We start from the raw sequence: 71,591 nt of genomic DNA, 5'->3' as shown, positions 1-71,591 counted from the left end.
GTCTTTGTGCTTTCAAAAGAGCTCCCTGCCTGAATGCCACCTCCAGGAAGTGCTGAGGGGGAGGATGGGAATGGAAGGGAGGAGAGCTAGTTCTCTTCCTTCCAGAGCATCACCCCATCAAACATTCCCCCTCTACCTCCCCTCCTCTCCACCTCTTTCATAACTGCCAACAACAGCTGCAAAAACAGCCCTCCTCACCCTGAGCGGTGGGCTGCAGGGGTTTGTCTACTTCCCAGGGCAGGAGACAGCTGGGGGCTGGGGTGGGGGGGTCTGGAGTAGCAGCATTCTCCACAATGCCAATACTCTCTGCCTCCCTTCCCCCCATAAATTAAAGAACAAAAGGGAAAGAAAGCACTCCCAGTCAATCCCTCAGACACTTTGCACTTTGTGGTCATCCCTGTGGCCCCAAATCCCTACTCAGCCTGCTACAACCCTGCCCTCCCAAGGTAGCCTTTATTCTCCAGACCTTGGAAAGTCACTCTAGGATACCTCGCCCAGAAAGACAGATCTGCTCTTGGAATGCAGGGAGACAGTGATGAATTCACCCACACACTAGCAACCTACTTCCATTAACTCTTATGTCCAAATAATTTCTTTAAATCACCAAGGATGAGGCTGGGGGAGGGGAAGGCAAGTCTGTGACATCAATCTTCAGTGGGGATTCCTCCTTCAAACCCAGCCAGAGCCAGGCAGGAGAAAAACCTAGCACACACACACTCTGGGGCCTCCAGGGCAAAACAATGGAAATGAGACCTCAGCTCCCCACCCTACCCCCGCCCCCCCAAGGCCTTCCCTGACCTAAATTCTTCCCAACCATCCTCTCTACCTTGCATCCTTAGAAAAACAAAACAGATAGGGGCTCACAGTAATCCTTCCTGGAAGTTTCAGGGCTCTGGCTGCTCCTAGGCAGGATGCAGCTGCCTCCTAGGAGCATCCTGACCCCTCAGGCAGACAAGAGAGCATCTCCTGTGTGACCAGTATCCTGGGGGATCCAAAGGGACAGGGCATGAGAAGGATAACTAAGATCTGTGCTGCAGTTTCCAGTTTATCACTCATTCTCAAATTACCCTACTTAATGCCTTTATTTTACAGAAAAGGAAGTGGAGACCCAGAGGGGTCAATTTGCCAAAACTAGCAGCTAAAAAAGGGACAGATCCGAGTTAAGCACAAGTCTTCCAAGTCTACAGACGGCTTCAGGCAGATTATGTCCTGGTAGAAAAGGGAGCCAGGAAGCAGATGACATTTCAGTTGCTAAGTGTGCCTACCCTACCCTTGGCTCTAGAACACAGGATCATCAGCTCAGACCTACGATTCTAGCCCCTGCCCTGCTTATAATGCCTGCCTTGTGCAAGCCAGCCTCCAGCTGGGAGGTTCATATCTTGGGAATGGGCCAGGTGGGGCCCCAAAGGCAGAGGGTCAGAAAAGAGAAATGCTGGCATTTCTCCATGTCCCAGGAGCAGGAGAAAGGATGAGAGCTGGGCAGACTGGCCTGGGCAGGCCATGTGGGAAGGCTGGGCTGTGGGAAAAGCGTACGTACAAGTGGCCTGGCAGAAACATGGCTCTGCCCAATTGGTGACTTGAGCACTTGTTCTTTCATCCATTCTCCCCATTGCTTTCCAAACTGCCTGCTTCAGATGTGATTCTTTCCAAATGGGCCCCCCCTCCCCCGATGAAGGGACTGGCATGTAGGGGGATGCTGTGGACTGATTCTAACATCATAGTCTTCTTCCAGCAGCAGCAGGCTGGAGAGCTGGCGGCCCAGACCACAACAGGAGCAGCTTGTGATGTTCTGTTCCAGCAGATTGGAGAGGGTTCCCCATGGCTCAGACCTGAGGCTGAGGAGCCAGGATGGAAATAGCGAAAAAGAGGAGGCTCCCAAGCTCTTGGCCAACCAGCTAGTTAACTGGTGGCCTGAAATACAGGCGCCTGTATGAGCTCTCCGTGCCTAGAAGGAGAAAAGTCATCATTATCTATCCCTGTGATTCTGATGGCTATTGGGGCTCAGTGTTGGGGTTCCCATTAAAAATGTTCAGGGGTACCTGGGTGGCTGAGTCTGTTAAGCGTCTGACTGGGTCTCAGGTCATGATCTCATAACTTCTGAGTTCAGGCCTCACATCTGGCTCTGTGCTAACAGCTCAGAGCCTGGAGCCTGCTTCAGATTCTGTGCCACAGTCTCTCTCTGCCCCTCCCCCACTTGCACTCTGTGTCCCTCTCTCTCTCTCTCTCTCTCTCTCTCTCTCTCTCTCTCTCCCTCTCCCTCTCTCTCTCACAAATAAATAAACATTAAAAAAAAAAAGAAAGAAAGAAAAAAAATGTTTAATCTGTTTTAGCCCCTGAAGTTCGGAGAAATGAGGAGAGGGTGAACATGAAGTAGTCAATGGCACTTGCTGGCTCCCTTCATGCCTCTTAATAACGGAGACTCATGGGGCAGCTGGGCGGCCCAGTAGGTTGAGCGCCCAACTTCAGCTCAGATCATGATCTCGCGGTTCGTGAGTTTGAGCCCCACATTAGGCTCACTGCTGTCAGGGCAGAGCCGGCTTCAGATTCTCCACCCCTCTCTCTCTGCCCCTCTCCCACTTGTGCTCTCTCAAAAATAAATAAAACATAAAAAAAAATAACAGAGACCCACCTCCTGTTTCAAGTGCTTCATTGAAGGGGTGTGTGTTGATGGGCCAGGGGTGGTATCTTTGCCTCCTAGCATTTTATGGAGCTGCCAGTAGTTTGAGTTATCTAGTAGGACCAAAAACATCATGAGATGTCAAAGAGGAGCAAGAGAAAAATACTTTGAGAATGGATTCAAGTCATGGCCTCCTGGCTGGGATCTGGTCACCCTTAAATGAAGGTACTCCAAATACTCCCTCTGTAGATCAAAGCCACAGAACCCAAACTCTTCAAGAGTGGCTGTAGAAGAAGCAGCAATATAGAACCACAGAGTCTTAGAGTTAAATGATTCTCAGGGATCCCCTAGATTCTAGGCCAAAGGCCCTCATCACCTACACGGTGACAGAACAAAATAAGGGTTTTTGGATTTTGAAGGGGGAAGTGGGTAATGCAGAAGAGAGACTTTCATTCATAGGAGTACTCAATGAATGCTGAATGAAGGCCCCTGGTGCAGGAATATGTTTCCAAAGGAGCCTATTATCCTCGAATGTGAAGACAGAGAAGGCTGGAGTAGGACTGAGGGGTCTTGCTATTTCAGCCAACGTTATCAGAGGGCATACTATGGCATGTGTACCAAAATGGAGGCAGGAGGTTGGATTACTATTACATGGGCTCCCAACATTGGCATGAATCATTCTCAGGACACCTCTGAGTCTATCTGGGCCTTAATCTTTGTCTAGACACTTCCTCTCCAGCTGAGGCTGGGAAGTTGGTGAAGACACTCACAGTGTCACTCTTCAGAGCCCTGCCATTAAGGAGCCTGATTAGCAGAACCCCATGCCGGGCAGCTAATGGGTTGGAGACATTAAGCATAAATGGTTTCCCAGACATTGGCATGAGCCAGAGCCCAGGAAGAAACAAATATTTTAATCTGAAAGAAACAGAAGTGTGGGAGGGGAGTTCCCTCTGCTTACTCCACATCAGTTGTTCTCCCAGCCTTCACCTGTAACAGTTTCTGCTATTCTCAGGTCTTGGGATTCCCTGTCTGAGGAGGGTGAATTTATGGCAGGAGGGGAACAGACATTCACTCACCCCGACACATGGCAATGGAAGAAATTCTCAAAGATTTACAGGGAGGGAGATTCCTGGGTCTGACTTGGCCACAACCCTATTGGTCAGGAAATCCTTGAGTTAATCTTGTGATAACTCAAGGCCAATCTCTCTGTGGCTGGAGAATGGGGGGAAATGACTGGAACAGACCATCAGGGATGAGGTACCTTGAGACCCAAATTAGTTGCTCTAGTCCAGTGGTTCTCCCAACATGGTTGGGACCAGCAACATCAATATCATCTGAGAACTTGCTATAAATATAAATTTTCAGTCTCTATCCCAGATCTACTGAATGAGTAAACTCTGGATGTGACAAGATTGTGTTAAAAAAAATTTTTTTTTAAGGTTTTATTTATTTTTGAGACAGAGAGAGACAGAGCATGAGCAGGGGAGGGGCAGAGAGAGAGGGAGACACAGAATCCAAAGCAGGCTCCAGGCTCCGAGCTGTCAGCACAGAGCCCGACACAGGGCTCGAACTCACAAACCGCGAGATCATGACCTGAGCCAAAGTTGGACACTTAACTGACTGAGCCACCCAGGCACCCCGACAAGATTGTGTTAAAACAACATTGTTTTAACAAGCCCTCCAAGTAGTTGCAATGTGTGTTTAAGTTTGAGAACCACTGCTTTTGGCTCTAGTTCAATGGAAGGGGAATGTCAAGAGAAAGAAAAATTAGGAGAGGATGCAACAAGCAGCCTCATTAAAAGGAAAAAAAAAATCAATTCCCAGTGTGGAAAGCCAAACCTAGGCCACCTTCCTCTGATCTTCTTGGGCTATAAATGTCATAGCAATGTCTAAGCGGCCCTGCACGAAGGAGTCTGGGGAAAATAACTAACCCTGATCCTTTGCATTTTGCCAAGGGCAGGAAAGGATAATGGACAATCATCTCATGTAATATATCTCCTACTCAACTTCTCTGAGCTACCTTTTCATCCAGCTGGGCCTCCTCAAGACTCTCATCCCTCCCCTCCATCTCCCTACCCTTCTGGCCACCCCATTCATCTCATGTCTCTTTCCTCATCCAATGAATGATAACTGGTTCAAACAGTTTCTTAAGCATGTGAGTAGTGAGGCCCTATTCCACAGGGAGTAAGAGGAAAAAGCCCACCATAACCTACAACTATAACCTATAAGGGGGCAGCCTTTCTTCATACCCTCTCCTCTTTCCCCATTCAGGTCACACCAGTTCATGGTGCTGCCATAAAAAAAGAGAGGAGCCACTTTTTCCATGACTTTTTATACCATACCTGAATAGGTACCTTTAGACCTTGCAAAGAAAAAAAAAAAAAAAAAAAAAAGGACAAAACTTAGGCTCCTAACCAGTCTGTAAGTTTCCTGAGGGCCAGATCTGGTCTATAGCTTATTCTCCTTTTATATCTACCATACTAGATACCCTAACACACGAGATGCCTAATGAATATTGGATAAATTGAACTGAAGGAAGTGCCCAGAAGTAAGACACTAATGAGTCTCTGCTGCCACACTAGAAATACAAGAAAGATCAAGAAATGGGTCCTCTCTGAAATGATTAGGAAGGAAACCCTGTCCTGCCACCTTTCTGCCCAGGCACTGCTATCTTCATCCATTCACTCATTCAACAAGCACGTATAGCACACCTGCTCTATGTGGACCCTAGATCTTGTGTTCTAGTGGGGAGAAACAAATGTAAAGTAGGTAAACATATAATATTTCAGGTGGTGTCAATTGCCTTGGTAAAAACAAAGTAGTGTGAGGGGGCTATGGGCAGTGGGAATTGGAGTCAAGAAAAGCTGCTGTGAGAGGCGGCATTTGAGCAGATACCAGAAGCGAGTGAAGCAGCTACACTGGCAGCTATCTGGGAGAAGAGTGCTCCAGGCAAAGGGAACAGCAACTGCCAAAGCTCTGAGGTGGGGGCATTTTGCAAGGAGTCAGCCTGGCAGGAGTGGAGTGAGCAAGGGGGAGAGAGGCAGGAGATGAGATCAGAAAGAAATTGGTGCCTAGGGGCACCTGGGTGGCTCAGTCAGTAAAGCGGTTAAGTGTCCAACTTCAGCTCAGGTCGTGATCTTGTGGTCTGTGAATTCAAGCCCTACCTTGGGCTCTGTGCTGACAGCTCAGAGCCTGGAGCCTGCTTAGGATTCTGTGTCTCCCTCTCTCTCTGCCCCTCCCCTGCTCGCACTGTCTCTTTCTCTCAAAAATAAACATTAAAAATTTAAAAAAAAAAAAGAAATTGGTGTTCAAATTTCATAGGGCCTTGCAGATAATAATAAGGATTTTAGATTTCATTATGAGAAAAAAAGTCATTAGAAAGTCCTGCACAGAGGAGTGACCTGTTCTCATGGTACAGGACTATTTTGGTTGTTTTGAGGACAACCTACAGGGGGTAGAGCAAAAGCAGGGAAACTACTTAGGAAGCTATGGCAGAGCCTATACATTTTTGCCCCAAATTCATTCTCTTTCCACATTTTAGCTGAGCACAAGGCTTCTCACAAAGAGAACTACATTTCCCAACCCCTCATGCAGCTAAGTGTGGCCATATGACAAAATGCTGGTTGATGGAATGTGAGCAGAGGGATAGGTGCAACTTTTGGGTCATGTTCTTAAAGGAAGAGGGCTGCCCTCCACTTCTTCCCTCTCCCCTCTCCACAGGCTGAAACCTCATGGGCACAATAGTGCCAGGTGGACCAGCTATCTTGTGCCACAAGATAGAAGTCACATGATGAAGATGACAGAGCCTCAAGCCCTGAGAAGCTACGGTCCCTGAGAGTGTGGAAGGACTGTATCAACCTGGCTATTATGCACAGGTTCACACTGGAGAAAGAAGAAATCTTCTATCTTGTATAAAACCCTGTGTTTCAGAGACCCTGAAACAGCCTAATCTATACTGAAACCAATTCAGAAGCGATTGCAATTGTCTAGGCAAGTAATGATGGTGGCTCTGATGAGGGTAAGAGTGGTGTATCTAGAGATTAGTGACAGGATTGTGGAGTAATTTAAAGGGCAGAACTTATACCATTTTCTGAGGAATTGGATAAGGGGGCACTAAAGGAATAGAAGAACCAGGAATGACTTTGAAGTTTGGGGCCTGGTAGAATAGAGTTGCATTTATCACAAGGCAGAAGACTGGGGGACCAGTGAGTCTGAGAGGTCCATGAGTGACATTTACATGGAAATTTCAAGTAGCAGCTGGATATGAGTCTACAGTTCAGGGGAGAAGTAGGGGCTGAAGATAGTCATTTGGGATTCATCAACATACAGCTGGCTTTAATGCCCTGAGATAGATGTAATTACTTAGGGAGTGAGAGTGGATAAGGGAGAGTGCCAGGGTGGAGAGGGGGTGGTGGTGGTGATGACAGTCCCAGGTCATCGTGGAGATGTGGAAGATGCTATGGAGCCAGCACAGGAGACCATGGAGGTAGGAGAACGGAGGTAGGAGAGGTGTCGTGGAAGCCAAATGAAGAGGGTGTTTTAGGAAGGAACGAGCAACCATCCATGTCAAGGTGGCTGCCAGAAAGACTAAGAGATGACCATGACTGCTGAAATTGGCAACAGGGAAGTCATGGGTCACACTGACAAGAAAATTTTCAGAGGAGCACTGAGGACAAGAGAGAGAGGAAGAACGGAAGTGAGACAACTCTGAATTCCTGGCAGGTAGAAATCATCCCAGCAACCTAACTTCCACCCTTCCTATCACAGTTGCAAACATTCTGAAGTACATGAGGACCCCTAGCAACCCTACCCAGCTCTCCCTCCCCACATGTCTGAATGACCCTCCTGTCTCTCATCTCCCAGAGTCCCCAGGTTCTGGAGCCTAGGCCTCCCTCAGCTCTGCCTCTGCCCTGCCGGCTCCCAAGGCTGCTCTCAAGGACTGCCTGGGCAAGCTAGGCAGCCAGGCCTGACTCTCCTGGATCATAATTAGTGCTGCTGCTGAGGATGTTTGGCCCCTGTGGAATAGCAACCTGGGAAATTCTGATACTTCCAATTTTCCCCCTCAGTGCTTTCCCGGATACAATTTCCCAGCCAGAGCCTGTGCTCCAGCCCTGGGCCCTGGCTGCCTGCTCATCAGGGAGAGTTAAGACAGTGCCCTGGATGCCATTCCAGAGGGCTTAATCAGATAGCTGAAGCCATCTCCTGGCCATTATCACAGCATCATCATATTAACACAGGCACCGACTTTGGGGGAGGTAGGGGTGGGGGTTTCTGTGAGGAAGGGGTGGGGGCAGCTCCACAGAGCACACAATGAGTATCGCTAGTGATGTGATCAGAAAACTGATGGCTAGGAGAAAGAAGGCCTCCCAGAAGAGCTCTGGAATTTCCAGCAGAGATTCACTCTTTCCTGGCAAGGAGACTCCCTCCCCAGTGCTCCTCTATCTAGAGAGAGAGCCTCAGCAGTCAGAGCTCTGGACACTGCCCCATGGCCCAGCATCCCCAGGCGGGGCCTGCTCAAATCTCCAACCCAGCTCCGCTCTGCCCCAGCAGCCTCAAGAACTGGCCTCTTGCCCTGGGAAGTGCTCAGCTCAAAACAGTCCTATCTCCCAGGTCTGGACACTTTATTTCAGGGCGTCAGGCTCTCTAGGGCAGGGAGCTGGGCAGGCAGAGGGGAGCATGCCTCAGGGCCTTGGTAGAGAGCTAATGAGTTGCCTTGGATTAAGGGCACTGGGATTAATTGGACCTTGGCTTCTGCTACAGAGGATAAAGACAGAAACTAGCATTTATAAGGCCCTGCTACATGGGAGATCAACATAAAGTCTTTATTCTTTCATGTAAAAAACATATAACATAAAATTTGCCATTTTTAAGCATGCAGTTCTGAGGCATTAAGTGCATTCATGTTGTGCAACCATCACCACCTTTCCTCTCTAGAACTTTTTTGTCTTCCCCAACTGAAATTCTGTGTCCATTAAACACTAACTCCCCTTGATGTAGGGTCTTACATATTTATCTCTGGTAATCCTTATTGTGGAATAAGAATTATCTCCATTTTTACCCATGAGGACACTGAGGAAAAGTAGTGCTGCTTTTCCCAAGCACAGACAGGCAAGGAGAAGACTTGAATCCCAGTCTGCTCAGTCCGAATGTGTGCCTTCTGTGCTTCCCAACCTGAGCTGCCCAGGATGGGAATGGCATCACTGAATGATGTCACTGATGACTAGTGACTTCATACATGATGTCGCACACCAAACTATGGCTGGCAGTGCGAGGGCTTCTAGCCCGTGTGGTTTGTACTTCTCAGAAGGATTCTCAAAGCAAGGCCAGGCACTATTCATCAGTCTTTTGATGACCTCACAGCACCCAGCAGGAGAGGGTCTCTGACATATCCTTCTTTAAACTGGTAGCTCCCTCCAAAGTTGACTTTGTTCATTTCCAGGGTGTTGGGCCCCTGACACTCTTTAGGGCCTTCCCCGCTGCAGTGTGAAATAATGAAAGGAGCTCAGGGTGTGTAGTCAGATGGGCTTCAATTGGGATTCTGACTCTGTTACTCTATAACCATTTGAGTCTAACTCTTATGGACAAAGAGACCCCCTCAAGTTAACTCAAGCATATAAGGTTCATGTCAGTGTGTATGAGGAACCAATGGGGCCTCTCTGAACACTCCAGGGGCAGATGCTGAAGTTGGGAAAGAATCTAGATTCAAGACTCCTCGTTGGCTGGAGATCCTGGCTCTTCCTTGTCAGACCCTACCCACCCTTAATGTGATTCAGCTACACTGGGCAGGTCGGCTTCTCTTCCAGCCTCTGGATGCTCCTGGGTTACTCTATGCTTTAGACTCTGAATCTGATTGGCCTAGATTGTCTTTTTTATATCAGGCCATAAATTAGAGGCAATTGGCCAGCCCATAAAATGACTGACCTTGGATCAGAACCTCCTCTGGTCCAATCACCTAGGGCAGAAGAGGGTAGAGGTGGGTAAATGGAGGTTTAAGCAGGGGTTGGGGGGAGGTGTCATGTAGTATATAATATGGCCTGCAGCCAAGTTTTGGCCAGTACAGAAGCTCTTAAAGAGGGCTGTGGAATGGTAAGTAAGCAGGTCTAATATACTATATTAAGTGTGTAAGTTACTTAACCTCTCTGGGTCTCTGTTGTTTCCTCATTTATACAAATGGGACAATAATTCTTACCTCATATTGCTGTTGCAAAGACTAAAGTAGAGAACAAATCTCAAAGTGCCTGACATGGGTAAATAAATGCTTGTTTCCCTTTCTTCTTTCAGGAAAGGCCACTTCCAGTGTTATATTGACCTCAGCTGAAAAGGACTCCAAGAAGTGGTCCTGTCTCCTGCAGCAGATTGAATTCTCCCTGAGGACAAACATCATGACTCATTCTCTTTTTATTTTCCTCTTGGCACCTCCACTTGATATATTTTATTCTCTCTTGCTGAAGTGGGCCTCCTAGCCAATCATCTAGTTGGGGAAGAGATGAGGAATCCTCTTTTCTATTCCTGAAGGGCCAGTATTGCTAGCTAACCCTCTCCAAGAACCATGGGCAGCATGAGTGATGGAGAACAAAAAGGGCTCCTATGTCAAAAGGAAGATGAATGTGCCCCTGTGATTAGGAGGACATTTTGATGGAAAGCATTGGACAAGACAGCATTTTTCTTTGAAATGCTAGGAGACAATGAAAATAAAAATGGGTCTTCCCCCAACTCAGGGGCCTGGGGCAAAAGATTTAATTTTTCAGGGGTTAATCTATGTTCAGAGGAATTGTCCTAGGCCTCATTCCATCTTGGACTCAGCAAATATTTACAGAACGTCTGCTCTCATCGAACTTACAATCTCATCAGGGAGAGACACTAATCAAACAATCCTGCATGAATATATAAGTACAAACCAAACTATGATGAGCATTATTAAGGATAAAAATCTTTTCAGTAGAGCATATACCAAAGAACCTGACCTAGTTTGGGGAGTTAGACATATTAAAGATCTTGATCTTTGTCTTGAGAGCAATGGGAGGTCACTGAAGGGTTTAAGCAGGGTTTTGCATGATTAGATTTGTGTTTTAAAAAGATCACTCACTACAATAAAGGGGGACCATTGTGGTAATTCCAGCAAGAGATAATGATGTCTTTGACTTTGGTAGTGGTGGTAATGATGGCTATAGAGAGAAGTTATGGACTAAAAAGATATTTAGGAGGTAAAATTAGCAGAACTTGATGATAGACTGGATATGGGGGTAGAGCGAATGTGGTCAGGATGAGAATTCCAGCTTGTATAACTGTATAGAAGACAACATGGAAGAACACCACAAGTTCTTAGACAGGGTGCCCTTGGGGAACTTTTGTGATGTCCAATACCAATGTTAAATTGGCAGCTGGATACATGGGTCTGGAGCCTAAGGAGAAGTCAGGGCTAGAAAAATAAATGTGTGGGTCATTTGCATAGAGGTAGTTCAAAGACAGTAGAGGAATTCACCCAAGGAGAGTAAAGAGTGAGAAGAAAAGAAGATCCAGGGGCAAATCCTAAGAAAGTCAGACATGTCATTTAGAGCTGTGGTTCTCAAAATATAATCCATGGACCCTTTGGTGGTTCTCAAGACCCTAAGCATCCACAAGGTCAGAGCTATTTTCATAACACCATTAAGACATTATTTGCCTTTTTCACTGTGTTGACATTTGCACTGATAGTACACAAACAATAGGGGGTAAAATAGTTTATACCTTAGCAGAAATCAAAGCATGGCACAAGTACTAACAGTCCTTGTATTCTTCACTGCCATGCACATGCAGTAAAAAAATAAATAAAAATAAAAATAAAAATAATAAAAATAAATTTACTATCACTTAGGAATGTCCTTGATAAAACAGTAAATATTAATTTTTACTAAATCTGAACTCATTTTTTTCTTAGCAGGCTCTATGCTCAACATAGGGCTTGACTTCATAACCCTGAGATCAAGAGTTACATGCTCTCCAGACTAAGCTAGCCAGGGGCCCCTAAATCTCAAATCTTTTTTTTTTTTAAGTTTATTTATTTATTTTGTGAGAGAGAGAGAGAATATGCACATGAACACACCTGAGCAGGGAAAGGGCAGAGAGAGAGGGAGAGAGAGAGAGAATCTCAAGTAGGCTCAGCTGTCAGTGAGTGCAGAGCCCAATGTGGGGCTTGAACCCAGTAACTGTGAGATCATGACCTGAGCCAAAATCAAGAGTTGGACACTAAACCAACTGAGCCATCCAGGTGCCCCCTAGATCTCAACTCTTGAGTATATCTTTCTAACATTCTGGCTGCAGAAATACCAAGTACACATAAACCACTTCTGCTGTAACCCAAGTACAGTGGCTGTCTCCAGGGAAATCACTTCTGCAACTGTTTCAGTTTCAAGCTCAACTAGCCTCTTTTCTCATGGAACATCATTTTTACTTGAAAGAATGACTGAAAGACAAACTAAGATTATTCAGATAGGAGTGTATGGCAGACAGTTTCCCCAAAATGAACAAAGTAAGCCTGTCACTTCAAGGAAAACAACCAACAGTATTTGTTGCCAATGATAAAATGTAGGCTTTCAAGCAAAAATTAGAATTTTGGAACACTTGTATCTGCCACAAGGAGCTTGAGAGTTCCCAATGCTTAAAGGTTTCTCTGATGAGATGATGGTGGTAGAATGAATATGATTTTTAAAATATTATATAATGAAATGTATTGACATTTGGAAGATCTGTGTAACTCAAAGGATCTATATTTTCCAAATGACCAATGTGTGATGTTGAAAAATCTACTCAAAGCATAAGCCAATGGATTTTACTGTAATAGAGTAGGAATTATTTGATATGGTTCGGTTCCACATCACAAGTAACCCTTAAGAAACTGCCACGTGTTGAGTTTTGGTGTAGTATCAAAGAAAACGATCCACCATTATGTGAAAGCTAAAATATTCCTGTTTTCAACTCTTCATATACTTCAACCAAAACAACAGACTGAAACTGAAAGAATGCAGAAGCAGAAATAAGAATCCAGGTATTAAAAAGATTTGCAAAAATGCAAAACATGCCAATCTTACCACTAATGTTTTTGGTTTTAAAAATTATAGTTCTGGGGCACCTAAGTGGCTCAGTCAGTTAAGTGTCCAACTTTGGCTCAGGTCATGATCTCATGGTTTGTGAGATTGAGCCCTGCATCAGGTTCTGTGCTCACATCCTGGAGCCTGCTTCAGATTCTGTGTTTCCTTCTCTCTCTGCCCCTCCCCCACTTGAGCTCTGTCTCTCTCTGTCTCTCAAAAATAAATAAATGCAAAAAAAAATAAATAAATAAAATAATTTTTTTAAAATATAGTTCTTTTCAACAAAATGTGTTATTTATTTTAACATATAATGGGTTATTGTTATTTTTAAATGGATTAATATTCTTTTAATTTCTGGGTTTTAATTTTTTTTAACTTTTTAAAAGTTTATTTCTTTATTATTTTTTTAATATTTATGTATTTTGGGGAGAATGCAAGTAGGAAAGGGGCAGAGAGAGGGGGACAGAGGATCCAAAGCGGGCTTTATAGACAGCAGCGAACCGGATATGGGGCTCAAACTAACGAACTGTGAGATCATGACCTGAGCCAAAGTGGGACACTCAACCAACTGAGCCACCCAGGCTCCCCATTAAGTTTACTTGTTTTGGAGAGAGAGAGAGACAGAGAGACAGAGAGAGAGACAGAGACAGAGACAGAGAGAGAGGGAGGGAGTGCACATGTGAGCAGGGGAGGGGCAGAGAAAGAGGGAGAGAGAAAATCCCAAGCAGGCTCCATGCTGTCAGCATGGAGCCAGATGTGGGGATCAACCCCATGAACCATAAGATCATAATCTGAGCCAAATCAAGAGTTGGAAACCTAACCAACTGAGCCACCCAGGCCCCCCTGGGGTTTTGATTTTTAATACAGCAAATGTCAGTGGATATAACCCACATCAACAAAAGCTCTGGGAGACCCTCAGTAATTTTTAAGAGTGTGAAGGAATCTTAAGACCAAAAAATTTGAGAACTGCTGACTTACAAACTGCAATCCCCTCATTTTAAGAGGTCATTTTATACAACTCCATGAACAAACTGCTTGGAATAAGGTGTATCTCCTAATTCGTAAATATCTCTAGGGAAGAAGAAACACCACAATTCGTACATAGGCACAATGTTTTGGAGCTGCAGAGATGGGCCTTGCCAGGTTTCGAAAGGGACCAGGAAAAGCCCCCCATCAGAAACCCCCCACCCTGTCCCTCTCTCTTCCCTGGAAAGGTAACAGCTCAAGTGGTAAGTCAAATTTAATATCTTACTCTATAGTGCCACCACCTCTTCCCACCAGCACATCTAATCCTTGATTTTTCAATCTAAGGCTGGTGGAGGCAGGTGCTAAGAGGAAGGGAACATCAAGGGGCAGATAGGGTCAGATGTGTTTCTGAAATGCCAGCACATTCAATTTGTTGGGTATTTTGCGTGAATTTCCTCTTGAGTTCACAGGCTCCTAACTCAGCAGAATTAAAATGGAATGAAGTAATTAGAGCAGCAGACTGCAAGGATGTTCTGGGCCTGGCACACACAGGAAATGTGGGGCAGAGAGAAAGGAAAGAGAGAAGAGGGCCTTAAAGCAGAGGGCTATGCAAGAGACCCATCCCAAGAGCCAGCTTCTTAAGAAAGCCTCCCCCTACCTCTCTAGTCCCTGGATCAGCAGCTCTTTCCTTAGCTGTGCTTCCTGAGAAGCTACTCCTGGCCTGGCTCCTCTTAACCAGGCCCCAACCTTCCTCTCTAACACCCTTTTCAGACACTCCCACCAGATACACCTTCCTACTACTCCTACTAAACTCATCACTCTCCTCCTACAACATGGTTCTTTGTGCCTTTGGACATGCATTTATTACACTGCACTGAAATAATTGCTCACATGTCTGAGTCTCCCATGAGAGCAGTGCCTCTCCAACCTCTGGATGTCAAGCAAGCATTGCATCCTATTCACTAAACCACCCTCCACCTCAAAATAAGACTTTCTATGCTGATTCCTAAATTAGTTTAAACCGACAAGCCTTACGTTTTATAAACAGGATGATGTGGCTTTGCTACAGCATGGTGGGTTGAGCTTAGGTGCTAATGCTTCATTGCTAGCCAGTGTGATTGGCTAGGTGATATGACTGCAGGGATTGATGTATGAGTTATTTACATCTGGGTCATGAAAACCTCGAACGCCTGGCTAATTGTGACAAAAACTTGACCATTCCATTATACCATAAGAGACAGGGCCAGAGGCCCCCTACTCTGAGGCATCCCATTTCTAGTTCACCAGCTTTTCCTGTTAAACTTGCTGGATCTGTCTATAGAATTGCTGTCCTTTTCTCAGCCAGATGAGATGAACTCGGAACTCCTGAGCCTATAGGCTCCTGGAACATCAGACATACCCTCTTTCTTCTGTCAGGAAAAGCAACTGCTCTCAAGAGAGGAAATTCCTGAATCCTGACTCTCTTGCAACCAGGGACTCTCCCTCCCCACCCCCACCCCCATTCCTGACTCTACAGTGGGTGGGAAATGGCAGGAGAGTCCACTTTTGCCTCAGTCATTTCTGGTAAATCTATGTTCCCTTCATAGGTTTACTCCTTTGGATGAAAAAGGCCTTCTCTTAGTCCTACCATGGTAATGAGGAACTAAACCCTTAACCAGTAAATTTCCCTCACGTACACAATTTTTGAGATATGACAAAATACTGCTGACTTTCCATTTTGCCAAGTAAACATAAAACAAAGCAAAACGGAACCCTTTTTCATCTTTTCAAGGAAATATGCACATATGAATATAACCTCCCATTAGAAAGGAAAGGTATCATATGGAATATATTTAGCTTTATTTAAAGACTCACTACATTGGCCTCGTTTTTTCCTCAATTCACCATGGTAGTGAAATGAACTCAGGAATACTGTAGTATGGTGTTTGGGAAAACTAAGCCAGACTGTGAGCTCCTCTGAGCAGAGAGTGGTTTTTCTTCATTTGTGTTTTCCCAGGACCTAACTCAGAGCCTGGCTTCTGATAGGTGCTTACCGCATTTCTGTGGAATAAAGAAGAGAGGAACGGAGGAAGGAAAGAATTCCCCAGTTGGTGCACCACGACAGGAGAGAGATGTTAAGACCTATTGTACATGGGACTCTGGAACAAATGGTCTCCACCCCAACTCTGCTCTGTGACCTCTTTATAGAGTGAATAGCTGATTATCCCACTCCCTTGTTTAAGTCTTCACTAGCTCCCCACTGATATGTGATAAAGTCCAGTCCATCCTTAGGAGAGTACACCAGTCACCTCATAGTTGGTCTCCAACTTCTCATTCTAGTCCTCTTTTCAGACACTCTCATGGAACATCCCTTACCTCTACTCATACGAAACTCACCATTCTCCCCCTTCCCCTTCACTGTGCTCCTTTGTACTTTTGTAATTCCTGTACCCTCTGCCTGGAATCTGTTTTCTCCCTCCTTTCAGATTGGCCAACTCCCATCTCATCCTTTAAAAATATGAAGTTTAAGTGCTTCTTTCCCTCCCTCTTTCATGTTAGCTGTTCCCTCCTCCCAGATCCCATGTTACCTGTACAGTAGCAATTAGCAACCTGGATTATGATTATTTCTATTCCTATGCCTATATCCTCTACAAGAATGCCTCTTGGAGGACAGGGACCATGAATTTCCATTCTCACATCTCCAGTGTCTGGCACTGTTTGTGAAAAAATGAATGAATGGGGAAAAAACAATGAACTAACCAGCTAACCTCCCTTTCTTGCTGGGCGGTCTAGAGTTAGAGTCAACTGTGGATCAGGGTAGTAAATTCAAGTTCCTTCTCTCATAGAGTATGAAAAGCCATCTGAGACATTCCCAGTCCCTGACCCAAACCCCAATGCATCCTTCATTACCTTTAGTACCTGAGGAATTGCTAAGGCTAAGCAAAGTCCCACAAAGTCACTTACACAAACCCATTCAACTCTCCCTTGAAGTTACTAATGCCAAGAGCAACCATTAGGTTGATAAGGGAGCATAAGGCAAGCAGAGGGCAAAGTACAGGATAACAGCACCCGTCTGCCCAGGTGGGATATATATGATAATACCCAGACAATCCTGGCTGCCCAAGAACAGGGGAAAGGAAAGAAAGCAAATGGTTGACTGATAGAGATCACAGTCATGCAGGACAGGAGTCTCCTTCAGTTTATAGATAACTTAGTAAACTGCAAGAAAAATTCAATCTTATCCATAGCCTAATCTCCAGAAACCCATAGACTCTGTTTCCTGGAGCCCTAATTTCACCCTAATCAAGATGTAAGGGGGTTTAAGTGCTTGCCATGGTGATATGGGCAACAAAGGCAAATGAAAAATCAAATTCCCTAACTGCCTACAGCCCACTGACAAGTCCTTGAAATCGGCAAAATGACCTTCCTCTAGGAGCTCAGCCACCTCGATGATGACACTTTGCTAGGAGCAAAAGGGAATCTTGGCTTAACATTATCCTGACCTCCCAGGATCTTGTGAATCTCCTTAAACACATAAAAACTCCTTTGCAAACCTCCTTTATCTTTAACTCCCTAATATATGTTGGCAATTATACTCCAAGCATATGGCCCCTGATATACATCTGAAGAGTCTCATGACTGAGGTTTTACTAAACAGTAAACAGGAAAATTATATTTTCCTAACAACAGCTAGCCCCTCAAGGTCCTGGAAACCTTGCTTCCAAATTCCTTAGAGATTCATGCTGTCCCTAACCTGAAGGTCTACAATCAGTCACTCTTTACAACCCTAGGGTGGCTCTTTCTGACCACAGGTCCTGTCCCTGTGCTTTAATAAAGTCACTTTTTGGGGGGTGCCTGGGTGGCTCAGTTGGTTAAGTGTCCAACTTCAGCTCAGGTCATGATCTCGCAGTCAGTGGTTTGAGCTCCACGTCAGGCTCTGTGCTGACAGCTCAAAGCCTGGAGCCTGCTTCAGATTCTGCGTCTCCCTCTCTCTCTGCTCTTCCCCTACTCATGCTCTGTCTCTCTCTCTCTGTCTCACAAAAATGATTAAATATTTTTAAAAATTTTTAAATAAATAAAATAAAATCACTTTTTTGCACCAAAGATGTCTTCAAGAATTGTTTCTTGGCCATTGCCTCATAGCCCCCATCACCCCAAAACCCCATTAAGGGAACTTGATGCTCCATAAAGGAAAAGTGAGTCTGGGTTGAGGGCTTCAAATTTAGGTTTTTTTGAAACTGAAGGTGTAGCTGAAGAGTGAATGAAGTCTGGGTATGCTGATTATGCTCAAATACACCCCCCCCCCCAAAACTACCCTTTCCTATATGGTCTTTCTTGCTTGTTCCTAATTATGATTTTAATTTTAGTGATTCACACTCCCATCAATTTCACAATAACCTGTTCCATGTCTTTTAGCCATTGTACTTAAGAAGTGGGGGCAGGATGTACTTCTTCACTCATATGTTTAGTATAACTTGGGCAGAGCTAAGACTCCTCTGACCCAGGCTCTACCTGCCTCTAACAGATTAGTTCATTCAAACAATTTCTAAATTTGGGGAAATCAGGGATACCTCTGCCGTCCAGGTGCAGGTACACTTGCAGGATGACAGAATTTTAACCTCCCCTGGAGCCCTGGAGCAGGCTGAAGCCAACAGAGAAGCCTGCTTATCAGCATCCCAGGGCAAGAAGGAAGTTGACAACACCAGGAGGTAAAATACACAAGGGTTAGGGAAGACCAAGTGGGTCTTTTGAGAATAAAGATATTCAGAGAGGAAAATGACCAAAGACAGGGACAAAAGGGCCAGAAAATAAAGAGGACAAGAAAAAGAGGAGGGAGAACATATAGATAGGAAGGATCACACAGGTGAAAACAGTGAAGAGGGGAAGGGCTGAAGGGCTGGAGGAGAAGGGCCAATCCCATCTGTCCACATGCTAATTTGCTTGAGAGGAGGGGCATTCTCATACTTTTTTACTCCTCATATAGCCCCCCTTCAAAGTGCTCAATAAATACTTATTAATTCCAGCATTGTTAATGGACAAAGCTTTCAAGAATCCAAGTGTCTGGTTGGTCATAATCCTGGGCCTGGTTCTGGCCTTCATAGCACTGTCTCATTTTTCTTTCCATCCTAGGCTCTCAAATGTGTCTGTTAGAGGCAGGATTTCAGGCTGTGGTAGATTTGGAGTCAGCAGGGTCTACAAAGGAGCAAAACTGCTTTCTGTGCTGGGCCCATGCACCACAAAGGAGGCCACAGACAATGGCTAATTCATCGAGTTATGATATTCCCCCACTTCTCCCAACTCAAAATAAATAATTCCCTTTGGCTGGATGCAGAGGAGATTGAAATGAAGAATTGTTCACAAGGATGCCTGGTCTCCACTTTGTCTCCCCTTGCAGAGAGGGCGTCTTCACTAGAACTCCACATCAATTTCAACACAAGGGGCTACTACCCCAGGCTATGTCCTTGATCCAGCCTCTCTCTCTCTCTGTCCCCTTCAGGTAGCTAGTGGCTTCACTGTCTCTTCCCTGCTCTCTGGCTTGGCTTCTTCTAAGGGAAATTAGGAATGCTCCAGATATTATCTGCTCTGCTAGGCTTCTCAGTGGCTTGGTGAAGTTTCCAACTCTTTCCCTTGTAGTTCTCCACACCTACCTACCCCTTGTGTTATGTTGGTAGAGATCTCCTTTTTAATAAATTCTTATTTGCTCTCCTTTCAGTTCTGTAGTGAAATCCAGGGCTAATAGTGAAATAAGACATGTAAAAAAAATCCTTCATAGTCTAGATGACTAGTCCCCAACTTTCAGCCCTCTTTTCTCCTAACTAAAATATCCTAGAGCCTCTGAGTTTTCAGTATAGGCCCCATTGTAACCTCTTTGAGCTCTGCCATCTATCTCTGGAAAAGCACTGAATATAGCAAGAGGCTACGAGCATGCTGACATCTGCTCGTCAGCAAGCCAGAAATGATGGCTTCAATTTCCTTTCTCATTTCATTTATTCCCAGGCTGCTCCCTCCCCACCTTCATAGGCCAATTCTTATTCCAAACAATCAGAGTAATAAAACTATTCTCCATCATTCATCAGGTTGCACGCTTCCTCCCCATCACACATGCCTTCATGCCCTCTCTTCGCCTCTTCCCATCACCTTCCTTTTTTCCCTTTGCCTCCTCTCCCTCACTCCTTCCAGAGGGAATTCACGGTTATTGCCCTTCCTCAAAGTCCTACACTCTTAACATTGGCGATCACAATGCTAAATACACCCTTTATGATATGCTTTGCATTTACTGATTTCCTCATGCCAATGTCTCAGGCTATATATCTATCAGCCCTACAAAACCTGCTGTCCCAGGGTGGACTGAAAAATCCCAAGGGCATTCATGAGCCATAACCCAGTTGGGTTTATCCTCCCCCATTCCAACAATAGGAATTATCATTTCTGAGCTGGGCTAACCCCAAATGCCAAAGCATTCACCCTATAGACTGAGTTTATATCAGAAGCCAAGAATTTTGTGAGGAGAGACCTTCTGTAGGTACCTATGTAATCATTCCTCTTGTCAGCAAGCCTTGACATCCTTGGGCAGTAAATATAAAGAGATGGAATTCAGCATGTGGGGTAAGGCATAGCGCTTGGAGTCAAAACCCGTATTTAAGTTCTTCTCTGACACTTATTACCTGCATGAACTTGGTTAAGCTATTTAACTTCTCTATGCCTTAGTTGTAAGAGTAATACCTCCCTGATTGTAAGGACTATATAAGAATATGTATGTGTGTAAAGCATCTAATGCAGTGCCTGGGACGTGACGGCCACCCAATAAATGTTAGAAATTATTATGATCATTAATAAACATGAAGAAGTCAGATAAACTGTTCAAACACATTATAGACTCTTAAATACAGCCTCACTTTTTTCTTTCAGTATTGCCTTCAGGAGTTGCTTTAATGAATTGCTAGAAAGGAGTGATTTATAAGTACCATATTGTTGCAATGCAAATCAATACTTCAAAGAAGTGAAAAGTAACTTGTTTTCTTGAGCGGGGATAAACATTCCCCTTAGGATCTTGTTTACAAACTCAACTATTTTGTAAGCAAATAGCACTAAGATGAACTCCAGCTCTTATTTAGGTGAAATGATCACAAAATTATATTCCTAAACTCTTGACTAAATGAGGGTCTTACCCTATCAAAAAAGGAGCCATTGTTCACTGAAATGCCCTAATTTCAAAAGTACAAGAAAAAATGACAACCTTGAGGTTTTTCCTTTTATATATCTTTATTTTAATCTTGCAAAATTGGGGCAATGGCCAGACTATTACACAAAAGCTGTCAATTTTAAGTTGTTCATGTGTGAGTTATCCAAGGCAGATACCTAACCACCTTGTGTTTGCTTGTTTCTGTTTTATCTGCCCTTTATCTTTAGTGTTCCTCAAGCACGCACACGCGCATACACACACACACACACACACACACACACACACACACACACACACACACCCCAAAGCAAAAGGAGCCCAGAACTGCCTATTCTGGTAGCTATAGAAGAAGATGTTAATCCCTGGGAAAAGTATCTTTATTCCTTTCCCCCACCTAGCTCCAGGTCTCCCTTTCCTGAATACCACGCAGGGAAGGAAGAGAAAGCAGGAGGAAGGAAGGAAAGGAAATCATGGTATATGTACCCCAGCCCAGCAGTGCAGGCTGTGAGAAACAGAAGGCTCCTTCTCCCTGTGTGCTGGCATCTCTCTTGCCATTTTACTGAAACTTTGGGTGTTTTTCTCTCTGCAGCACCCACGCTCCCTCCCTTTCTGCCAAACCTCCTTGTTGTGACAGAATGAGAGGCTGGTGGGTTGGGGGAAGGGGAATGAAGCTAGGTAGCCTGAGGGCTGAGTTACAGCTCCCCCTCCAGGAATAGGGTACGGGGGATTGAGCTACAGACAAACCCTAGACGCCCTCTAGGGCTGAACCTCAAACATACCTAGAGCATCTGTATACACACAGAGCTGTGCACACCCCCAAATCACCAGCCCCTCGCCCAGAACTGGAACTCAGCCTGCAAGGCCATGCATTCAATTACACTTACTCAACCCTCTCAACACTTACTCGACTCTCAAGAGTCTCCACTCAGGGCACCCAAGGGATCCTTTCCAGGGCTCCAGAAGCACATAGACATAAGCCCTGGGAAGTGTGCTGGGCCTCCTTGCTCCCCTCAGGCTCAGCTAATGTCCAGGGCTTGTCTGAGGGAAAGGCCCCTCTATATGAACAAAGGAGAAAGGATTCGAGTTCCTATCAAAGCTCTCTCAAAGCTCCAGAAGAACCAGCCTATGAATTACAGGGGATGCATCTGAAATCTAGGCTGAAGTAAAGAGGACCCAACATTGCCAGGCTAAGATCCTAATCAGGAAAATCAAAAGGACATTCTCAACTGTTTGCAATGAGTCTATACAAGTTCTACTGCTAGGAGTCAGTCTAAGATGGACACAATCTTCCTTCCTAGCCGCTGCTAGGCAAGTGTACTACCTTCCTGCCTCCCTAAATCCTTCTCTTTATTATGCATCTACACTATTCCTTGTACTTTATGCTTTTTTTTTTTTTTTTTAAGTAATCTCTATGTCCATCACGGAGCCAGAACTCACAATCCTGAGATCAAGAGTCACATGCTCTCCAGAAGAGCCAGCCAGGTACCCCATTATTCTATTTTACCTCAAATAACTCCACAAGGTGCTACTGTAGAGAAAGGTGAGAAAGTTTAAGGCTCAAGCTTGAGGGATTTTTCATGCTCCAAATTAAGCAGCTAGCAAGTGAAAGAGCCAGTATTCACCCCCATGCCTGGCTAACTCCAAAACCTTTGCCCTTTCTACTGCTTCTCCAGACCATTCCACTGGGGAGCCCTCTCACCTGCCTCTGAGTCAATGTGAGGCCACCATCAGGTGGTGAAGATAGTGTTGGAATAGGTAGAAGAAGAAGAACCTGCTTGTTGACATTCTTCTAAGAAAGAAAAAAGGTAGTACAGCTTGGATCTGCTGACCTTCTGCTTGACCTCCAAACATTATAGGATGGGGTCAGCTCCTCTGGATCAGGGCCCTGCCCAGGGTAGGCAGTAGTACCCAGTGTCAATGGGTGGTTCACTAACGGCTATTTCTCCTTCAGGACCCCACATTTTCTGGGCTGGTATATGCTGCATGGCTGTAAAAAGCCAAGCCCCGGACATGCAAAGAATGTGTTGATTCAGAAACATTTAAAAAATTAATCAGCACATGGTGATGCAGGCTGTTTGTTCAGGGCAATGTGCCGCCTAAGCTGCAATGTGCCAAACTCCCTCCTTTCCTTTTCCCCAGCTCCTCCTCCTCCCCAGGTCCTGGCTGTTACTCATGTCATTCTAGCAGTCAGAGTCCTGTTCCCTCATTTCCTCAGGGGTGACTATTTGCAAAACTCAACCTGCCAACTCAGCAGCTTCTCCAGGTGGGAGGGGGGGAGGGGGGGGAATGGGGGGAGTGTGTCTTGTTCTTAAACTGACAAGTGGTGAATCCATTGCTTTCACTACCTTCTGGAACAGGTCTTAGGAGGACAGGTATTCAGTTTTGCATCTGCTTTCAGGAAGCAGGCATGAGCGGCAATCCTTGAGGCAAGAACTACAGATTGGGCTTTGTGGAGGATGACCAAACTAGACATTATTCCTTCTGGAGGGGCTGCCATCAAAAGTTTATCTCATCTTATCTCCTTCCAAATAAGGGTGCTTTTCCCTTCAGCCCAAACACAATTCATTCAACTACTCAGTTATTCAACAAGTATTTATTGAGCACCTAAGTATTTATGAGCCAGAAACTGTTCCAAGTGCAGGGATATGCTGGTAAAAGACAGAAAAGCATCATGCTTTCATGGCACTTGCATTCTAGTGGGAGAAGGCAGATAAGAAATGAGTAAACCAATAATCAGTGCCAGGATGAATATCAAATAAGAGGATATTATAGAGCAGGGATTGGATCAGCAAACTATGGCCTGCTTCCAGTTTTGTAAATAAAATTTATAAAGTAAATAAAGAATGCTCAGCAGGGGCCTACTTTATTTTCTCTCTTTTTCTTTGTATTTTTAAATTAATTTTTGAATAGATAATATATTCAATGAGTCTAAATTTAAACGAAAAAATAGAAAACGATATGCAGAGAAGCCTCTCTACCAGCTCTGTTTCCTAGCTCTCCAGTTTCCCTCCCTATAAACAACGAATGTTAATTTCTTGTGCATCCTTCCAGAGAAATTTATCATATAAAAAGCAAATACATGTGTATAGTCTATATTTTCACCCCACGGAAGCTATTTTAAACTGGGAGATCAGGAAAGACTTAGAATTTAGTTTAAGACTCAAATGATACGAAGGTGGCAGCCAGGCAAAGATCTCAGAGCAGCAGCTCCCAGGGTTCTGGAATAGCTAATACAAAAGCCCTGAAGCTAGAACGGACTTGGCAGGTCCAAAGATGAGAAAGGAGGCTAATGTGTTTGGGGCACACTGGGCCAGAGGGCAGTGAACTGAGATAAGTTGGAGAGAAATTAGGAAGCAGAACAAGTCTCCTTTTAAAAAAAAAAAAAAAAAAGTTTTTAATGTTTATTTTTGAGAGAGGGAGAGAGACAGAGTGAGCATGGGGAGGGGCAGAAGGAGAGGGAGACACAGAATCCGAAGCAGGCTCCAGGCTCCGAGCTGTCAGCACAGAGCCCAATGTAGGGCTCAAAACCATGGACCATGAGATCATGACCTAAGCCGAAGTCGGACGCTTAACTGACTGTGCCACCCAGGTGCCCCCTTTTAAGGGTGCTTTAGTGTCCTTATATAACCCTCTGAGTTTCCACACTGGGGTGAGAGGCAAGTCGCTCCTGACATCTAACTCTAGTCTTCTTTGCATCCTCTTGTGCCTTAAAAGGGAACCACTCTGTCTTTTAATAACAGAATTCATCTGTATCTGCTGCATACATCTGTATGAGCATGGAGAAAGGTATGGTGCAGGACAAGCGTATGGAAGGGGGTGCAGGGCTAACATGATTAGTGTTTCTAGAAGCAGGTCTTGCAATCAAAATTCTCAATCTAGGGGCTTGGTAAGGCTCTGTAAAGATGATGATTATCAATCTGAATTGAGCAGATGGGTCCTTTCCTGGTGGTGAAGACAAAGAGTAATAACTCTCCACCCAAAGCTCTGCTTTGCACAAAGCAGGGAATTTTCAACTTATGTGATAGTTACATGACCACAAAGTTTCAGTCTCAGGTTTTCTGGAACACCTGCCATGTGTTTGATATTTTAGGAAAATCAATTGAAGTAAAGAACCTAGTCCCTAAACTGAAGGAGTTTATAATCCAGCTGGGGAAAGAGAACTTGAACTTGAGAAACAATAGTACATTAACCTAGAGGGTGACTCCTAGTTCAGAAAAGCTAGAAACCAACATGATCAAGAACTGTCAAAGAAGCCCTCATGTGAAGGTGAATTAAGAGCTGAGTCTTAAGGGCGAGAGCAGATATGAATAAAAATAATGATATCTTTAATGTTTATTTATTTTGAGAGAGATAGAGAGCCTGCACAATGGTGGGGGAGGGGCAGAGAGAGAGAGAGAAGGAGAGAGGGAATCCCAAGCAGGCTCCACATTGTCAGTGCAGAGCCCAACGTGGGGCTCCATCTCGTGAACCATGAGATCATGTCCTGAACCAAAATTAAGAGCAGCACACTTAACCGACTGAGTCACCCAAGGGCCCGTTTGAGAAATGATATCTTGATTAAAAGGAGATCATATGAATAAAGAGACAGCAATTGGTACAGTAATGCTCAATAACTGGAAGCCGCTGCTGCTTCTTCTTCCTATTATTGCTACTTACAGTTTATAAAACACTTGCTAATATGTCACTTCATCTTATATTTACAATAACACTGTGATTGGGTAGGGCAGGTGTTACTGTTTCCATTTTACAGGTGAAGAAAATGAGGCTCAGGATGATTAAATACATTGCCCAAGTCCCAAAACAGAAACTAAAACCCAGGTGCTTTGAGTTTAATAGCACAAGATTTCTTTATTGTGGGGAGGAGAGCAGCAGGAAATTCAAGCAGGAAGAACAGGAGGAACCAGAGAAAGAAGCAGGGTGCCTTGCTACACTGAATTACATGTCATTTGCACCAGGAGCTCTCACTCTGTCTCTCTTCAAAGGAGCCTACAATCTCTCTGCCTTCTCCCCTCCATTGGCCCCATTTTCCCAGATCACAAGTCCCAGCTCAGGAAAAGGAGAGACTTATTGGTGGGCAAGCTCAAGAGAGTAGGAACACTGAGCAAGAGAAATTCACCGCTTCTACAATCTCATTAGCACTGCAGACATACACACACATGCCATCACATCTGCAAGTTGTCAATGGTAAGTTATTAAGCCTGAGGCCTGAAGTAAATTAGGCCATGTCTCACAGAAACAGGTTATGTTACTCATATTAAGTATTTGTGTGGATTAAAATGCCATCTACTGTTTTGTGAGTCTTGTCTCAGGATCCTGCTGAGTGGCTGGAAGGGCTATCTTCCACACCCTGGCTCCAACCTACCTGAGCACATTGGCCGATGCTCCCAGAGGGGACTGGCTGAGATGAGCTACCCACCACTGTCTACCAGAGTCAGGCTATAAGGCCCCGGGGCAAGGGGCTTCAGTGGCTGCCTTTGGAATGAGGCTGCCTTCCAGGGTTGCCCCTGGCAACCAAACTGCTCCAGTAGCAGTTCATTTCTCAGAGGAGACTTGGGAACTGGAGGAGGTCGCTAACCTACAGGATGCAGGGAGTATATCAGTCGCGGTCCTCCTTTCCTCCTCCCAGTCTGAGTTCCCACTCCCATGAAGAGTGTAAGTGCTTTCCCTTTACCTGTCTACCTCAGCTCAACAGGATCAGCCTGAGATTCTCCCTGAGGACAGGGAGAATCTCAAACCAGTCTGGTTTGCCCTGCAGCAGAGATCTGGGTACCCGACACATCCTTGGCCAATTCCTGCCATACACCACATGCCCTCAAATGACTAACACCTTTTCACAGTTTCACTCTTTCTCCAGGAAGCCTACCTTGACTTGCCCCCTGGGCCCCAGGCAGGGGGATAGGTGCCCACCCCCACCTCCCCGGCCCCACCGTGAAAGCTTAAGCATCACTCTACCATAGCACACATCACTCTGTGTATTTATCTATTTTTATTAGCTCCTTAAGATCAAGGTACTGTGTCTTATCCTAGCAGAGGGCCTGGCATACAGGAGGCAGAAATAAATACTTCTTGAATGGAAAAATGAATGAATGAGAACACAAGATTCTGACAGAGGGAAACAGGGGAGGTGGGCAGGCGCTTTTCAAGCACTGGCTGCATCATATACAGAGCACAGAGGGGCTTTAGAATGATTCAGCTTCATCTAGAATGTAGGACATGAGGAAGGAGCAATGAAGGTAGATCAGGACCATGCAGGACAGTCTTGAAAACTGAATTAAACATTTGGGACAGGAGAGTGGCAAGCTCGAAGCAGTGTTTTAAGAAGACATATCTGGCCAGGTGTGCAGGATAGACCTCAGGGGAGAGCCAGCTGGGCAGGGAGACTGGTCAGACGGCTGTTCTGACAGTCCAGATTTGACATGTAAAGGGTCTAGACAAGAGGAGGCTTGGGAGCCGGAGGGCGTCACTTGTCACTACAAGGGAAAATGTAAGCAAGAAATAAACCACCTAGCCCTGGTGGATGGCTTCTTCATGCTGCCTAGGAACGTCAGCAACTGCCTGACCTTGCTTAATTAGCATCATGTGGTTGCCATCTGAGCAGACTGGCCACTGAGCACTTTGCTCTCTGCAGAAATCTTAACTGCCATCCTAAGTGCTGCTGTTACCTGAAGGGCACTTAGTGATAGTGGGGTGGAGGGGAAGTTGAGGAGAGCATTTTCCAAACCAGTGGTCCTGGAACCGTGGTCCACTGTATATTAGTAGGCATCTTGCAAAGAAAACAATTGAGTTCTCTGCTCAGGTAATTTTGGGAGACTCCGGATTCAACAAAAGGCAAAGGTGTTTCTTTCCTCTAATATCTCAAGGGGGCCATATGCCCCCTCCCTGCACCTCATCTTTATTGACTTACATGGCAGTAGAGCCTTTTCTGTGCCACACCCATTTGCAGCCCCTAAAGGAACATCACAAAACAGCTGAAGACTCTGAAATCAAATTGGTTGGCTTGCCTCCCGAAAGATGCTTCTGGACTACATATGTAGAGCACACTGCCCGCGTGCCCACGGCCCTGGCTTAGAAGAGTAATTTCACCTACCGCCCTACCTCAGAAGCCCTACAAAATCTGCTTACTAGCTGTGGCTCTGAAGCCACTCTGCCTGGATTCAAATACTAGCTCTACCATTTACTAGCTACGCAGCCTCGCTGTGTTTCAGTTTCCTTATCTACACAATGGGGAAAATAGAACCAACTTCAGTGGGGTTGTTTGGAGGATTATATTAGTGAGATAAGCCCTGAAGAGCATGTAGCACTGTGCTTGGTGCATAGTAATCCCTCAGTAAATGTTAGGTGCTCTTTTTATCTTAGGAAGCCAAGTATCCTGTGATGACAGCCCAAGCCCTCCAGCCATAGCTCTGAAGTGAGGCATCCTAGTAAGGCCTGTTGCAAACAAGAGAAAGGGGGGGGGAGGGGTCGTCTCATCCTCTCTTTGCAGAAGCAGGAATGGAACATAGGGCTATATGACTAACAGGGGAGTGAAATCATAGAACCAGGATATATGGCTGGGCCTGAAGAGTCACAGCAAACAAAGGGGTTCACAATCTGTGTCTCCCTCTGCATGCCAAGATTCCCACCTTCTGGTGTCCCAGGTTGCCCTTCTTTACCAGAGAAGCATCAGACCCTCAGGTATTTCAAGCCAGTGGCTTCCCGGCTGGAGTACTATGACCAAGATCTGTTTCTACCGACAGAACATTCCAACATCAAAGGAGTGTTTTTCCTTACACCAACAACCAATTCTCCAACTCTCTGGACACCAGCCAACTGTCCTAAACTTAATTCTGATACTACCTGGAGTTAGCCTCAGATCTCACAAGGGCTCAGTCTCATAAGACTGCCCCCACTTCAAATGCCAATCACAAATCTCTGGCCACCTCTACTTCTGACCAACCAGTTACAAATTGGGGGTTCCTACAGCCCCCTCTCCAGATGCAATACTTTGCTATAACAGCTCACAGAACTAAGGAAAGCACTTTACTTACCTTTACTGGTTTATTAACAGAGGACATTATAAAGGATACAATGAACAGACAGATGAAGAGGTACACAGAGTGAGGTCCAGAAGGGTCCTAAGCATAGGAGCTTCTGTCCCCATGGATTTGGGGTCCATCATCCTCCTGATACAAGGGTGCATTCACCAAACTGGAAGCTCTCTGAACCTTTTCATTTAGGAGCTTTAATAGAGGTTTCATTACATAGGCATGATAGATTACTCAATCTCCAGCTCCTCCTCCCTCTTCAGAGGTTGGGTGGAGTACAGATGAAAGTTCTAGGCCTCTAATTGAGGCTTAGTCCTTCTGGTGGCTAGCCCCATCCTGAAGCTATCTAAAGTCCCACTAAGAGTTGCCTCATTAGAACAAAAGAGGCTCCTGTCACTCTGGAAATTCCAAGCAATTTAGAAGCACTGTGTCGGAAACAAAAAATGCTGCTATAACCCCCATCAGTCAGGAAATTACAAGGGTTTTAGGAGCTCTTTGTCAGGAATTGGGGACAATGATCAAATATATGTTTCTTATTATGCCACAAACTTAAGGTACAAACTTAAGAGGTGTTTACACACTCTTACTGTGTGGGTAAGAAGCTCATGTCACATCCTCCATGACTACAGGAGACACCACTTCACTGCGTCTTTTACTCTCCCTTCATCTCTCCTTGCCCTCACCACACACATATCTTTCCAGTGTTTAACTTGAACCCAACAGCTTTCACACATTCCAAGGAGACGCCTTTGGATTTGGAAGGCAGAATGAAGGAATAGGGAAGTAATTCTTTCTACCAATTTAGCCTTTTACAAAGGGCCTTTTTTTTTTAAGAGAGAGAGAGAGTGGACGTGTGAGCAGAGGAGGGGGGCAGAGGGGGGAGGGAGGGAGGGGGAGAGAGAGAGACAGAGAGAGAGAGATTGAAAATCTCAAGTAGGCTCCACACCCAGTGTGGATCCCAATGTAGGGCTGGATCCCAAGACCCTGAGATCATGACCTGAGCCAAAATTAAGAGTCAGGAGGCTTAACCAACTGAGCTACCCAGGTTCCCCTACAAAGTGCTTTTATGCACATTACCTGATTTTGATAATAGCCCTCTGATAAAGGTGTTATTATTCCCATTTTAGAAGTAAAACACTAAAGTTTAAATAATGTCAAATAATGGGACACCTGGGTGGCTCAGTCAGTTAAGCGTCCAACTCTGGTTCAGGTCATGATCTCACATTCCATGAGTTAGAGCCCCGCATCAGTTTCTGTACTGTCAGCACAGAGCCTGGAACTGTTTCAGATTCTGTGTCTCCCTCTCTCTCTGCCCCTCCTTCACTTGCACTCTGTCTCTCTGTCTCAAAAATAAACATTAAAAAAATAAAATAAAGAACTAAATAATAGCCCAAGGTCACACAGCTATATGAAGTAGAATCAGGACCTGACCCCAGCACTTTAGACCTCTAAGCTAGGGAACTGTTCACTATACCCTCCAATGTGGCCTCCCCCCCATATTCAAGAAGCACGGCCTTGATCTGACTGAGACCTTGTCTCTGGGCAGGTCACATTCAGTTCTGTGGATTTGTGGGGGTGCAGCACCCCCAAATACCTCGCTCTGGCTCCAGAAATGACTTTTGAGAGGAGGTGAGCTGGTGAAGGCATTCAGGGATGCCAGAAGCAAAGTCTTGGATCAGAGCTGCTTTGTTCCCTCTTGTAGCACATTCTCCTCTGGGGAAATCTCCAGCAGCTGTGATATGGTTGGGTTCAATATTCTGCCCTGATGTGGTCTGACAAGCAGCTAAAAAGCTGGAGTGGGAAAATGCTAAGACTGAAAATCCCTCTGTGGAAATGTGGTTACTTGTTACTACCCTCTGTGTTCTGTGTACCAGGGACTCAGGAAGTCCCAGGCAGGACTATCTGATAGGTTCTGAATCTCATTCATAAGCCACAGTAAGAGGCATGCACCCTTCTCTAGCCTTCAGAGCAGTCAACCCAAATGCCCTCAGGCAAAAGATGGCTGTCTGCTTCCTTTGTTTTCATCTTTAGATATGTCCCTCCTCTCCTCCTACAGTGGGGACCAGTTTCTTCTCACTCAGGAACCAGCTTCTAAATCCTGAGACTCACTTTCTTTCTCTCCTCACCTCTCCTCAACTACCAGCTTTGTCACAGAATCTCTCAGAGGACACCCCCAAATCCCTGTTTTTATCCTCTGAATTCCAGGACCTACAATTTCTTCATTACAGTGAGAGAGGATAGATTCCTTCTCATCTTGCTTATGCTGTGGGGATGAGAAGACAAGTGGTTTGAGCCCTCACTCTACCTTACCCATATTATTACCCTTTACAGCTCTACCTCAGCTGTCAAAGCCTGTGATGGCACACAGACTAAGGGAAACACACAAGTTCCCCCAAGGGACATGGAGGAAAGCTCCAAGCTTTTTACATTTCTCCCAACACACATACACATTCAACTCTCCCTCTCTCTTCCTCACTCCCTCCCTACAAGGAGATGTTAATGGAGTCGTCTATTGAATGCAGCAGCTGCCAGAAATGTTAGGCTGACTGGGCAGAGGGCCTGAACCCATTTATTCCAAACTACAGCCCCCATCACGTATCTCATGTTTTTATCTTTTAATTTCCACATTGTGCCTCAGCCAGGTCACTGAATGCTAACTCCTGGTATGAGAGCCCACATGTTTCCCTGGAGTATACACTGATGTCTGCCTGTCTACCAGCCACAAAAGTAGGGCATGAAGATGTGGGAGGGAGGATGGGAGGAAGGGTAAGTCCGCACACATCTCCCAAAGTCCATTCATATCCAAGAAAATGTTCCTTAAAAAGCCCCAATTGTGGAACCTTTCTTTGACATTTGTCTATAATTGTGACAATTTACTAAAATGTCAAAAAGTCTAAAAGCCACTCTCAAGGAAACACTGCCTGTTTCTGAAGACTCTGAACCTGAGACCAGCCAGCACCCACCAGTCATTGCCACCTCGTAGCTGCCTTGTCCTCCATCTTGAGTTATTTGAAAGTCATACATTTTATCAGCTGTTCAGAATAAAGACAACAAAACAATTTTAATTACAGGATGGGAAAATCCTAGAATATTAGCTGTGTATAATCTGGCAAATTATGGGAACATGACTTGGTCATGGGCGGAACTCTTGCTTAACACAGGAATGTGCTTCAGCTCTTGGTTCTTCTTTCTCCCAGCTTTTTCTTTGACCTACAATTCTCAGAGGATCCATTCCACAGATATAACTCAGTGCCACTATGTTCCAGCCTGCTCCTCCTGGCACAGCCCTTGGATTCAAGATAAGATTACCTCTTCCTTGTGGTTTTCTGACACTCCCAGCTGATTCCCTGGATACTGTGGTCAGAGGCTCCTCAAACCAGCTAGACTGACGGGAGCCTTTCTTCAATCTGAGCTTGCCTTTCTTCACACCTGAGTCTAGAAAGGGCTGTTCACAACTGACTGCTGAATCCATAATCTGTGTTTCATAAGAAATTTCATTTGAATGAGCTAGATGTACTCTACAGTTAAGAGGAGAATGGACAATACACACTGTAATGGGCACAGATTCCCAAGCATCACTTCCTTAGGGAATCAGTCTCTCCCATTCCCTAGTTATTCTAAGACCACATTATTCTGGAGGGACAAGACGCTCCCTACAACTCCAGGGGTAAGGACACAATCCACACCTGGCCCATTAAATTACTTTGCAGCCAAAAAAAAAAAAAAAAATTACTTTGCAGCAACTGGTTCAGAGAAGGATATATGACCCAGACCACACTAATCATAGTCTTTTCTGTGTTTTTGCAGGAGCTATGGGAAATGATACATGCTTTCTCCCTCTAGAATGGTGAGTTCTAAGGATAGCACTGTTTTGGGGCTGCTGGTGGCCATATGGCTGCCACGTGTAGAGAACCTGCCTAAGAGTAAAGCTATGCAGGAGTAAGCAAAGCTAAGTGATGGAAGTAGTCTACACCTTGATGCACCATTTAAACTCATGGATTTAGTCTTCCTGAAGCAAGTCTACTCTTTGCTGGAGATGTTTGGGAAAAAGGCAGATAGCTGCCTTTCACTCATCTGTTATTGGGTCCCTAAACTACCTCAGTTTTATTCCCTCTCACAAAATATATTAGGAGAAAAGTTATGGAAATGGATGAGAGTTGTCAAAAATTGCCCCCTTTACCTCCATATCTAAACACAAGATCCCAGATCTCTTGAGAACAAGAATGAGGAGCCACTTTCATTCTAAAAATACTGAGTCAACTCAGTATTTGAGGCATGTCCCTAAATCAGTGGGAATATCTGGAGAGAAGGATTTACTGTGCTCTCACATTTTCCTTTGGCCACTATCAATGGAGATGGGTCAAGATATGTCAGTGGCACACCAGGACTCAGTGATATGTCAGAGAGTTCTCTGCTCCTTTGCCAACTCCATCCCTTCCTATCCTCTCTGTTAATGTGAAGGAAGTTAAGTTCTAAGGGGTTACCAGAAGCAGTTAAGTAACTGTTTTGTAGAGGCTTCCTTGGAAGAATCTAAGAATTCACCCTTATTCTCGCAAGAGGGAGCCAGTCCCAAATCTCACAGACTCTGATGATGAAGCCTGGACTTGGAGAAGAAAGCAGGAAGTACAGAAGGAAGAAAGAGGGAAACCAAAGAGAACGATTACCAAAAAAGAGTGAAAAAGAATCTCCCAAGCACAAAATAGCAACAAGAAGAAGCCAACAGATTGAGTGAAACGTACCAGAACCCGAGCACCTAAAGCCCCCACAACAGCAGGCAGTTCCTGGGCAGGTGCTGAGCTTCTCCTTTCAGATGACTCTGGACCCTGCTCTGGGGAGGTGAAGCCTGGCCAGCTCCCAAACAGAGCACAGACCTGCACAACTGACTAGCTGTCTAGTCATGGCTCCAGGGTTCTTGCAATCAAGATGCTTCCATAATTGGTTAAATCCGTGGAACCTCAGCCTGTGGTTCTGAGCTAACAAGGCTACTTAAATCCTTGCTGGCACCACTGTCTGCCAGATGCCTGCTGAAGAAGCCACCTATTGCTAGAACACATCCTCATCTTCTCTCAGCGGACCTCTACTCATCTATACTTTTTGGACAGAGGAATAGAGGGTATTGTTCCCAATGTTCATAATCATTGGGCATTAATCATCATCACTAAAATCACAAAGTTATTTGGGTTACTCAATACTCTACCACTTGGGAGAGGTGCTGTCTTAAGTTTGGTTCCCTAGAAGCAGAGCTCAAGAGAGGATTCAGGTAATATGATTTATTGAGGTGTGCCCTTAGGAGAAAGAATGAAAAAAGCAGGAGATGGCAGGAAAGAAGAATGTGGTTGCAGCTTTGTTTGGCTTCTGCCTGATCCCACAGGGGAGCTCAAGAACATAAATAACACCAAAGAATTGATCCTTCCTTGAGGTGAAGGGGGTGAAAGTGATAGGGAAGTACAGATAGGGTCTCCCATCCACCAAGCAATTTTCTTGAGAAGGGGGTATCTGTGAGCTACTTAGAACCCAATACAGCAGCTGGAGACATGATACTCTGATGTGGTAAAGATGCATTCTGGCAGGAGTACTGACAGCATCCACCAGGGCTCCTGTATTAGTTAGCTCTGGCTGACATCACAAATTACCATAGAGTGTGTGGCTTCAATTTATTTTCTCATAGTTCTGGAGGCTGGAAATCTGAGGTCAGGGTATCAGTGTGGCTAAGTTCTTACAAGGGCTTTCTTCCTGGTTTGCACATGTCCACCTTCTTGGTGTGTGCTCACAAGGGGCCTGGGGAGGTGAGTTAAACAACAAGCCCTCTGATGTCTCCTCTTATAAGGGCACTAATTCCATCATGAGAGCCCCACCCTCATAACCTCTAAACAACACCATCTAAACCTAAATACCTCTCAAAGGCCCTTCCCCAAATACCATCACATGGGGGGTTAGGGCTTTAATCATCTGAATTTTAGGGGAATACAATCCAATCCATAGCAGCTACCATTCTGTAAACAGGGAAAAGAGACAAGAGTTAGCCAGATTTGTTCCAGAAGAGCCATTTCCCTTGCACCTAAGTTCTTCTGGAACCCCATCTATGGACTGACGCAGAAGAAAGAAGTTAAATCTTGACGGGCTGAGCCAGGCCTAGGATCTCCCAACAGCTTCTTTTGTCAGCAGGTGCTGTTTCCTGTCCTGTGATTGTCTGCAAGCCTTAGTCCTTGGTAAGTATTCTGTAGGTGACAGCAGAGGCATCTGTGTGCCATCCTATCCAACTTAGTCTTTGAAGCTCCCAAGCAGAGCCATTAATATTCTCTTCAGTCACAGACAGTTCTCTTCAGCCTTTGTTAGTCTCATTTTCTTCCCTTCAGACTTTCTCATCAAGAGCAGAAGCTTCCTTGTTCTTAAAACCTTTTCTTCTCTTCAAAGAGCTCTGGGCTCCAGGGAGGCCTGTGGCCAACTTGCCAGACACCTCTGGATTCCCAATGAAGAACAGATTGCCTCCTGCTCTGCAGCTCAGGACCCAAGCACTTCTGACTCCCCTCACTTAAGGATTGAGCAAAGGACCAAGTAGGATGCCCCCTTCCCTCTAGGTAGTCCTCTAGGTAGGATTAGGCATTGGGTTATTGAGGCTATCCTGCTTAGTTCCCCAGTCTACCACTACTTCTGGATTTGGGTTATTCAGACAGAGGAATTCAGCAGGAAGTATCACTAGCCCTGCCCTTGAGAGTAGGAATCCATCCACTGGCCACCCTCCATTTTGGAGCCCCTTTCCATTCATTTGGGAGGAGATGGGGAGGACCCTCCATTTCACAGATGGAGCCCTATAGGGGCAGAAAAGAGTTCTCAATGAGAATGCCATTCATGCCTCTTGTATTTATTAAGAGCTATCACACACACAGCTGTGTGGTGGGTTCCTAGAAAAGTGAAGAAGTAATCTCAGGGAAGCTTAAATGCTACTACTGGCCCCAAAGTAAATTTCTTTAGCAATCTACAGATTTTAATAAGAGGGACTCAGGTGCTGGCAGTTCACTCAGAGATGAGTAAGTCAGGCAGACAGTAATTCAGTTTCGTTGTTGAAACTCTCCTTTGAAGGCTTCTCTTTCCTTCCAAGAACTACTGGTTGTATTCCTTTATCTTCCCCAAGGTTTTCCAGGATGAGAGGACTGTGCCATATTCCCCCACTGCCCAGGACTTGATTCTGACATTTCTACATCTTTCCTTCACTTATGCCCTACAGTTGTCTCAAGCATACAAGTACTCACTCCTTACAACTGCTTCTGCAGTAATTCCAGAGAGGCACATGAAAACAACTTTCCCAGGATTATATTTTACTAAATTCCTCTGCAGACAAATGGTTATAGCAATAGGGTGCAATCATTTGTATTCATTTCACTGTCCCAGTGGATCCAGCATCACTGGGCATACCAGCCCAGGTGGACACAGAGGCACACAGAAAAGGTCTGCGACTCCATCTGCTGGCTTGCCAGCAGCTCGGAGTGCAGCCTTTGAATTCCTTGCAAGACAGGCTCTGGCTCTGAACCAGGAGACCAAGATGTCTTTTCATCATGATAGAATACAGATTTTCAGCCATTTTATCAAAAGTGATGACATCTACCCTTCCAAACTTAAACCCACAGACACAGACAACAAATACAGCTGGAAAACACAGAACCAAGGAATATTGATCTAATAGGAGCTGCCTCTGCTCTGAGAAGCATTGCTTTGCGGCTATAACAGGGACCTGCATCGAACAAGAAGACAGCTCCAAACCAAGGGGGGGTGGGAGGGGTTAGGATGGAGTTGACAAAAACACTGATGAAATTGGGCATTTTCTTTTCTTCTTTCCATCAAGCCCTTCATCTCTACTTGCCTTGTGTATGAAAAATGCTGCTTCTGCAGATTATTTAACTATTCCCCAGGGCCTGTGATCTATCCAGAGTCATCTTTTATCCTCACAATTTCTAGTTTATCTATCTTACTGTGAGGTAAGGAAAAGATGGGGGTCCATTTTATTTTATTATTTTTTTAAGTTTTATTTATTTATTTTGAGAGAATGAGCATGAGTCGGGGAGAGGGGCAGCGGTGGGAGGACAGGGAGAGAGAGAGGGAGAGAGGGAGAGAGGGAGAGAGAGAGAGAGAGAGAGAGAGAGAATGAATCCCAAGCAGGCTCCATGCTCAGCACAGAGCCTGATAGAGGTCTTGATCCCATGACACTGGGATCATAACCTGAGCCAAAATCAAGAGATGGATGCCTAACTGACTGAGCCACCCAGGTGCCCTTATGGGAGTCCATCTTACAGATAAGGACAATTAAGCTTCCTTAACAGAAGACAGAAAGAGAAAACGATATTACCTACCATTACTCAAAAATTAATTACTTGGTTCTTGGGGCACCTGGGTGGCCCAGTCTGTTGAGCGTCCAGCTTTTGATTTCAGTTCAGGTCTTGATCTTAAGGTTGTGAGTTCAAGCCCTCCATTGGATTCCACATTGAGTGTGGAGCCTATCAGAAAGAAAGAAAGAAAGAAAGAAAGAAAGAAAGAAAGAAAGAAAGAAAGAAAGAAAGAAAGAAAGAAAGAGACAGAGAGAGAGAAAGAAAGAAAGAAAGAAAGAAAGAAAGAAAGAAAGAGAGAGAAGGGGGAAAAAAGAAATTATGCACTTGGTTCTTGATATCCCTACATGGTATTATGTATTTGCAAGTTTCAACAGAGACTCTACTCTGCAGTATCCATGTCATAGTAAAGTGAAGTGCCAGCAAAGATTCTGGCAAATTCTATAAATTTTCATACAAAACAGTTGAAAGGCAGTTACGAAACTCTAAAACCTTCACCCAAATCAAGGGTAAAAAAAGTTGTTGGATATTAAGAGAAAGTGTTTTTTTTTTTTTTAATGTTTATTTATTTAGAGAGAGTGTGCAATCACGAAAGAGCAAGTTTGTTAATAAGGGAGGGGTTAGAGAAAGAGAGGTGGAGAGAGATTCCTAAGCAGGCTCCTCGCTGTCAGCACAGAGCCCAACGTGGGGCTTGATCTCACGAATCATGAGATCATGACCTGAGCCAAAATCAAGAGTCAGATGCTTAACCAACTGAGCTACCCAGGCACCCCAAAAGAAAGTTTTTGAAAAAGATGTATTTGGTGAGAAATTTTGGTGTCCTGTGGGTACTCCTCTCCAAAGAAAGAGGGGTACCTGCATTTCACCACAAGCCTAATGAGAAGGGCCTCAAGGGGACCCCTCAGAGAGCTTGCTATGTGTCTTTGTCAATTGGAGGGGTAGAATGGACTAATTTCTGACTCCAGCCCAAGAAATACAGGGACCACTATATGGGCTGGCGGCTGCTTTGTCATGCTGGGATCTGCCCATAGTCACAGGGCTTGAGTGAGCAAAGAACCTGTTTCTCATGTAAAAACTGGAAATGGAATGTTGAATTATTAGGGGCTATAGAGGAAGAAAGCAACTGAGAGAGGACAGTGTAAAAAAAAAAAGCAGTGTCGCATACTTGTCCAGGTCAAGCGTGTATGTGCATATGTGTGGAGGGGACTTCAGATCTCTGAAGAACCCACAAGAGTACCCCAAGAAAATGCCTGATTTAAACTTTGGCCCCTCCTACACCTGTTGGGATGAGCACTGGGTGTTGTATGGAAACCAATTTGACAATAAATTTCATATTAAAAAAAAACACCTTTGGCCCCTCCTGGCTTTAAAAAAAAGCCAGCTTCAACAACATGAAATAAGTACAAAATTTCTTGCCACCTCTTACTTTCTTGCTATAGTCCTGAATGGCTCAGAAATTTCAGGGAAGTAACAAGGACCATACTTCCTCTCTTCACTGTCATCAAGCCCCAGATTGGGGAGCACAAATAACTTAATCTTGAAGAAATCTGCAAACACTGACAGTACCTGGGCTGAACATGTTAAGTACGTAACTAGATCATGTTTTACTGCATAAAGTCACTATAGGGCTTCCTGATTACCTGCAAGAAAAGCATTTGTTCAGAAGTGGAATTAGGACCATCAATGCAGAGCAGTTTTAAAGTAACAGTGGGAACCAAAAACAAAGTTTCTTTTATGATTATACCTTATGAGTCCTACTTGTCATTGTTCCAATTACAATTGTAAAAGCTGTTCCTCCACCTTTCCCCCACCCTCAACCTTACCTTTACTATAAAAATAATAAGTGTGCCTTGGAGGCTCTGTTTTAAGTGTCTGTCTCCTGATTTAGGATCAGGTCATGATCTCATGGTTCCTGAGATCGGGCCCCACATTGGCAGCACAGAGCCTGCTTGGGATTCTTTCTCCCTCTCTCTCTCCCCTCCTGCACTTGTACTGTGCTCTCTCTCTCTCCCCCTCCCTCTCAAAAAAAAAAAAAAAAAAAAGTAATAAAAACACCACCAAAGGGGTCATAACAAGAGGAGCTATTGTCAGAACTAATAATTCTCTTTGACTTAACAGCACTCTTAATGTCTTTGTGGAAAAGGAGGCCTATGGACTCGAGTTCTGCCTACTTCTCCATTTCTTCTTAATTTCCCAAGCATCCCCTATTCCTTTCTGTCACTCCACAGTATGTACCACAGTTTTGAGGGAGACTACTTCTACTTCTTCTTCTTTTTTTTAAGTAAGCTCTACACCCAAAGTGGGGCTTGAACTCATGACTCTGAGATCAAGAGTCACATGCTCTACCGACTGAGCCAGCCAGGCACCCCTGAGGGAAACTACTTTTAACAGTGTCCTAAAATTTCCTGTGTTGTCACAGTCCTGCCCCACATCCTGCCCATCCTCAGGGATAACACAAAGGTCAGAAGATATGATGACAGCTTCACACCCTCTTCCATGACAACATTTATCTTCTCAATTTTCCCCTAGAGTCCACAGTGGATGAGATACATACACATACACCCACATACAAAAATTGTATACATGAATTCTCTGCCCTCCAGGGAAGTAAAACTTAAGACAGCTAACATTAAACACACATGCATAAATGTATAAATATGTATAAATAACAGAAAACAAATACATGAACAGCAGGGGTAATGCATGATTGAGATGGGAAGCAGAATCCGCCAGTCAACAAATGTTTTACTGAACAGCTACTAGATGTTAGACATTGAGCTAGGTTCTGGTAATACAATTTTGAACAGAAAAGACACATTCCCTGCACAGACATGGAGCTTTCAAAATGCCAGAGAAAATAAACACTAAACAACTATTTACTAAAAAGTAGGTTAATGAATGAATAAAAGTGTATGAGGTGCTGTGTAAGATAATACATGGGACGGGCCTGAGCATTAGGAACCTAATCTAGTGGGAGTTTGAGAAGCTTGCCTACACCAGTGACATTTCAAATGGGTCCTGGAAGCTGAGTAGGGTTAGACAGATGGCTGGTGGGGAGAAGAGGGACCTAGGAGAAGAAAGGGCAAATGGGAAGGCAGAAGCTACACATTCAAGGAACTGAAAGAAGGCCTGTGTGGCTAGACTGGGTGTTTCTATGAAGCAGCGGGAAAGGGGCCAAGTAAGAAGACTGAAGAGATCAGCAGGAAGCTGGGGATTTTCAGTGTTGATTCAGAACAAAGCAGGTGAAAATTATAGGATATAAGATTCAAAGGACTGGAAGGAACTTTAAAGGTTATCTAGTCCAACCACCCAGATGCTGCTGGAATCCTGTCTGCCCATTCCCTACCTCTGGATCAACATGAATGGAGGCCAGAAAGGGCCTACATGGGATCACAGGAGACTGGTGTCAGGGAGCAAGTGAAATACCCACGGAGCCCCAAAGGCTGAGGCAGAAGGGTTCTTGGCTTCATTTCTCTGTCCCCAGAGTAGGAGTTGGAGCTGCCAGGTTCATCGGCCTATCTGTGTGAAGACACCCTGACAGCATTAGCCAAAGTGAAGGGGATGGCAGCCATTCATGTTTATTAACCACAGCTTGGTGGGCGGAGAATTACTCTGAGCAGGTGTCAGGGAGGTTGGTTTGTTCAAGAGAGTTTGGCTAGTTTGCACTCACAACAGAGAACCCTATTGTGGAGGGCCAGGCAAGGCAGCCTATAGTAATGCCAAAGGAGAGCAAAACCAGTGTGCCCATCACCCAGAGGAGTTCTGGCCTGTTCACTCTAATACTGGAATTTGTTCATCACTGCTAGGGTGCATGTTTCTTGTGCTAGAGGCAGGACATGGAGGCTACTCCTTCATGGTACAAAGCAATTAAACATTCATGTTTCCATGGTAGTAGTGAAGCCTGCTCCCCCCACCCCCACCATTTCCCTTCCTTTTCCTGCTTCTCACTATATGGCAGGGTTTGGTATGCTCAGTAAGGGTCCCATGTCCTTGCCATCATCGTCACTAATCAGCATTTAGTAAGCACTCTACACTATGAAGAGCTTTATGGTGGCTCAGGATACAGGAAAGTAGAGGTCTCTATACTTAAGAGGCTCATAAATCTAGATGAGGAAGGCCTAAACATGCACCAGAAGATGAACCATAACCTCAAGTACCAAATGGATATAGAAGGAAAAAAACGAGGCTTTATGGAAAACTAGATGGCTGTAGAATCACTATGGAACTAGATCACTTGATAATCCCCAAGCTCTCTGAAGGAGCTGGCACTTGATCTGGGTCTGACATCAAAGTCAGGTGTGGTGAGGAGGTGGGAAAGCATGTGTGTGTTGAAGGAGGGATGGGAGGCACGGGGATAGAGGGACAGGGTTAGACCAGGGGTTTCTGACAGAGTAGTAAGGGGAAGTCAGATTTGAAAGGTGAAGAAAATCATGAGAAGCCCTAATGGTAGAATAAAGTGGTTGGAGCTTTGCTTTTATTCTGGAGATAATGAGACACCACTAGAGTTTTGGGGCAGAAGTTTTAGAACAACTCTGGTGATTGGAATGTGCAAAATAATTTGAATGGAGAAGAGGGGGATAAAAGGCAAGGAAGCCAGTTTCAGATCAGCATATGGCAGAATTTGATAACTTTTAGTTTTTCTTCTATTGCTAAAAGAACTGGATGACAGACATTTCCCTTAACCTCCCACTGAAATTAAAGAAAAAGAGATGAAAGTTTTGGTTGCAGTGATATGGGTTTGGGATTTATAAAACCATTAAGATTCCTGTAAAAGAGTAAGATAGAAGCAAGAGCTTGAAGAAACTGGCCTCAGAGCAGCATGATGCAGGGAAGTGCTCCAAGCAGATTAGAAAAAGATTCTCCTGGGTTGCAGATGAAGATGAGTTTGTAGGACCTGGAAGGGACCTAAGACCCTAAGTCTTGCTCCCTGGAAGCACCTGAGCAGGGAACATGACCCTTGAGAAGATGGGCCACATGAAGCAACTGGGAGACAGGACTCTAGACAGCAGGATTCACAGCCTTACAAGAATCCTCTGAGTCAATGATGAAGAGCAGACACTCATTCCCTGGACCTGAAGGGAAGGTCCAAATGATGGGACAACAGATGTGTCAGGAATAACCAGCAACTCAGAACCCTCTCTAGTCTGATGGCAAAATATAAGATCCTGGAACCACAATTCAAACCTGAAGATGAGAAATAGGTGAGGTTAAATTTCCCACCATTAAGGTGGGATAGAAGCATAAAACTGGAGTGTATCTTTATTTAAGATTATAAATAAATGTGATACTTCCCCCACACAGGAATTTATAAACTGAGAGTCATACCTGCTATAAACGTTGCAGTTCAAGTGTGAAGGGATGACACCTAGATTAGAATGACTGCGAAGAAAAGACAAAAGACATAAAAGTCCTAGATGTATTATGCAGGAATAAAGAACAGGACTTGATCTGCCCAGAATCTACAGAAAATCCCACGGCATGTTGAGAATGCAGGAAGTTTCTCCTTGCCTCTGTCACTCTCTACCCTTAGGCATTCCTATAGGGGACTCAAGTAAATGCTTTATGAGTTAGTCCTAGCATCCATAAATTATGATGAAATGTAACTTAAAAAAGCTTTGTGTTCTCCCAAGGCTGTATGTTAGTGCTCGGGTAATAAAAAAAATATGAGATTTAGTCACTGAGTTTCCACTTTGTATCAGACATGGAGAGCACCAGTAATACCTAGATTAACATTACTCTGTTCTCATCCTTGAGATGCTCACAATCTAGTGGAAGGATGGACATGCTGTCCCTTGTGTGTGTCACAGCAGAGCTGGGTAAATCTAGCAGGATCAAGTGACAACCTACGCTTCAGGAAGCCAGAGAGGGCTTTATAGAGAAGCTGAGATTTAAGTGGGTTTTACAGGAGGAGTAGGAGCTCAACATTTTGGTAAGGAAAAGAAGAGCACTCTGGGTAGTACACACAAGGCATGGAGGAATAAAGAAATCAGGAGCTTGCAGTGGGGACCGGTGAGAAGGGATGAAAAAGAACTTGGAAGAATGAGCCCCCCAGTATTTTCACAAGACTAATGAAGTTATAAAGATCACATAAGTGATTTTGCAAATTCACTAGTAGGTTAGGACCTATATTCTAAGCCTGTGAGTTGGGACTCACAGAGTTAAGTGGGATTATCATAACAAAGAACAAAATTCAACCGCATTCAGTGAAAAAGATGTTCTACCTAGAAATGGATCCTACAATCTTTAACCAAGGGTAGGCTACCCACATGATGGACACAGGAGGAGCAGCTATTAACATATTCACCCCAAAAGGACTTCTGAGATACACAAAGTCATGTGTCATCTGGTATATGGCCCTATGCTGGATACTACACAAAGGGATATGGACACTTAACTACCCTTAGAGAACCTAACAGCCTGAGACCAAACTTCATTTGTCTCTCTGAGGACATGTCACCAAAATTACTAGCATGTTTTCCTTCCTCATTAATCTCTAACCTCATAGCCTTCTTCATCTACCACACGAGCAACTTTTACAAACGCTTTATCTTAATATCCATATTCCAGGAGTCTGGATAAAGCCTGGGAACTTAGAGGGGCCCATCATACTGCACAGCTTCAAGCTTTCTGTCTTGAGGGTCACTTTTAGGCCACTTCCCTTTAGGCACTACTCCTTCCCCACCTTTGTCCTTCACGATAAAGACAGTGTCAAAGAGGGCTATGCTTGCCTGCAATCCATGGTAGCTTCATTTGAAATATGGCACAAGAAGAAAACACCCCTCAAAACTTGAGAGAGTTTTTTTCCTAATAATGTGTCTGAAGATTTATTGAAACATCTGAAGCTCATTTTCAGCACATTAAAGATCTGAATTGCAAATGTACAGGTTATATATTTTGCAATGTATTTCTGATAGAATTCAGGAATCAGGGGAGAAAAGATATTATTATTGACACATTGTTTGAGAGTGACGGGGGGATCTTAAAAAAGTGACTTCAACTAAAAAAAGAAAAAAAATCTGGTTTTACCCTTCAAATAAAAAGTGCATTTGATTTTGAAAAACAATCATCGAGACTCACATTTTTGTGTTTAACAACCACCTTGAAATTGCTCTCCCTCAGAGGACAGCATGATTCTGGGCCACCTTCGCATGAATGATTTATGACATTCATGAACTTGGCAACTACATCAGTTTTTCTAAACCTGGCATCCAACACCAGCTGCATGTTAAGTGAAGATTTATGATTTATAAAACTTACCTCATTATGCAGAGGTACATGAATTGTCTTATGTGTGCAGTCTATAACTCCCAAGACAGATAAGGAGGCAGCTATGTCACAGAATTTATGGCTCCTTCTTGCTAAAGCTGAAGTTTTGAAGAAAAACTAAAAAAAAAAAAAAAAAAACCAAAAAACAAAAAACTGGCCCTTTGGAGAAAAATAGCTTTAGCTAACCATTACACTCCCACATGATAAACTGGCCATAGCTCACCACTATATCTTACAAGAACAAAGAGGCTAACAGTGAAAGTCACTTTAATCACAGCACTGAACTATGTCTCCATTTTGAGCACTGCAGTAATAGACAGAACTTAAATGACTCTTTGGAAATATCAAGCAGTTTGTCAGCTTAATTTCCCCCAGTTTGGTGTGTGAGATCTCTTGCTGAGATTTCTCATCAAGTAGTCCAGCCAGAACCACAGACATGGACTTCAGAGAAGAGAATTCAACACGTTGGTGTGCCCAGTGGCTTCCTGTATGTACCTTCAACATGAGGAAGAGTAAATGTTGGCGTTGGTTATGAAATACAGCTTGTTTTCAAAGATATTTTAGAAATGCAGCAAATCTCTCCCCATATCCTGCTAAAAAGTGGGAGCACAGAGGATTCTGTGAATCTCAAGAAAGAATAAGATTATATAGACAGTCATCAAAAATGACAAGTATAGGGGCACCTCGGTGGCTCAGTCAGTTAAGTGTCTGACTTTGGCTTAGGTCATGATCTCGCAGTTTGTGAGTTCGAGCCCCGCATCAAGCTCCGTGCTGACAGCTCGAACCCTGGAGCCTGCTTCAGATTCTGTGTCTCCTTCTCTCTCTGCCCCTCCCCCACTTGTGCTCTGTCTCTGTCTCTATCAAAAATAAATAAATGTAAAAAAAAAAAAAAAAAAAAAAGACAAGTACATGGGACCAGGTTGAGAAGCAGATCTCTTTAGACAAGATAAACACAAAAAGCAGAATATGAAAATGGTAAGCACACATGATGACAGGGAAAAGGCAAAGGGATGGAAAAAAGGATGTTTCCAGCCTAGAGATTTTCAATAGTATAAAATGAAGAGAAAAACAATGAAATTCGTAATAAAGTATTTTCAAATATGCCTATGAATATACCTATAGAGATATACACATGGTTGTTAACGTCCCTGAATGCAAGAAGTATGCCCTCTGTCTCTCCTCTGCAGAACTCTCTAAACAGTGTTCTACCCTTCCTGGCCTTCGACAGTATAGAAGACCAGCACTCAAATACCTGAGGCAATGGAAGAAAGCTGAAAATGTAAAAAGTCTCCAAGGAAGGGTAAGAAAATTACTTGGACAAAGGAATGTGAGGAACCCATTTCCAACTTTAATAACTAATTATTAAGTCACTTGATTTTTGAAATGTGTCTGGTATTTCAGTGTACTGGATGCACTGAAATGTGTCCAGTTCTTAATAACACCTTATCTGCTCATTGAAATGCAGTTACTCTAACTCAGTTAAATGATGCTCTTCACACAAAATGGTGCCCTGGATCACCTGGGTGGCTCAGTTGGTTAAGCATCTGACTCTTGATTTCCTTCGGATCAGGTCATGATCTCACAGTTCCTGAGATTAAGCCCCATGTCGGGGGCTCTGCAATGGCAGCAAAGAGCTTGCTTGGGATTCTCTTTCTTTCTCTCTGTCTCTGTCTCTCCACCCACCCCACCCCCCCCCCCCCTCCTGCCCGCCCAACTACATAAATAAACTTTAGGAAAAAAACCAAAAGAACAAAAACTGGAGCACCTGGGTGGCTCAGTCAGTTGAGCATCTGACTCTTGATTTTGGCCCAGGTCATGATCTTGCTGTTTGTGGAATCAAGTCCGGCATTGGGCTCTGTGCTGATGGTGTGGAGCTTGCTTGGGATTCTCTCTCTCTCTCTCTCTCTCTCTCTCTCTGCCCCTCCCTCGCTCACACTCTCTTTTTCTCTCTCAAAATAAATAAATATTTTTTAAAAAGTTAAAAAAACAAAAACAAAATTATGTCCTAGGGTAAGAGAACAGTATCAAAGAACCACAAATGCATTAATTAAGGTAAAGCCTCTTTGGCCACTGGGAGTATATCCAAGAGCAGAGTACGTGTACAGGGAAGAACTTCATTTGAGTTCAGAGACTCATTTACTACTTCTCATTAAGCTACCTATAGATTTGACCACTCAAACACAGGTGCTGTTCTCCAGGGCTCTGGGTCCTGGCATTCTGTTGACTGCCTGTAATCCTGAGAACTACCTCCCAAGCTCAAGCCAGGGAGTCATGCTCTAAATGGAATGAGAGAGAAGTGGGCAAGCACCATACACACGTACACAACATATACATATACAACAGCCCAAGGCAGACCAAACTTCCTTCTTGGAAGCCACACAAAGCTGGGGAGAACACACATACATGGTGGTCTGAATCGCAGCCTCTGTAGAGTTGCCTTTGTACTTTGCCACGCTCAGTAGCAGTTTGTTATTCTATGGTGGAAGACAGATGTTCATGAACCCCCCAGCAACTATCATGCTCACAGATTCCCCTTTCCCCTAAAGAATGGGTCACAGGGCTCTTCCCAGGCAAACCAGCTTGCTTCACATCATGTCACATACATAGTCACCACCCCCACCCTACCCTCAATTGCTAGTTAAATAAAACAAGGAATTGGCACCTAAACCAAAGGTCTACAAACTGACCCAGTGACCCTTGAGACAATTTGGCACTTTTCTGTGCCTTTACACAATAACAGAACTCCCTGTGGATGACTAGTTCAAGCCACGTAGGAAGGTAGCCAGGATGGTGCAAGCAGCCCCAGGAATACACTGGGGTACAGGAAGAAAATATTCAAATATATTTACATTTTTTTTCTTTTCTACTTATATTTTGAATTTGAAATATGTTTAATAATAGTACTAGATATATGTAAGTGTATAGTTTATAAATACATAAATATACACATAATTGAGGTGTGTGCCCAAATATTTTTCTAATAGGAATGTGTAACAAAAAAGTTTGGAGACCAGAGGACACTATGGTGCTTGGGGGTATTTCTAAGTAAGATGTGGGTCCTTAAGCCCCACCCCACCCCCATCAGAATTCCCTGTGGAACTTAAACACACAGATTACTTGACCCACCTCAGACCTACAGGACTAGAATCTCTAGGAGTGGGATGCTTAGAGCTTCCTACTGATGTTTGGGAACTAGAACAATAGAAGAATTAGAGAAGCAGGCATGAAGAAGCTGAGCCACAAAAAGGGCCGAATCAGTACAAATGGGAATGTCAGAAGCCCATTTCTTTCTTTTTCTTTCTTTCTTTCTTTCTTTCTTTCTTTCTTTCTTTCTTTCTTTTTTAAGAGTGGGTTTTTGTTAAATATTTATTTTGGAGAGAGAGAGAGAAAGAGAGTGAGAGAGAGGGAGCTTGCGTGTGCATGAGCACGAGCTGGGAGGGGCAGAGAGAGAGAGAGAGAGAGAGAGAGAGAGAGAGAGAGAATCCCAAGCAGACTCCAGGCTGTCAATGCAGAGCCCCACATGGAGCTCGATCCCACAACTGTGAGATCATGACCTGAGCTAACATCAAGAGTCAGATGCTCAACCGACTTAGCCACCCAGACGTCCCCCAAAAGCCCATTTCTGAGGGAGGTCCAATAACTGGTTGCTATAGGCCAGGTCCTCCTGTGGCCTAAGGAAGAGTAGTCACCCTCCTTGTTCTTCCAAAACTCTAGCTTTATGGATACTAAACAATGCGTGTATTTCCCCAACTAGCCTTCAATTAAATCTTCATCACCTAAGGAAACCTGGGCACATCCTCTCCTGATGGCTGGGGAGCAGCAGTAGGGAAACTTAGAAACCAATAGCCCCTCACATAGAGAGCCTGTAATCCAGAGAAACTGAAAAAATAGTGGACATAATCTCCCTAACTCAGTACTTTCAGGAATGAGGACAAGATAAGACAAAGAATATACAAGCCAGAGTTGTCTGTAAGATTTTGAAAAAGGTTCTGTACTGATTGAACATTTAATTTGAAATCATGTGGGTGATTTCTAAAAACCATACCAAGTAAAAAGAGAGGCTATGGAGCAGAAGCTAACACTGTCTGTGTGACCTTGGGCAACACAGTTGTTCTTTATCTTCCTCATCTATTAAATGAAAGGTTAGACTTTAAAAGAGATCTTAAGTTCCTTTCCGTGTTTCTACAACCCAAGTTCAGATTCAACTTCTAGCTCAAGGGTCCTTTCACTATACCATGCTAATGAAGATTAATTAAAATTAAAGCCCTTTAAGCTAGAAAATTCAGAAAGGCCTTCTTTACCTTTAAAAATTAACTATTAAATGGCTCTTCATGAAAAGCAAATCTCTGCTTTTGGTGACCCTCTTCCCTCCCCAAATAGGTGCTTCAAAACATTGGTTCTGGACCTATCCAAGAGCCAATTGTTTTCCAAACCTGAATGAAAATCCAGAGTGAGGCTGGTTTTTATCCTGTGCAATGAGACTGCAGTATCAATGGAATGCAAATGTCCTATCTAAACAGAGTGACACTTTATTTTCATTTATTGCTGGCTTACTCTTCTTTCAGGGTCATCCTCTATTTTTCTTTTCTCTTTTTGGAAGGAGGGCAGGTTGGTGGGTTACCCAGGCTTTCAATATAAAATGAAACCTAGTAATTGTCACCTCTGGGCACAGAGACATCACCTGACATAATACTTCCTACGCTTCACTGGGGCAAGTTCTGTTGAATCAAACTTGAATGGAGTGACACCATGTAATATGCTCCAATATAGTGTAGCTAATGCCAGCATGGAGAAGTGCAAACTGGCTCCTGAGACCTGCTACAGGTACATGAAAAATTCCAAGGAGAACAAAAGTGAAAAAAAAATTCCAAAACTGACAAAAGTGACAAGGAGAACAAAAGTGACAAAAGTATGCCACATTTTTATGTCATGAAGATGGAAGGTGCCACAGCAGGATATTCGTCTTTGGGAAAAGTGAATAAAACATCATCTGAGTCACCAAGTTAAAGACATTTTGCTTTAAAAATATAAACTTGATTCTATGAGTTCCATTATAGATTATACTTTACAGTTTGTTCTGCAATCTTAACTACACAAAATTTTTAAAAAATATTTCGAACTCTTCTATTCCACTGACTAAAATAACTGTTGTTAATACTGGATCAGGCTGATATTATAAAATTTAACTTCTGCATGTATGTGGAGGTAAAAGATGAGGCCCATTTCGGCAGCAGGGCCTAGTGGGAAGCAACAAAGGTTCTGGAGTCAGATAATCTAGCTTCAAATTCTGACTTTACCAGTCAGTTGTTATGTGAGCCATATAACACATCAACCATTCTAAACCCTAGTTTCCACATGCAAAATGGGAATAGTGATAGTATTCTACTTAAAACAACTGTGGTAAGCCTTCATTAGACAATGTATATAAAGCATTTAGGACAATATGTGGCATTTAAGTAAACAGTTAACAAGTATTAGTGATTACTATCTAATAACAATTCCTATTAACTGCTGGGAGTTAAATACTTAACAATTGAAACTAGTTTTCAATCTTCAAATATGCCAAAAAAAAAAAAAAAACAAACCCTTAATCATACTAATTAGAATATAATTTAAAATATAGTATGCACAGGTATTGGGACAGCTGCCTGTTCTGTCTGGGAAACATTTACCCACATGCAACTCGTGTACTGGCTCCTTTCACTTTCCTGTGTGACACTGAGATGACAGCAGAGAAATGAAATACAGTACTGTGCTGTATGGTGAAGAATTATATCACCTGGCTGTGGATCTAACTGTCCATTCTTATTCATTTGCATCCTATTTCTTTTTAGACTCAGGCTCATTTCTTCAAGCCTTCAGGCTATAGGCCATGTTAATTTCCAAGCAGTCCAAAAACCTGTCCTTCACACTGGCAAATACAATACAGCCCCATTCTCAGGGTCTAGCTTTGAGTATCTAGAGCTTACCACATCCCCCTTGTGGTCATGGAAAATATTTGCCAGGCTCTTGGGGAAACCACCAGGAACCTCTATCATCCACAGTAACATTGTCTCAGACACTCTAAAGATAACACCATTTGATTCCAGGATTCTTTTGATTAATACTTTGTGGACTTTAGAAAAATGCAACAACAATAACAACAACAACAATAACAACAACAAACTCTTAAGAGAACCAGTTGATAAAAGAAGGAAAAGAGGAGACTATAGTTACTCCAATTATTGCACTTGAACTCTTCCCTCCCCAACGTACACAACACAAAGATGCAAAATTATCAATTACTACTTTGTTTCAATGTTTAATACCATTCCTCCTTCCCCTCTACTGATGTGGGGAACAAAACCAGAAAGAAATGTAGATAAAATTAAGTTTCCTTCTAACCCACAGCTCACCGGCAAATATTTGCAACAGGCAGAATATGACATTCCTCCAGGAAATCCCAACTGTCTTAATGTTAATGCTTTACTAGAGAGAAAAGCAATCTTAGCTTGACGATAGCTGGGCCTCCAGGATCCTGTGAATCTTTAGCACACAAAAATCCTTTTGGAAACTTCCCTGGTCTTTGCTTTCCCCAACTCCCAAGCATATCATCAGTCACCCTTCACAACACCAGTGCAGCTCTTTCTGCCCACGAGTCCTGTCCCTGTGCTTTGATAAAACCTTTATGCACCGAAAACATCTCAATAACTCTCTCTTGGGCGTTGGCTCCAAACCCCAGCATTTTCCACATCATCTACATTCTTTTCCATCAGTATATTGTTTTAGAATACAAATCCCTACCAACAGGGGTCAAAAGTCTACCTCTCAGGGAATTAAAAAAACCGAAGAAATGAGGGTATTAAGCAGACTAGTAACAATTAAAAAATAATAGTTAAGACTTAGATAAGAGTGTAACTTTTATTACAATGTTTCATCTGTTATGACCAATGTTATGTTTGCCTTTTCTGTTTCTCACTCCCACTTCCATCCTCCTTACAATGTACACTCTTTAGTTATGTTCTTTCTCTCCCAAACTTCCCCCAACATTTCCTTCACAATTCCTCACACAACTGTGATAGCCTAAGAGGAAAGCACCTCCTTCGAAATAGGACTTAAAAGCCAAGTTGCTTCATCTTCAAAATCAAGGACACTGTCAACTCATTAGTGAATTCACGTTTTGCTTTCACTATATTTCCACCACTTAAAACAGTGCTTGACACATGGTAGGCACTCCAGTACCTGTTTGTTTCATCAGAGACTCCTACCTCTTTGCAAAACTGAAACTGATCACGGTGCAGTGGCCACTGACATCTCGTTACAGAGCCCACAGTTTCTGTTCCTGGAAACCAGCAGGTTTGAGACGGGATTGAGGAGCTTCAGTGAGGCCTAGCACAGCAGAGGCGGCGAGGGGAGGGCGGGACGGGGGCGCAGGCAAAGAACCTAAGGTCAAGTATTTTTTTATTTTGAGGGTCTGAACGATAATTAGCTCAATTCAACCCAATTCTCTGAACGAAAGGCTGCGTTAGTAGCTCAAAACCAGAGATCCCCGTGGTAAACGGCATGAATTTGAGATCTGCACATCCAGGTGTAGTTCAAATGACGGCCAACAGGTAACCAAAAGACGAACAACAGACGGAGCAGACCAACAAATCTGCTCTGAGCCACAGATTTTCAATGAACAAACGCCCAGGATAAGATGGCGCCGTTACTCAAAAAATTAGAGTGCGGGAAACGACCACCCTAGCGGATGCTGCACGCGCCCGCGCTCGCCCCGGGATACAAGCTGAGCCGAACTCACGTGCGCTGAAGCATCCAATGAGTGCTGTAGTACCTCGGTTTCCACCACGCCTTGCGCACATGCGCCTTAGGCGTGCGGCAGGATGCTAGCTGCGCAGGCGCAGCAGGCTCCTCCTCTCACGCAACTGACGCAAGGCCTCTGTAATCGGTTCGCAATTTATCCGTATGACCTTGAGTCTTTCCTGTTTTCGAGGACCGGGGCTGCCCAAAGTGCTGCCTTTAAACCTCTCCTAGCCCTCTCGCCACTTACTGAGCCCAGACCTGCTGCAGCCGGAACGAAAGGTCATACTTTTTCCAGCCATCATGCTGCGATGCGTATTAGCCATGTGCTCTAACTCAGGGAGTAGGGGTCCCATACTCTCTGGTCAGGCAACCCGGGCGACGCTTCAGCGGAAGAGTGGTCCTCCAGGCGTCAGCAACTAGCCCCCACCCCCCCACCCCACGTGGTTGGAGGTTTCCAGAAGCGCTACCACTACTGCGCCGCGCTGCTCCGGCCGTCCGAGCGCATTTGCTGCTTCGTACTTCCACCATCTAGCCGCCATGATAAGTGCCAGCCGGGCCGCAGCAGCTCGTCTCGTCGGCGCCGCGGTCTCCCGGGGCCCCACAGCCGCCCGCCACAAGGTGAGGGACTGCTGGGCCTCCTCCGGGGGGGCTCACGGCCTTGACCTGCTACGGCAGGCCTAGCCGTTCGGGGACAGAATTGTGCAGCAGAGATCAGGATGGGGAGAAGGTAACTGGCCTTGAGTAATCTCTGTTACGGATTCAGGGCCTAACTCAGGGTTTTCTCCTTCCATGTCTCGGGCTCTGCTGAGTCACACCTCTTGCGAGAGAATAGTTTTATTCTAGGAAGTAACGGGTAGTGGTCCTGACGGCCCGTTCACTTGCTGATTGGACGGGTTTGGCCTTGGGGGCGAGGGACGCAATTTTAGTTGGGAGGGAACCGATATTTTAGCCATTACTTACATATACAAGTCGAAGGACGAGTGTTCGCCTCCTCTAAAATACAGCGTGTGCAAGGACCCCGTAATCATGAAAAGGAGGATGAAAAGCCATTTCAGTAAATCAGAAGTTAGGTGCAGATTTTCTTGCTTAGGAACATTTGTATGTAGTTCTCTAAGAGTCTTTGGCGTACGGTTGGTTGTACTATTTGTTATTTCCACGTACCAACAATGGAGTGGTTGCTCATTATCCAAACATATCTTTGGAGAGCGGGAACTGTGTCTCTGCACTCAGCATGGGGTTAAAAAGAAGACTTGGAAGTATCCTGAGATTAGATTTGATCCTGGTTGGAGGCAACTTCTGAATTTTTTTCTCTAAACTGACTGTCCAAGATTGCCAGTCCTAGTCCCCTTAAATCATTTGCTTGGCAAACTCTGGAAATGTTTCTGAATGATTTAAATCTGGAGCTACAATACATACCTACGTGGGGCTTTGGTACCTGTACACTGCTGCTGACAGTGAAATTAAGAAATATCTGAATAGTGTTTTGTACTGGTGATTCTCAACCAGGAACAGTTTTGCCTCCTGAGGGTATATTTGGTAATATCTGGAGATAATTTGTTACACCTTGGGGAACCTCCTGGCTTCTAGCAGGAGAGACACAGGACGCTGCTAAAAGTCCTACAGTAAACAGAACAGTGCCCCACAACAGATTTGGTTCAGAAATCCATAGGGCCAAGGTTGAGGAACCCTGTTACAATGTAATTCAAGACAATTTTATGTGTACTTTTTTCTCCTGGGTCCTTTAGAAATTTCATACTTGATTAAATTTGTTTGGTGTTTAAGTGGCACAGTATCTCTTATACGTAAGATCTTGTTTTACATATACCGTTACCAGAATGAAACTTCGTATTCTTCAGAAGAATAATGGGAACAGGCTCTGGTTTTAATGTTGGTTGATTTTTTTTTTTTTTTTTTAGGATGGCTGGAATGGCCTTAGTCATGAGGCTTTTAGAATTGTTTCAAGGCGGGACTATGCGTAAGTCTAACTTTATTTTCTGTAAGAGATAATAAATGTTAAACCCTACAGTGATGGTCTCTAAATTTGTGACTAACTCTTACACTGAGAAAAAAGTGATGTTTCTGCTTTAATTTATAGATTCTGTAGTGTGCCGTGCTTGCTTCGGCAGTACATACACTAAAATTGGAACGATTCTGTAGTATGCCATTATTCCCACAATATCAAGTATTATTTATTTTTGCAACCATTCTGGAAACCACTATTATGGTAAAAATAACCATAGCATTATTTTATATGTGTTGCAGATCAGAAGCAATCAAGGGAGCAGTTGTTGGTATTGATTTGGGCACTACCAATTCTTGTGTGGCAGTTATGGAAGGTAAACAAGCAAAGGTGAGCACTATTGGAAGTTCTGGATCGTATATTAGTAGTCGGTAGTCTATCTGGCTTTCTCGGCCCTGTGGCTTAGATAAGGGGTATTTTAAAAGCTGCATTTAAGTTCTTAAGATTGTTTTGAGGTGAACTTTTATGCTTAATTGCAATGTGCTGTAAAGTGAATGGATTTGACTTATTAGGATTTAAATGTGTCCTAGTATAAAGACTATTAAGTTACTATTAGCACCAATTGGTATGACTTGCGTTGTTGATTATTTCTGTAATCAGAGTCCTACATTTCTGTAAGTCAGTTGAACCATGGTTAGAGGTACAGGAAGAGTCTAGAAGCAAGTGAAGCTCCACATAACACATAGGCTGCATCTTAGAAGCTCTTGCTATGGTAGAGGTTGTTCCCCTGAAGGACCTCCTTAGTTCACAAAACAGTTTATTCCCACTGGGTTCTTCTCAAGATTTAGAGTTGGGATTTCTGAATGGTTTCTTGGCAGTTTCTTTTACCTATGCATGAAACTTGTAACCAGCACAAAAAAATTTAGAAGTAGATTTAATTCCCCCATATGGAAAGAAGGATGATCTGGTTTCAATATCTTAGTATGAAAGGTGTGATTTATATTATCTTTCCATTTTTTTGTTTTTAGTTGTAACTTGTTTCAAAGTGAAGGACTAAAAATACTTTAAACATCTACATCTGTTTCCAGTAGTAGGTACTTGCTATATCAGCATTCACAGAGCAGAAAAGCATGGTTATTAGTGCTGTACTTGAACGTTTGTTTTGTGATTTGGCAGCAGTTTTGTGTCTTTAAATGATTGATAAAAAAAAAAGTGGTGACTAGAACCTCATTCTTTGTCTTACTTTGGGAGTTTTAGGTGCTAGAGAATGCTGAAGGTGCCAGAACCACCCCTTCAGTTGTGGCCTTTACAGCAGATGGTGAGCGACTTGTTGGCATGCCAGCCAAGCGACAGGCTGTCACCAACCCAAACAACACATTCTATGCCACCAAGCGTCTCATTGGCCGGCGATATGATGACCCTGAAGTACAGAAAGACATGTAAGTAATAGGAAAAGCATAGTTATTTCCAGAGGCCACACATAGGAATGGTTTCAGCAAAATCCTTGGAGCATCTGACCTTAATAATTGTACATATTGTCCCTAGAGGCATGTCCTGCCCTACTGAAAGGATACCTCCTTCAAAAACATTAGTTTTTGCCTTCACATATTAGGTCTTTTCCATGTATTGATGTGACACGAAGATTTGGCTAGTCATTTTTGGACCATGTAAATTGGTGTTAAATTCATAAGGCCACATCATGTGCGAATCAGCTGTTTTCAGAGTCTTTCCGTGCTAAAACACCTATCCCTGCTTTATTCCTTTTCATGGCCAACAACTTGTATGAACATACAGTTGATCCTTGAACAACACAGGAGATAGTGGTGCCAACCTTTTATACAGTTGAACATCTGTGTATAACTTCTGACTTCCCAGAAACTTAGCGACTAAAAGCCTACTGTTGACCAGAGCCTTACTGATGACATAAGGAGTTAATTAACACTCATTTTGTGTGTTGTGTATGTTATATATCATATTACAACAAAGTACATTAGAGAAAAATCATAAGGAAGAGGAAATATGTTTATAATACTTTATATAGATTCAAAAATATCCACATATAAGTGGACTGGTGGAGTTAGAACCTCTGTCAAGGGTCAGTTGTATACAGCATTTTGTTCGTCAGTTAATGAGCATTTGAGGGCTATTAAGAATACTACCATAGGGGTACCCAGCTGACTCAGAAGAGCATGCAACTCTTGATCTTGGGATTGTGGGTTCAAGCTCTATCTTGGGTGTAGAGATTACTGAAAAGAATAAATAAACTTAAAGGATACTGTTATAAATTCATGTACAGGTTTTTGTAAGGATGTGTTTTCATTTCTTTTTTTCTTGGTAGATTCTTAGTAATGGACTTGCTGGGTCATTGGTAACTCTTAATAATTTCCAAAGCAGGGGCACAAATCTTTAGTTTGGTGGAAAGAATCTTCAGGTGTAACCAGGATGTTTTTAGATGTTAATGATTGCTTTCTAAACGTTTTCATTAAATGGATTTCTTAAGTCGTCATTTTTTGGCCATGGATCTCTTGGGATGAAAGATGGACATTCATGGTATATGGTAGCCTTGTCATGGTAGGTTGCACTGGCACATTTTTATCAAATAAAATTTTTGTGTCTTTCAGTAAAAATGTGCCCTTTAAAATTGTCCGTGCCTCCAATGGAGATGCCTGGGTCGAAGCTCATGGAAAACTCTATTCTCCAAGTCAGATTGGAGCATTTGTGTTGATGAAAATGAAAGAGACTGCAGGTGAGAAGGTTTGGTTCCTATCTGTCAAGTTTGAAGAACTGGATGGTTCCTAACTTATATACTCCAGTGTCCCTTGTGTGAGTCTGGGGTGAATATTATGCAGAAAACCTAGAATTGGCAAAATTTTGTTACTCTTCACATTTTCCCTACATACTGAATTTGTCCTCAAAGTTTTCCTAACAGGGCTTATTTATCTTCTCCAATATAGAGGAGTGGTGTTCTGTATTGAAAGCTGAAAGACTACATATTAACCTTTTGGCTCTCTTGGTAAAACTTCGTATTTGGAGAAATTCGTGGCTATTTTAAGTCTAAGAATAGGTCGTTATAGCTGCTGAACCTTCACTATAATGTTAAAGGTGAGATCTTGGGTTTTCAACCATTGATTTAATTGGAGCATTTTCCTACAGGGTTTCTCTGTGTTAGGTCACATGCAGAAAAAAACTGATGAGCGCTGTCTGTGGCTCCAGGATGACGACCCAGGTTGTTAGGCTCCATTAGTAATTCTTTTTTTTATTATTATTTTCAATTGTTTTTTTATGTTTATTTATTTTTGAGAGAGAAGGAGAGACAGAGCGTGAGCAGGGGAGGGGCAGAGAGAGAGGGAGACAAAGAATCCGAAACAGGCTCCAAGCTCTGAGCTGTCAGCACAGAGCCTGACAACGGGGCTCGAACTCATGAACCGCGAGATCATGACCTGAGCCGAAGTTGGACGCTCAGCCGACTAAACCACCCAGGCACCCCTACATTAGTAATTCTTTTACCTGTTTCATAGGACAGAATGTCATGAATGTATTTCATTTTTTTATTCTTTTCTAGAAAATTACTTGGGGTATACAGCAAAAAATGCTGTGATCACAGTTCCAGCTTATTTCAATGACTCCCAGAGACAGGTGAGTTCATTTGACATTCTGAAAATATCAAGACTGTATTGATGGTATTTAGGACACAAGGTGGAAAATGCTTTTTTCTTTTTTTTTAGGCCACTAAAGATGCTGGCCAGATATCTGGACTAAACGTGCTTCGGGTAATTAATGAACCTACAGCTGCTGCTCTGGCTTATGGTCTAGACAAATCAGAAGATAAAATGTAAGTTTGTGCAGTAAACTCCACCCAGGTTTGTGGGACTTCACCTATGGAAGTACTGGGCTGTGATCATTTTTCCCCCCTTAGCATGCATATTGGCAAGTATTTGTTCAAAAGTATGGTTTTGGGAATGTCTGGCTGGACCATTTGGTTGGGCATGCGACTCTTGATCTTGGGGGTGTGAGTTTAAGCCCAACACTGGGCATGGAGCCTACTTTAAGGAAAAAGTGATTGAATATCGTCAATTTTGCTTTATTTTTTTAATGTTTATGTTTTTTGAGAGCACGCAGGAGCGGGGAAGGAACAAAGAGAGAGGGAGACACAAAATCTGAAGCAGGCTCCAGGCTCTGAGCTGTCAGCACAGAGTCCATCGCGGGGCTTGAACTCACAGACCCTGAGATCATGACTTGAGCCAAAGTCGGACGCTTAACCGAGCCACCCAGGCACCCCAGTTTTAAAATGTATTTCAGCTCTATATTTTACAGTTAGCTATTCGTGCCACATGTTCATATACCTGTCACTTAGGCAGTTATCCAATTTTATAATTAACTATAGTACAGGGAAAATAATCAGGTTTATGTTCCTTTGGTTGTTAAAATTTATACCCTAGTGATAGGTGTTCTCCCTTAAGACCACCTCTTTTGTCTTTCTAGAATTGCTGTATATGATTTAGGTGGTGGAACTTTTGATATTTCTATCCTGGAAATTCAGAAAGGAGTGTTTGAGGTGAAGTCTACCAATGGAGACACGTTCTTAGGTGGTGAAGACTTTGACCAGGCCTTGCTGCGACACATTGTGAGGGAGTTCAAGAGAGAGGTTGGTTACCAGTATAGTTCATATGTAGACATTGGGATGGTGAGAATTTCTTTATTCAGATGACTATTTGCTTTATGACTTTTTGCCCTTAATAGAACATGGAACAGCACTGAAAGAATTGCGTTTCAGTTTCACGGGTAGACTGAACCATTCTGGTTGTTGTAGCTTTAGCTTGGGAATCCACAACAGGTTGAAGAGGGTATGGTACTCTGTATAATATTGGAAGAGGAATTCTGGGCACTCCTATTTGGATCCAGAACCCAATGGCTCGAAAGAACTAAGATTAGATCAGCCCTCTGGCTCCAGACACAATTTGAAGAATAAGATTTCTTTTTCCTACAGACTTTTAAGGGCAGTGAGTGATTCATGTTTGTTTATAAAGACAGGGCTTTACTTTAAGTTATCATACCTTATCGTTGTAGTCTAAATAGTATTCGTCACCTCATTAACGTTAGTATTACGTGTTTTCATTTTGTAGACGGGGGTTGATTTGACCAAAGACAACATGGCACTTCAGAGGGTTCGGGAAGCTGCTGAGAAGGCTAAGTGTGAACTCTCCTCATCTGTGCAGGTGGGATGTGGATGAGTCCCAACAGTCTTAATGTTTCCAGCCTTAGTTTATTTGAATAGCATATTCTTGGTGCAATTTCTATCTAATCTTTTATAGTTTTCTAGGTGGCAGTAAAAGCCTGTCCATGAACAAAGGAACAGTGTATTTTTGTTTGGTTTTGGTTTTGGTTTTTCTTAGAAGTTTATTCTTAGTACACAAGCACAGGAGGGGAGGAGAGAGAATCCCATGCAGGCTCCACACTCAGTGCAGAGCTCGACATGGGATCGATCTCAACATCATGAGATGCAGGGCTTGAACCCATGAGCCATGAGATACAACCTAAGTCTAAGTGGGACACTCAACCTACTGAACTACCCATGTACCCCTAAAGATACTGATTTAAAAAAAAATTTTTTTTTACATTTATTGATTTTTGAGAGAGAAACACAGAACACAAGCATGGGAGGAGCAAAGAGAGAAAGAGGGAGACACAGAATCTGAAGCAGGCTCCAGGCTCCAAGCTGTCAGCGCAGAGCCTGATGTAGGGCTTGAATTCACGTACTGTGAGATAATTACCTGAGCTGAAGTCGGATGCTTAACCACCTGAGCCACCCAGGCACCCCAAGATTCTGATTTTAAAATCTAGATTTAGTAGTGTGCAAAATGGGAATCACTAGCCTAGAAATAATAGGTTTGTCTCATAATTGCTAATGTCTTCACTTAAGACATGTCTTTGTGTGAGTCTCTAATTGTCTCATTTAATTATTTGGATCAGCAATCCAGAAAGTGAGCTATGAAACCTGGCTGAAGGCTGGGGTATATACACTTGGGCACATTTATTTCTGTTAGCATTAGAGTTGCTCAGCATCTGTTTAAGTGTTAGGCTGTGTTGCTCCAGTTCTGAGAGGTGAAGCTTCACTTTGCCTTTGGCATTAATAATAGAACTATATGAACATGGTAGTTGAAAGGCAAATTTGTTTCTGGTTTCTCAAGTGGCAGCAGGAAAGCGGAGCATGTCACTCCTTGAGTTGATGATTTGATCACCCGTACTGAGTGATCCAATGTGGAAAAACTTGGTTTTTGTTTTTTGGGTTTTTTTCTTTTGAACCTGGATTTTTTTTTTTTTTTTTTTACGTTAAAAAAATTTTTTTTTCTTTCAATTTGTTTTGAGAGAGTGCAAGCAGGGGAGGGGCAGAGAGAGAATCCCAAGCAGGCTTCTTTCAGAGCAGAGCCCGATAAAAGGCTCATACTCAAGAACCACAAGATCATGACCTGAGCCAAAATCAACACTTGGACACAACTGACTGAGCCACTCAAGTGCACCTTAAAGAAATGTTTTTTAAAGTAGCTATGACGAGTTATACAAGAGTTATCCATGGTGTTAATGGTGTTACTTTATCCCTGCCGTCATACAGAGTGGCAGAACTTTGCAACATACAGTGGTTAGGATTAGAATTAAACTATGGGATGCCAGAAGATAGCTTAAAATTCGTCCCAGGAGTTGACAATTTGTGGAGGGTGACGTTGGTTTTTACTGTGACTGTATCTTACTGGTAGAGTTTGGATTGTTTTCCAGCATTTTGATATTACAACAAAGTTTGTTCAGCATTCTTGTATGTTAATATTTGTGCATGTGTAATTGTAAATCTCCAGAATAAATTCCTAGAAGCATTACCTCTGTGGGTTTACAGTGTGGTGTGGAGAGATAGGTATTAATTAGGACGTGAGATTAACAACAGTCAAACCAGAAGTAATGTGATAGGTTAAGAGTGGCTCCCTAGGCAGACTGCTGGGATTCAAGTCCTATTTCATCACTTACTATCTGTGGCCTTAGGTAAATTATTTAACATTTCTGTTTTCTTACCTACAAAATGAGAATAATAGTGCCAGTTTCTCTCTTTGATTTGTGAGGATTACTAAATTGAAACGTGTTTAGGACATGTTATAAATAGTATTCTATATTAAGTTACTAATGTGGTAAAAAAACAAAGTTTGGTTTCTAATTGTAAGAGAAAGCTGACAGAGGTGTTTGACCTCACAAGGAGTGCTCGGTGAGATGAGTTGATCAGGAAAAGATACTAGGACAAGTAAGTATGAGGCTCTGAGAAAAGGCTAGTGTGTTCGAAGAGCAGATAGGCAGGGTAACTGCAGAACCTGAGGGTAGAGGCTTGATAGATTTGGGATCTGGGTCTATTCTAAGAGGGAATATAAACCAGTGAAAACTTTTTTTTTTTCTTTTTTTAAGTAGTGCCTACATCCAACGTGGGGCTCAAACCCACAACCCCAAGATCAAGAGTCGTATGATCCGCCTACTGAGCCACCCAGACACCCTAGTGAAAACCTAAATTAAGGGCAGTAACATGGCCAGATATGGGTTTGTGAAAAGTGCTCTGGCAGAGGTGGAGTGGAAATTTGTTTGGGGTCAGGAGGGGTCCTGTAGCAGAGGTAGCCTGAGTGGAAGTGGGAGAACATTGGGAGGCTGTAGCACATGGTCAGGTGGTGGTGAGAGGAAGGACTTGGACTGGAGTGAAATAGAGGTAGTGTTGAATTTGAGAAGCGACAAAGCTTAGTGACAAACTGGGTTTTGAGGATTGAGAGTCCTGGAATTGTTCAGATTGTCATTACCATACAGCATATAGAATTGCATTGATACAATGTCCGTGTGTGGGCTTTTACAATTAAATAAAAATTTAAAATTGCATTCCTCAGTTGTATTGCCTGTATTTCAAATGCTGAGCCATACGTGGCTAGTGGCTGCTAAATTGAACAGCACAAATACAGAACATTTCCATTGCCACAGAAAGTTCTGTTGGATTTCATTGGTTTAAAGTTTGCTTGGTTGTTTTTTTTGTTTTGAGAAAGCACAAGTGAGTGAGGGGCAGAGAGAGAGAGAATCCCGAAGCAGGGCTCTAGCTCACCCGATGTGGGGCTGGAACTCAGGAACGCTGAGACCATGACCTGACCTGAAGTCAGATGCTTAACCAACTGAGCCATCCAGGCACCCCCTGGATTGCATTAGTTTAGCTAATTTAATTGTTTTTGATTTAGTTTATTAATAATGTTGCAAAGAAAGAAGGAAATCGTCAGTGGTGTTGTTTACACTTGATCTTAGCCAAAAGGCTGAGAAGTGATGGATGGTGTTCTTTAAAGCAATACTCAGTAGCACTGTTCCTACAAAAGATGTGTTAACTCGTTCACTATTTATTAAGCATTTAAATGCCAAAAGTAGTTTACCTGATGAGAGATGGTAATGGGTTTGCTCCCTTTCAGTCTGTTTCCTGCCAGCCTTGCTTCAGCCTTGCTTTGATATGAAATTGGAGGGGAGGTACAATTTTGTTCCTGAGGGTCCACGTTGAGACGTGTTTCTGCATGTTTAGTGAGGAGTTTGGTTAGTCTAAATAGTCTGAATGTAGGCCCTATTAGGATACCTTTATTATGGTATGGCTATAGCAGCGTTTGCTGCTTTCCATGAATGTGATGGCAGTAAAGTCAATCCTGGTGTAGGTATCTTTAGTATTTCTGTAGCTTCCTTACCATCTTCCTGAAACTTAGAAAGCCTTGGCTTGAGGCAAGTTATTTGGTTCAGAGCATGCTTTTGACTTACTTTTTGTGTGTGTACATTTTTAAGTTTATTTTGAGAGCGAGAGAAAGCGTGAGCAAGGGAGGGTCAGAGAGAATCTCAGGCAGGCTCCACACTGTCAGTGCAGAGGCCAGCATGGGGCTCGAACCCACAAACTGTGAGATCATGACCTTAGCCAAAGTTAAGGGTCATAGATACTTAACTGACTCAGTCCCACTATTTCATTCTTCATTGTTGATAACAGATTCTAAAATTTTTGCCTCTGGGAAGATCATAGGTTGAATCTTTTTAATTTTGAAAAGGAGGGGTGGTGTAAATGAGCAAGGGGCAGTGAGAGAATCCCAGGCACAGAGCCAGGCACAGGGCTCGACCTCCTGAACTCTGAGATCATGACCTGAGCAGGAGTTGAATCTTAAAGAGTCATTGTGTTTGTGGCTGTTCCTTCAAAGTGGGTTTACTCTCTCTATAGCTTCCAAAGTCTTCCTCGTGAGGGTATGGTCTTATTTTAATTGAAGTAATAAAGAAACGTCACCAGTATTGCTTTCCCTGCTACCTTTGCAGACCGACATCAATTTGCCATATCTTACGATGGATGCTTCTGGACCCAAGCATTTGAATATGAAGCTGACCCGGGCTCAATTTGAAGGGATTGTTACGGATCTAATCAAGAGGACAATTGCCCCATGTCAAAAAGCCATGCAAGATGCAGAAGTCAGCAAGAGTGACATAGGAGAAGTGATTCTTGTTGGTGGCATGACTAGGATGCCCAAGGTATGGACCCATGGAATCCTTGGCATGGAAAGCAGAGAGGGCAAGCACATAATGTTTTCTCTGGATAGATGATTTGTGTAGGAACATGAGTACATGGCCTTTCTGCCACAGTGACCTGAAGGGATCTTTGAACGCAATTTATGCCCTCACTAGAGGTCTTTTGTGGCCTCTTTTTAAAAGGGTTTCAGAAAAAGGATCAGGAAGGGCAAAATGTCTTTGGGTGGTAGCATGGAAGATCCTGAACTTCATTCTTGGGATATTTTTATAAACCAAGTATTTCTCAAAGTTGGAGATCAGAGATAGCTTAAAACCTTGGTACTATCTAGTCTCTACATGCAGTTTTGGATACATGTGTTTACAGCATAATATTTTGGGTTTCTAACTGCATCACCTCAACAGAGATTTGTGCGATGATGCATATTATTTATCAACACATCATTCTGATAAGATAGGTGTGTGGAAAACTAATGACTGAGCACAACCTGTTGAAGGTGTCATTTTTGCTGTATAGCTTGAATAGAATAGTAATTTCCTTTGGAGTTCATGGGCTTAGGAAAATCTGCACAGAGTAAACATGGAGAAAAAAATGGAGGCTTTGGACCAGGAAAATATCTTTATGTTAACAAATTACCCCAGATGCTGTTTAAGTAGCAGTTTTTTCTAACATTAGTAAAATAAGCTGGAGAGAAGAACATGCCTCACATTAGCAACAATGTTGAATTATTGAATTAGCACTGCTCTTTTAAGGTGGTTTTTAGTTGATCTGTAGAAGGGGAATTGAACTATATCTAAGTCTTGATGTCTTGCAGCCTGTATTTCTAATTTAATATGTTGTATAGGAAACCCAGTAACAAAAGTTAAGCAGCTCCTTCTCAAATTTAAAAGGACAAAATGGGGCGCATGGGTGGCTCAGTCCGTTTTGCGTCTGACTCTTGATTACAGCTCAGGTTATGATCCCAGTGTCGTGGGATTGAGCCCCGCCTCATACTCCACGCTGAGCATGGAGCCTACTTGAGATTCTCTCTCTGCTCCTCTACCCTGGTTGAACTGTCTAAAAATAAATAAAAAATTTTTAAAAAGGGCTATGACTGATGCTCAAGTAAAGGATATGAGTGTTGCCCGTATTTGACACACTGAGGTCATTAAGAACTCAAATATGAAATAGTAACGTGAGTGAACATTCTTGGATCTGAAGCAGCTTATCCTGAGATTTGTTGTGGTCTTGGGACACATGTGCTCTTTTACCCTTCCCAAGGGTAGCTGCCCTTGGTAGTGGGTGACGGGTTCTTTTTTCTTGGTGGCTTAGGTTCAGCAGACTGTACAAGATCTCTTTGGCCGAGCCCCAAGCAAAGCAGTCAATCCTGATGAGGCTGTGGCCATTGGAGCTGCCATTCAGGGAGGTGTGTTAGCTGGTGATGTCACAGATGTGCTGCTCCTGGATGTCACTCCCCTGTCTCTGGGTATTGAGACTCTGGGAGGTGTTTTTACCAAACTTATCAACAGAAACACCACTATTCCAACCAAGAAAAGCCAGGTAAGAGTCACCTACTCCTCCGTTGTCACAGAGAATATAGGTTCTGTGAGGGACATGATTATACCCACTTTTTTTAGTTTTTCCTAGGACATTTTGCTTTTTGTTTTTGAGTCCATACTAGGTGAATGTGGGTGCTAAGAATCTTGCTTTTTGTTCTCTTTTTTTGTTGGTTCCTGAATATGTTCTCCTTACCTGTTAGCTAGCAGTAATTTTAGGGAAGGTATCAGTGGTGTCCTTCACCGTATTAAAATAACTTTCCAAAAGGAGCTTCATCGTTTGGGACTAATTTCCTTGTTTTCTTCTGTTCTCAAAGGCAATAAAAAGAATGGCCTGGCGAAGATTAGGGGAGGGTGCTTGTCTTATGGGTGAATGATGGAGATGCTGAGATACCAAGCCAGGGCTATCTGGACAATGGCTTGCTAGTCTTAGATTCTGAATTGTTTACTGACTTTCCCAATTTGTTTTTCTGAAAAGCTGTTATAGCTAATGGCTGTTGCTATTTGTTCAGTGATGTATTGCCAATACATCATTCTGAAGAAAACTATGTGGTGACTTCCTGTGACTGAGCATAAAATACATGTCATGTCTCTGACCTCTTTCCTCAAATGAGCATGTTTCAACATCCCAGTTTCTTTAGCTCCTTTTGAGGACGCCTTTGCTAATGCTGCTGCATCTTTGTTTAGTGCATTTGCTTAGCTGAAACAATAGCTACTGTATACTCTTTGGCTGTACTAATCCTATTCCCCTGCAAAAACAAAAGCCTTTGTTCTGAACATGGGATTCTTAAGTGTTGAGATGGGAATTTCTTTCTTTGGCTTGCACTTTTCTAAGGGGAGTAGCCTAAAAAGACTGCCAACCCAGAGTTTTTTTTCTCTCTTAGGTGTTTTCTACAGCTGCTGATGGTCAGACTCAAGTGGAGATTAAAGTGTGTCAGGGTGAGAGAGAGATGGCTGGAGACAACAAACTTCTTGGACAGTTTACTTTGGTAGGTATCAGGAATCCTGAGTACTTTGCTTTTTCTATAAACTTAGACTAAATTATAATTCTTAATAACATTACCAAAACTAAAACACAGGGACCTTGTCTGTGTTACCTTAGTTCGGTGTACAGATGAATTTTGCAACTGGATATCCATGGCTTCAGTTTTTCCTGAAAGTTTTGCTTGTTCCTGATGCCTTAGGAAGTTGGTAAATATAAGAGCTAGGGAAATAGAATGTTAGTTAGGAAAAATTCCCCAATTATTAATTTAAGGCATTTGATATTGGCTCCTAGTGAGCATTGTTTATTGGTTCTTAGTGAACAATGATGGACAGTTTTCCTCTCATTCAGCGTGTCCCTTAGGTATACACGGTCATTATGGTTACTTGCTGTAGCCAACTTCACTGGCTTAAGCCCTGGTTCTTTAAGGTAGTAATGAAACTACTATTCTTATTTATAAATGTGTGTTTTTATACATTTTAAGTATTGTTTGTTGCTCCCAGGAACAAGTTACTTTACCCAGAGACTGTATATATAGGTTTGGAAATAGGGCACCGGACCTCTTGAGAGAGGAGCTTTTAATGCTGCATATTTCTCTATTTTAGATTGGAATTCCCCCAGCCCCTCGTGGAGTCCCTCAGATTGAAGTTACATTTGACATTGATGCCAATGGGATTGTACATGTTTCAGCCAAAGATAAGGGCACAGGACGTGAGCAGCAGAGTAAGTGTTCTTATTTATCAGACTCTAAGAGACAAGGGACCTTGAAGTTCCTCTGAGAACTAGACCTTCTAGATTGTGCATGTGTTTTCTCCCAGCCTCGGGGGGGATTGGGGGAGGCAATGAGTCCTTTTTGCCCCTTTTCTCCTTGGTCATCAGATTCACATTAAGAGATGTATTTATTACCACAAATGGGCAAGCACTGGGCTTCTGGATTGCTGAAGTTTTGGTAGGCAGGCAGAACAAATGGTCTTTGTGGATTTCAGATCCTTGGTTTCCTTCTGTTTGTTATAGGACAACGGTATTTCTCTTATTCGTAATATATATACATAATACTTCATCATCATACATCAAGATTGGCTACTCTGAACAGGAATATTTTTTTTAAGTTTTGGTGGGGTTTTGTTGTTGTTTTTTAAGTTTATTTGAGAGAGTGCAAGCTCCAATGTGCAGAGCCTGACATGGGGCTCGAGGTCATGAATTGTTCCATTATGACCTGATCGGAAATCAACAGTCGGATGCTTAACCAGCTGAATCATTAGGTGCCCCAGGAGTGTTCTTTTTCTTAATACAGAGAAAGAGGCAGATAATTTTATCTGGGAAGTAACAAGATGCTTTTATTTCACTCTAGTTGTGATCCAGTCTTCTGGTGGGTTAAGCAAAGATGATATTGAAAATATGGTTAAAAATGCAGAAAAGTATGCTGAGGAAGACCGACGAAAGAAGGTAACTATTTTCTGCCTCTGCAACTGGGAGGTGAAAGTGGGAGTTTGGACATGTATTGTTGATTTTCTAGTCTGTCTTTGAATCTGTCCTTGCTCTCTTTTTGTTCCTAACTTTTGTGTGGAATGCTTTTCTTACTCTCATTTCCACGTCAAAATTTTTGTGTTATACAATAAGATAAAATCACTTACAGACATCCTAGACTACTTCAGACCACAGTAATTTGTCTTTATTATGTAATTATGTATCAGCATGTTCTAACTGGTTGGTTGGGAAGTCTTCATACTAAATTTATAATTTCTCCTAGGAACGAGTTGAAGCAGTTAATATGGCTGAAGGAATCATTCATGACACAGAAACAAAAATGGAAGAATTCAAGGACCAGTTGCCTGCTGATGAAGTGAGTCCTCTCTTAAAATAGTTCAAGAAGTTAGGCATTGTCACCAGTGTCAATGAAGTTTGTTTTTCTGTGTGAATCTTGATAGGAATCTAGTGGTGTTTTTGTTTCTCGGGCTTTTTATTCACATTTTTCACACAGACTTCAGTTGGGGCCATTTGATAAATAAGGAAATTGAGATACACTTTTAAAGAGGAGTTCTGTCAAGGATAGAAATTTGTTTTTTAATGTTTCTGAGTATTACTCTACATAAAATGGGATAAGAAACCCAGAGAAAGAGTTTGGTTTTGTTTTTAAGTGCAACAAGCTAAAAGAAGAGATTTCCAAAATGAGGGAACTTCTGGCTCGAAAAGACAGTGAAACGGGAGAAAACATAAGGCAGGCAGCATCTTCCCTTCAGCAAGCATCACTGAAGCTCTTCGAAATGGCATACAAAAAGGTACAAGGACATTTTGTTGAGTGAATTTGTGCCTAACTTCATCTTAATAGAACTGCTGTTAATTACTGTCACTGGTGGCACTCTACATGGCCGTTTATAAAACTGGGAATATTGGAGTTGGAAATACTCTGGCTTTCTTGACTCTGCTTTGGGAGGGGGCGGTGATGGCAGTCAAAGGGAGGGACTCACAGAAACCATCAATAGAGTACAAGAAGGGAGGGAGAGTAGAATAGGCAGGATATGCCCCCTTTTTTAGTTTATCAAAGAGCAAACTGTCCACTTTAAATGAGTTGCTCTCCAATATTTTCTTAACAGATGGCATCTGAGCGAGAAGGCTCTGGAAGTTCTGGCACTGGGGAACAAAAGGAAGATCAAAAGGAGGAGAAACAGTAATACCAATAAACTTTGGAGTCAAATTATGACGCTTGGGAGTGAAGAAACTTCCTGAGCAGAAATGGGCAAATTTCAGTCTTTTACTGTGTTTTTGCAGTATTCTATATATAATTTCCTTAATATGTAAATTCAGCAACCATTAGCTAATGATCATTTAATGAGAATTCCAACCATACAAAGTTCACAGTACTCTGTCCCTAGTTAATTTTCAACTGCATGTAAAGGGAGGGGAAGATGATTTATTGATCATTATAAAAACACTGTTTTGTGCTTTAGTAGCCATATTTTCAAGAGGTGAAACCATCTCAATAAAGAAGGTACTTACCCATAAACCTGGAATGCCCTCTCAGACCATATGGGGATGAGATCCTTCCAGTCAGTTGAAACTGCTAAACCAGCCTATGTGTATGAGGGATTCTTCCAACTGAGGCCTTGCAAGGCAAGCCAGCTGTGCCATGTTGGGAGGTAGGGCAGGAGAAGGTAGATCAATGGGAAAATAGATGTTAAGTGCAGCTTTAAAAAAGGTAGTAGTAGGGCTCCCTAACTTTCCTAAGGCATACTTTTCTAGCTACCTTCTGGCCTGTGTCTGGCACCTGTATCCTTGATTGCTTTTTTGATCCAGTATGGATTTTTAAAAATAAATGAAAAGCATCTTGATCTCTTATTTATGAGAAGTGAGGTTCTGAGATTTAGCTTCAGGAAAAGGACATGAATCGTATTTCCCAATTCCCTGACCTAAAGCCATTCAACAATCTTTTTGTCTAGCATCGAAACTAGGGCTACTATTTTCAGGTTGCAAGAAGCATGTCCAATAGTAAGCCCTAGGATTTCAGTGGTTTGATAACATCAGGAACTGATTAGTGTTAAGATTCATTTCCTAACCAGTGGTCTTCCAGCGGACTCCCCCCTCCTTTCATGGATTACTGCCCTCTACCATGCCCAAAGGAATGTCAGTTAAGAACATGGGCTTAGATGGGGCGCCTGGGTGGCTCAGTCGGTTGAGCGTCCGACTTCGGCTCAGGTCACGATCTCGCGGTCCGCGAGTTCGAGCCCCGCGTCGGGCTCTGGGCTGATGGCTCAGAGCCTGGAGCCTGCTTCCAATTCTGTGTGTCTCCCTCTCTCTCTGCCCCTCCCCCGTTCATGCTCTGTCTCTCTCTGTCTCAAAAATAAATAAATGTTAAAAAAAAAAAAAAATTAAAAAAAAAAAAAAAAGAACATGGGCTTAGACCTCATCAGGTGTAATACCTCCTTTTATTTTGTGATTATCTAGAAGTGAAATTCGTGTATACTTAAGTCAATATGATGTTCTAATGTAGATTGTTTATACAACCACTACATTCCTGGAAAATTAAGTGTTCTTAACACCCATGTAAACACTTCGGGGATTCATTTGAAAAATAAATTCTAGGCTCAAGTTTTCAGCTACACGAATACTTGGGAACCTTATGGGATTGTATTCTTTGTGAAGGATTGTTTTATGGCATATTGGAAGATACTTAGCACCTTTGTCAGCCCTTGCCCACTGAATGCTTCTGGAGTCTCCTAATCATTGTGATACTAAGCTCCTCAAGGACTTCTAAAGCACCCCTTAAGAACTAGTGGCTTTTTATTAAAGATTTATCCTTGGCATCAGGTTAAAGCAGTGCTTGAAAAGACACTGCCTCAGCTACCCCTTGTATATTGAACACCTAGAGCAGTATTTCAATTCCTACCAGTAAAACTGATGGTGCAAACCTTCAAAGACAAAAGGTTTTTTATTTTGCAAATAGTCTCCTTTTTGTGGTGACAACTGCTTGATAGGTTCCAAAAGAAACTTGTGGTTTCCCTTCCTAAGGGATCTTACCAATTATCCTAAATGTGCTTCTTAATTATCCTAATGTGCTTCTTGCCTAATCTAAAAAAGTCAAATTTTAATGACCATCAAAGTACATCCAGAACCACCTTATCCACTTCTACCACTTAGTATAATTTACTAGTTGGATTCTTCTAAGTAGTTTTCCCAACTTAAAATCACATCTTTGCCATTTTGGTGATTTCCCGGAGTAGTCAGCAATCAAAAATCACATGTGGCATTCGTCAGGGGTTACATTTCATTTTAGCTAGGAATAGTTACTTTGCCATATCTTTTTAGGACACTGCCATTTTTGAAGAGTATTGGCCATTTCATTTACAGAATAGCCTTTGTTTGGATTCACCTGATGATTTCCTTGAGTCCTGTACATATTACTGGTAGAAAGAAAGGCCACACATGTATTAGGTCTATTAATGCATCAATTACCAGGGAGACTAAGATGCTGTGCTCCACACTTCATTATGAAGACACTTTCAATAAGTAATTTATGGATGTGGCTTAATTTTAGATATAACCTAGAGATTACATAGCAAGAAAGATAAAAGCAAATTCTTCTAGATGGTATATGAGAAGATTAGAAGTGAAGAGACAGCCTAGACCTTGGAAATACGCTGATTCAGGCAAAGGCACTTCACTGTTTCACAGACACTTCAACTGACTCCATATAAGGGCTGTATTTCTTTTTTGTCCTCCAGTTATCAGGATGGTAAAATGGGTGAAAACTTCAGATAGAAGAAACTATAGGGTGACCTACATTTGCTGTACATCTGTGTACAGCATGAAGGTAATTTAGCAATCCCAGAAAGAACCACTGAAAGCCATTTCAGTTGATCAGCAACAGTTGCGT

General features: G+C 43.2%; 1 protein-coding gene, 1 long non-coding RNA gene and 2 other non-coding genes across 6 annotated transcripts; 3 read left to right on the top strand and 1 right to left on the bottom strand.

Annotated features, from left to right (window-relative positions):
* Positions 1-26,377: 26,377 nt before the first annotated feature.
* On the top strand, positions 26,378-68,918 carry HSPA9 (heat shock protein family A (Hsp70) member 9). Of its 3 annotated transcripts, none has more exons than XM_042936443.1 (20): positions 26,378-26,464; positions 32,644-32,683; positions 35,002-35,045; positions 45,608-45,720; positions 54,119-54,177; positions 54,465-54,552; positions 55,420-55,601; positions 56,784-56,908; positions 57,725-57,798; positions 57,888-57,994; positions 58,645-58,807; positions 59,286-59,378; positions 63,499-63,708; positions 65,015-65,242; positions 66,123-66,227; positions 66,826-66,943; positions 67,572-67,666; positions 67,971-68,063; positions 68,359-68,499; positions 68,815-68,918. In XM_042936443.1, the coding sequence occupies exons 2-20, from the start codon at positions 32,649-32,651 to the stop codon at positions 68,890-68,892; spliced, it is 2,151 nt and encodes a 716-aa protein (XP_042792377.1). In that variant the 5' UTR covers positions 26,378-26,464; positions 32,644-32,648; the 3' UTR covers positions 68,893-68,918. The 3 variants fall into 3 exon arrangements, with proteins under 3 accessions (XP_042792377.1, XP_042792368.1, XP_042792386.1); XM_042936434.1 differs by having other exon boundaries at positions 34,999-35,045; XM_042936452.1 differs by lacking the exons at positions 26,378-26,464; positions 32,644-32,683; positions 35,002-35,045; positions 45,608-45,720 and adding an exon at positions 52,620-52,820.
* LOC122218290 lies at positions 62,535-69,719 on the bottom strand. The gene is made up of 3 exons (XR_006201974.1): positions 69,218-69,719; positions 66,336-66,442; positions 62,535-62,722 (listed from the first exon to the last, which is right to left on the bottom strand). It is a non-coding gene; the product is annotated as an uncharacterized LOC122218290 (long non-coding RNA).
* On the top strand, positions 64,114-64,188 carry LOC122202914. Its single transcript, XR_006194970.1, has one exon. It is a non-coding gene; the product is annotated as a small nucleolar RNA SNORD63 (small nucleolar RNA).
* On the top strand, positions 65,745-65,813 carry LOC122202925. The gene has a single exon (XR_006194980.1). It is a non-coding gene; the product is annotated as a small nucleolar RNA SNORD63 (small nucleolar RNA).
* Positions 69,720-71,591: the final 1,872 nt, after the last annotated feature.

This window comes from Panthera leo, chromosome A1, assembly GCF_018350215.1.
Source record: "Panthera leo isolate Ple1 chromosome A1, P.leo_Ple1_pat1.1, whole genome shotgun sequence".
NCBI classification, from domain to species: domain Eukaryota; kingdom Metazoa; phylum Chordata; class Mammalia; order Carnivora; family Felidae; genus Panthera; species Panthera leo.
The sequence above is the reverse complement of the archived record's forward strand: the minus strand, read 5'-3'. Positions and strand labels throughout refer to the sequence as shown.

Coding starts and splice junctions, on each gene's coding strand:
- HSPA9 (XM_042936434.1), top strand. CDS start 32,649: ATGGGAAATGATACATGCTTTCTCCCTCTAGAATG. Junction 66,228..66,825: donor TTCTTGGACAGTTTACTTTG/GTAGGTATCAGG, acceptor TCTCTATTTTAG/ATTGGAATTCCCCCAGCCCC. Junction 68,064..68,358: donor ACCAGTTGCCTGCTGATGAA/GTGAGTCCTCTC, acceptor TTTGTTTTTAAG/TGCAACAAGCTAAAAGAAGA.